Source organism: Equus caballus, chromosome 17 (genome assembly GCF_041296265.1).
Source record: "Equus caballus isolate H_3958 breed thoroughbred chromosome 17, TB-T2T, whole genome shotgun sequence".
Taxonomy (NCBI): domain Eukaryota; kingdom Metazoa; phylum Chordata; class Mammalia; order Perissodactyla; family Equidae; genus Equus; species Equus caballus.
The window spans coordinates 48,115,391-48,176,338 of NC_091700.1; the positions used below are offsets into that span (position 1 = coordinate 48,115,391).

General features: G+C 42.2%; 1 protein-coding gene across 1 annotated transcript; it reads right to left on the reverse strand.

Moving 5' to 3' along the window:
- Nucleotides 1-26,375: 26,375 nt before the first annotated feature.
- On the reverse strand, nt 26,376-57,925 carry TNFSF11 (TNF superfamily member 11). Its single transcript, XM_014732051.3, has 5 exons — nt 57,456-57,925; nt 50,986-51,153; nt 33,258-33,303; nt 33,076-33,174; nt 26,376-27,914 (listed from the first exon to the last, which is right to left on the reverse strand). The coding sequence occupies exons 1-5, from the start codon at nt 57,675-57,677 to the stop codon at nt 27,493-27,495; spliced, it is 957 nt and encodes a 318-aa protein (XP_014587537.2). The 5' UTR covers nt 57,678-57,925; the 3' UTR covers nt 26,376-27,492.
- Between the last annotated feature and the right edge of the window lie 3,023 nt (nt 57,926-60,948).

The following is a 60,948-nucleotide window of genomic DNA, read 5'->3' on the forward strand; positions in this document are numbered from 1 at the left end:
GCTCTACCTCGTATCTCTTCCCTGGAGTCAGTTGTGCCCTACACAACACACAGTTACACAGTAGATACAGTGCACTTTTCCTGCTGATAGTCACCTTTGTTACAGCATATATTTTTAACTATAACAAAACTGAGTTTTACATATTGATGAAATTTGGCAGCCTACTGAGAACGTACAAGTGCGTTGCTGCAGACCAAATAAAAACCACTGGTGAAGAGAGAATGGAAGGCACCTTGGACTAGTTCTCTGAAAGTATCGATCACTGAGCAAGTGAGAGAGCAAAGGAAGTGTGATGGGTTATACCAGGCAAGGCTCTCATGCACTGGGTAGTTCTCTGTCACCATCTCTTCCCAACTGGGTGAGTTCAAGCAAATCACTGGTTAATCAGCAACATTACTGAATCTCTGATGTGTCCTGAGGCTTTGGGTTTACGATGGAAGAAATATGAAAGAAATAAAGATCATGAAGACTTCAGAATGGTTATCAAACAACATAAAATACTCTGATTTTGTATTTGTACTTAATACTCTTACATATGTTTTATAATATGATATATATATCTCTCCTATACATAATACATAATGCTCATGTATATGAGCATTATAATATATATTAGTATATACACTATATTACCATAATATATAATTATATATATAGTAATGTTACATATGATCATATAATATATATTAGTTTAATATATTAACATACATTACTCCTATACATAAGTATATATATGTGTGTGTGTATGTGTACATATATATTACTCCTACTAAATTAGGCAGTGCAAGCCAAGGACCCAGTGGCTATTTATTCAATAAATATTTATTGAGCACCTACTATGTGTCAGGGACTGTGCTACATGGCTAAGATACAGTGATGAACAAGGCACATTTGGTCACTGCCCTCAGTGAGCCTAGAGTCTAGTGCAGGAGACAGAGAAATGAACAGACATTTTCTGTTTAGGACGATGCATGCTGTGTTAGGAGTAGAAAAGAGTATTGCAGAAGCACGTAGGCGGCATCTCTCACCTACTGGGAGGTACGAGGGGGGAGGGGTAGGGCAGACTTCCTGGGAAGAGTGATCTCTAGGTTGTATCTTGACAGGTGACCAGGAATCACTGAGTGGCAAAAGATGTAAGTGTGTTCTAGGATGTCAGGACAGCATGTTTGGAGGACCAGAGCTCAGGGACCCAACTAAAGGACATTTGAGGAATTAAGGGGTGATTAGGGTCACATGTGAGGGGATGCACTATAATTAGTGTTCGGGTGGTGAACATGATGTAATGTATACAGAATTCGAAATATGATGTACATCCGAAAAAAATAAAAATTTAAAAATAAATAAATAAATAAAATAAAAGACATTCAATGGTTGAAAATATGTCTCCCAAAAAACTTGCACATGAATGTTTATAGCAGCTTTATTCATGATTGCCAGAAACTAAGAGGAACAAGGATGTCCTTCAATAGGGGAATAGATAAACACGCTATGGTACATTCATACAGGGGCATATTAGTCAGCAGTAAAAAGAAATAAGCCTGGAAATCAAGGCTTATACCTTGATTTCATACCAAGCCATGAAAAGACATGAAGGAACCTTAAATGCATAATAATCTAACTGTATGACATTCTGGAAAAGGCAAAACTATGGAGACAACAAAAGATCAGTGGTTGCCAGGGCTCGAGGGGAGGAGGGATGAACAGGTCGAGCACAGGGGTTTTAGGTCAGTAAATCTTTTCTGTATAATAATTTAGTGGTGGATACGTGTCCTTGTACATTTGTCAAAACCCATAGAGTGTACAACACAAAGAATGAACCCTAATGTAAACTATGGACTTTTATTAATAATAATGTATCAGTATTACCTCATCAATTGTAAAATTGTACCACACTAATGCAAAATGTTAACAATAGGGGAAACTGTGTGTGTTGGGGAGGGTGGTTAGGGAGTATGTGGGAACTCTCAGTATTCTCTCTCAATTTTTCTATAAACCTAAAATTGCCCTAAAAATTAAAGACTATTAATGAAAAAGACATTCAGTGTAGCTGAATTATTAAGTACTAGATAGGGTGTGTTTGCTGGGATGGATCGTGTCTGGGGAGGAGACTGGAGATGTAGGCACTGCTCGCAACATGAAGGCTCTGTGAATCATTAGACTCGACCTTAAAAGGAATAGAAACCATTAGGAGGAGCAGAGATGAAATCAGACATGCCTCTTCACAGGACAGCTCTGATTGCAGTGTGGAGACGGCATTAAAAAGAGGAAAGATGAGAGGTGGGGAGGCCAGTTGCTGTTGCAGTCATCAAGGAGAGATACGATGTCCTACGCTGGCATCATGGCAGTAGGGACACCATGAAGGAGATGGAGTAAAGAGATTATTGAGCCTGGAACAGCTTTATCTATCAGATGGCTGGATGTAGGAAGAGAGAAAGAGGATTTTGAGAGATTCTAAAAACGTTTTTCAAAAACAATCATGACCGCCACGAATAAAGTGTGAGAAGCGTGTTTGCCAAAGAGGCTTCTGGAGAGAAAAAAAAATGTAGGCAAGTTCCTCAACAGGCCATTTGTCTTCCTTGTAACTGCCCTCTCATTCTGGGGTGCGTCAGCAGCTGTATAAGGGTCTTTTTTAAAGCTGGGGTAAGCAGTTGGTAATTATTATTATAGTTTTTCCGTGAAATTTGAAGTGTTCTGATAGATGTCAACCAAGTGTTGAACAGGTCTTATGGAATTAAAAGATAAGAAAAAGCACTTAGAGCTTCCTCAGGGCATTTATCTGGTCTAATGCTCCCAGCTTTGAAAAACCTGTGGCGGTTGGAGAAAATAGTAGTAGTTAAGTGTGAGGGAGAGAAACGAGGGATCCTGGATATTTATCTTTAAAAAATAGTGTATATAGGTGCCTGTTTAATTATAACAATAATATCTATGCAAAGTTAAAAAGTGGGAAATATGGAAAAACATAAAGAAGAAAATGCAATTCTTCATATTATCATTATCCAGAAATAAATATTTTGATGCTTAGCTTTTCAGGTTTTTTCTATGTATACATACATTTTTTTAAAAGATTCGAGATCATAATGCACATCTTGGTTAGGTTTTTTTTTTTTACCTGATTGATTGAGTTTTTAGGGTAGATTGAAACTACCTTACAAAGAGACCCAAAATATAGTGGTCCCATCAAGATATAAGCTTTCTTCTCTCTCATGGATAGATGCAGAGGTGGACAGAGGTTCCAGGGCGTCATAGGCAGTTCTGCTCCTGCAGTTGCTCAGGACCAGGTCTATGCTGTCTTGTTCCACATCCCCGGGGTGCTGCTCTAGTCTGCGTGGTTGAAGCAGGCCCAACAATACCCATGTTCCAGCCCAGGGGAAGGAGACAGAGAGGTGATGGAAGACCGGCAGCTTCCTCTTTTAAGAATGTGCTCTAGTAATGGCTTACTTCTTTTCTCCCCACTTACCGTTTGCCAAAATTCAACCACACAGCTGCACTTAGCTATAAGGGAGGCTGGGAAAACTTAGTCACCCATTGCCTAGCCATATATCTTGCAAAATCCCAACATGAGAGAGCTTATTGCTAAATGTAAGGAAAAAATGAATACTGGGAACAATTGCCAGTCTCTGCCTCAAGTCCCCCAGTAACTCATCTGTGCCCTCCTAGCCACACTTAGAAAATACTCACTCCTTCACCACGAAGACAGCCTAAAGAGCCATCCAGTTACTATATCCAACTCAAAGTTCAAGATTTCTGGATGACATCAAGTCTTCCCCATCAGGGCTGGAGGTGCCTGGATCTGGGGATTTGTAAACTAATAGGCATGTTTTCTGGCACTTGCCCCAAACTTACTGTTCAACAATGTAGTCAAACAGGATAGCAGCAATCAAAGCTCTCATTTGGAAAAAGGGTGAATGAGAGAAAGAACCGTTATGGTCCTCAAGAATGATGAAATCTTCCTGGGAAGGAACTGTGACAAGCCTCTGCCGCAGCCAATGAAGAAAATTCCTTGGTCTCTGGGAGAAAGTCCTTTGTCCACTGACCTCTCAGAGACTCTGCTTGTCCACTAACTTCTGTAGCCACAACTAAAGTGAGTGTGGGAGCGCATGCCTTACTTGGGGATGCACAACTCCCTGGGGGTTGCTTTAGGGATCTGAAAATTACAGCTTTCACAGGCCAGGTTTGTGGTTTCTTTGATTTCACGATTCTTTCAAAATTCTTAGCAGTTTTCTAGACTATTTGCTACTAGTCATTTCCATGAACATGTAAAGATAGCCAAAGATCTTGTCTGCATAAATCTCAAGTTTATGAACACTCGTTTGTTTACTCATCTCTCTACTTGGACTATTTTCTTTCTAATTCAAAAGCAACTTTGAGGTCATTTGAAATAGCAGGCTTGGGTGAGACAACAATACACTTAATTCTATATTTGCCATCAGATTGGCTCCTATGGTTCCATTAACAACAGGCCTTGGAGAAAGGCTCATAGACACAGTATTATCTCTTTTTGTTTATGGTACTGAAGCAGTTCAATTTTCCAGCTCCATGAGGCTTAAGTTACTGGACTGCGAGTCGATTCAGACTGCAGTCCCAAGCATAGGGGACGTCCCTATCCGAGCTGTATTTCCTTCATCTCTGCTGGCAAGCTGACAAATTCTTGCCAAACTTCATCTCTGTCTTCATCGCTCCCTACTAAAAGGAGCAAGGAGCAGCCGACAGAAGCCAACATTCCGAGTTTGTCTCACCAGTTCTCCCAGAGCTCTAGGCCTGGTAAGCAGGTAACCTGCCTTCAAAGTTACCACAGGGACAAGTTTTACCAAATGCTTTGCTTTGGTTTGACAAAAGTCACCAGCTTTCAGCCTGAAATATCTGTTTTCTTGCTTCATATCACACAATTATTAAAGGATCAAGTTTAAACACAATCAATTTTAACACAATTGTTAACAGATGACACAATTGTTAAAGTGATGTAGTTTGTCTTTGTGTTACCCCTGCAGGATACTATTTCTTGTCCCAATTTATGATCCAGACTAAGCCACTGTTACAAAAGACCCAAAAATACAATATTGCAAAATAGATTGAGTTTTCTCTCACAAAATAAGGAGTTAGGGACATGAAAGTGTCTCTGTTTATGACATCATCCAGGGACCCAGGTCTCCTCACCTGCTGGAGCCCTACCCCAGATGATGGTTGGAGCTTGCGCCCAAGCACCGCATCTGTACTGCAGCCTGGGGCAAGTAGAGAGGAAGCAGAGGGCAAGCAGCTCCTTGCTTTTTATGGATGTACCTCCCAAGTGCTCACATCATTTCTGTTCACATCTCAGTTGTGAGGCTGGTGGGAGACCACGTGCCTTGCTAAAGCTTGGTGGGGGTGGGGGTCTATTACTAAATGCATGATGACTAAATATGTGGATACTAGGGGGCAATTAGAGCTCGTCCACACTCACAAATGATGAGTATTTCCCAATAATCTTAAATGATTTTGCAAACAAAACCTTCGCTGGCTGTAGAATATTTTACCATGTCCCTCTATCGTTGGACACTGTTTCCCAATTTTGGCTGTGCTGCATAACACTTTATTGAACATCTCTCTCTGGAAGCTTTACTTATCAGAGATATACTCAGAAACGTTACTTTAAAGGATTGACTAATTGCCTTCTAGAAGTTTGCAGGTATTTTTAATTCCAGCTGGAGTATGTAAATCTGCCTCCCCACATCATCTCCAATACTTAATATTTTTACATTTTTAAAATCTCCTTAATTTAATGTATTCTTGCCTTTAGAATTAGTTTTTACTGCAAGAAATGAGATCATCAATCACAAATATTTCCTGACCACCTATAACAATATTTTTTCTGAGGGACCAAGGTAAATAGAATGATTTTTAAAGGCTCTCCCTGTTTTAAGGAAATATTTGGGGAGGAGAGAAGAGTCAGGTTGAAGCACTTGAAACAATTTTTCTTTTTTTTTGAGGAAGATTAGCCCTGAGCTAACATCTGCTGCCAATCCTCCTCTTTTTTGCTAAGGCAAACTGGCCCTGAGCTAACATTCATGCCCATCTTCCTATACTTCATATGTGGGACGCCTGCCACAGCATGGCTTGACAAGCGGTACATAGGTCCGCACCCGGGATCCGAACCAGCGAACCCTGGGCCACGAAAGTGGAACGTGGGAACTTAACCACTGTGCCACTGGGCCAGCCTTAACAATTTTAAACTGTGTGTGTTTGCATGTAAAACTTATTTTCTAATTTAAAAAATAAATAGAATCTCATTGGGAGAAAAAAACAGAAGAAATTTTTTAAAAATAAGAATCATCCCTAATTACACCACAATAGAAAATCACCTTTTAACAGTTTATTGTATATCTATCTATCCTTCTTCCTAAGTATTTATATTTACATTTATGTTTATATTATTTACAGATGTTTTCTTGATGCATATATCATTTCATATCGTTTCTTCTTCACTTAAACACATATTCATATATTTTCCCATGATATTAGAAATCTTTCAAAAATCTAATTTTTAATAAATACATTATATGGCTATAACGCAATAGAAGCTAGCATTTATTAAACATATTAAAATATCAGCAATTGAATTTAATCCTTTGATAAACAATATAAGGTCAATAATTTCATAACCTTCACAGTAGCAGATTTCGTTATTGTACTTAATTCTTCATCCCTCCCTACAGAATAGTGGTTCTCAACCAGTGACCAGTTGTGTCCCCTAGGGGACATTTGGCAGTCCCCTAGACATTTGGCAGTATCTAGAGACATTTTTGGTTGTCACAATTATGGAGGTGCTACTGACATCTAGTATGTGGAGGCCAGGGATGCTGCTAAAACATCCAATGATTCATAGGACAGCCCCCACAAGACAGAATTATGTGGCCCAAAAGATCAGTAGTGTCAAGGTTAAGAACTCCTGCTATGGAGTCATAACCTTTACTGTGTGATTTTTTTCACTCCTTGACTTAAGGTTTGGTCAATGCAACTTGCTCTAGCCGATAGAATGAGGTGGAAATTACAATGTGACGTTGTCTTATGTGTTTTCACATTTCCTTCTTGTGGCTTTTCTATCACCATACAAAGAACACGCTTGTCTATCCCACCAGGTTAAGAGAGGAGGATGAGAAACATGTGGAGCAGGGCAGTGCAGTGGCAGGGCACCCAGGGGATGCACGGACCTGCAGTAAGAAGCAGAGGCGCCCGGCCAACCCCAGACGACCTGCACAAGTGGAAGCTGGGATAACTAGTGATTGCTGTTCTAAGCCACTGAGTTTTGGGGCAGTTTGTTGTTTAGCAATAGCTAATTAATACATTAGATGAGAAAATTAATTTTCTGCAGATCTCAAAACAGAGACCTGGCTGACCGAGTATAGACCATTTTTAACCTTTAGACTATATTGTTTTTCTAATGCCATCATTTATATAATCATCCTCCTGGTGGATAATTAAGTTGTTTTCTGTATTTGGCAAATGCAAATAATGCTTCTTTGGTAAACATCTTTTTACATATATGTTTATCTCCCATTCTCATTTCTCTAGGACAGAATTTCTCTATCAGAAAATGTGGACTTCTTAAGGAACTTGATGTATTTGACCACATAATTTTTAAAGTATCATCCAAATAATTCTATTAATTAAAAAAATTCTAGTGCTATAATCATTTTGCAATATATGTGTATCAAATCATCACTTTGTACACCTTAAGCTTCTGTAGGTTATATGTCAATAATATCTCAATAAAGCTGGAAAAAATGAAATGAAAATCCACCAAAATTCGATTAAGAGTTTAATTAATATATCCCATAGCCAACATTATAATTTTAGATAAAATATACAATGCATAAGAAATGTATTCTTAGGCAATGTTCATAAAATTTAGACCGCATGAGCAACCCTTCTGTTACAGACAGCCGTGGGATTTTATACAAGATGCAATGTGTTTGTTCTTTTGTCTTGTATATCATTGGCTGCACCTATAGTCAGATATAAGTTGATTTTTATATCTGGAAAAGTGTAGGCCACTTCTGTAGCAGTTTATTTTGAGGGGCCTTTTTTAACAATGAATTAGATCACCCCAAAAAGTGGCCCCATCTAAACGAGGCTCTCCTTGAAGGTGAGGTTAGTAGAGATTGGTGGCAGCAGAGGAGTTAAAGCTGGCCGGAAGGTGATGATTTTTAGAGGGCTCATGTCTAATAAAATGCGTGTCGAACAGTGACATGTGAATAATGTAACTTCACCACTGTGAGCCTCGGTAAAAAATATAGATAGATGTAAACGGCTCCCTAAAGCCAGCATGTGACCCAGTGTGTAAAGCAGGATTTATTAGTGTTTGTTTTCACTTAGCACAACTGCTTCAGCCCTTGAACCTCAATGCCCAAGCCCTCCTCCCAGGGGGCGGCGCTCAGCAAAAACCAATGCAGAGGAAGACAGTCCTTGGTCTCCCTAAAGGGAGGGCGGAGGAGGCTGAACCGGTAGATCGGAGCCAGGGAAACTAATAAACGTTCCTTTGTTGCTGGGGCTCTGCGTTTTGAAACGTTGCCTTTAGAGACTGCAGGGGTGGAATCAACCCCACCTGCCCCGCAAGCCCGCCCTGCCTTGCTGCAGAGCACTCAACTCTGTGACTGCCCAGAGCAAGGCACGCCCCGAGTAAATTATTCACTAATTTAGTATTGTCAGCAGTCAGAGGGGTCTCTGTCCAAATGTTGTCTTCCTCTGACTGGTTGCTGCCACCTCTCCCTGCCTATCCCAACAGTGAAGGGCATATCTATTCCCTCTTTCTGTGTCCCCTCCAATTCCACAGTCATGAAGATAACAGCCATTTACAGTATGAGTATCTTCATTTTAGTAATGAGAAACTTTACACTGAGAGAGGTTAAATGGCTTATTCAGGGTCACAAAGCTAGCAAACGGCAGAGCCTAGACCCGAGACAGATCTTGTGACTGAATCCAAATTCCAGATCCAGACTTCCTCCCACTGCGACATTGCTGAGGCCCTTAATTAGGAGACCTAATACACGGTGTTGAAGCCCGAAGCCTGCTCAACCTCGTCTGTCTAAATGTAACGAAAGACTGCAGTTAGCTCTCATTAACTTCTGTTGCCAGGTATTTAGATAGGAAACTGATGGAAAATGGAAGTCAATGCATTCCAGGCCCATTGTAATATACATAATACAGTGTTGAGTAGTGGTCTCTGGAGTATGACTGCCTAGGTTTGAACTCTGGCTCTGCCACTTACTGTGTGCCCTTGGCTAAGTTGCTGAACCTCTCTTGCCTCAGTTTCTCTATTCTGAACATGAAGATAATAATAGTAATTATTTCACAGGCATATTAGGCTCTCAATAAATGTTAATTATCATTATATAACAATATATAATTGTTGTTGCAATACAATCTTTCACTATTTTTGCAGCTGGAGGGTAGGAGGGTTGAGGTGTATGCTGTGTGTCCTTACCACGCTTGAACATCAATAGTTCAGATGCTGAAATCTGACCTTGCTGCAATAACCTTCTGACTGCTCTCCCCACACTCTTGCTTTCCTTCCCTTCCACCCCCATTGTCTCCACTTAGCCTCTGAAGTGACACCCTGTAGGAAATTCAATCACTCTGAGGCAGCCATACTGTCAGGAAGCCGAGGCTGTAAGAGAAGACATTTGAAGGTGCTCTGGCCAGCAGCCAGCATCAACTGCCAGTCATGAGTGAACATGTCTCTAAATGATTCCAGCCACATGGTTGCCTTATGCAACTAAGTTTTGGGGTAGTTTGTTACACAGCAATAATAACCAGAACAGTGACACAGATATTGAAGTAATCAAACATCAAACACAGATTAATCAGCTAGAAAAATAGATGACAAAAGGGAGAAGTTCAGCAGAAAACTAGAAGCTATGAAAAAGAATCAAATAGAAATTCTAGAACTGAAAAATACAATATCTAAAATTTACTCACTAAATGGGGTTAGCAGAAGATAAGAACAGCAGAGGCTAGGATGGGGGAGCAGGAAGACAGATCAGTAGAAAATACCCAGACTGAAGCAGAGGGACAGACCAAAAAGGATGGAAAGTACAGGAAGAAAGTGTGAGATGCATATGAAAATAGTAAAAAGGTCTGATATATGTGTAATTGGAATCCTAGAAAAGGAGGAGAGAGAGAGTGCTTTGAGAAGCACATTTGGGAAGAAAAACCAAAAGAAAAAGAAATAAGAGTCTGATCATCTGACTTCTGCATTCAGGTTCAGTGTGGTGTGAAAATAGGGGCTTTCTCAGGACTTTGAGCAGTGACGTCCAGGGTTCAGAAACAACAAAGAACAAAAAAGAAGGGCAAGTTTTATGAGATGAGAAAAGGGTATAGAATCTGAGGTATCCGGAAAAGAAGATTGAGATGACCAAATTGCAGACCACCAAAAACTGTGTCTAACTCATTTTTCTCCCCAGAAGAAGATTTGCCCTCAGCAACCACCTGTTGCCAATCTTCCTCTTTTATTTTTGCTGGAGGAAAATATGCCCTGAGCTAACATCTGTGCCAATCTTCCTCCATTTCGTATGTGGGTCATCACCACAGCATGGCTGCTGATGAGTGATGTAGGTCCATGTCCAGGAACTGAAATCAGCCCGCCAAAGCAAAAGTGCCAAACTTAACCATTAGACCACAGAGCCAGGCCCCATTTTCTTTTTTTAAATATCAGTGGCATTTGGCACATGCCTAGCATTGAAGAGGTTCTCAGTAAAACATTTCCTGAGTGAGGAGCATCTGCTCCACAGAGGGAGGAAGGCTGTTGCCTGCCCTCTTCAGGCTGGCTACTGAAGCTAGACACTCTCTAGAGGTGACCTTTTGGATGCTTTCCTTACCTTCAGGCTTAATTCATACTCTCACCCGGAGACAAGACTCAAGAGGGAGACAAAGAGTGCTAGGATTTAGGATAGCCTGTCGACCTGCTTTCTTCATTCCCACTTCCTCCCTCCTTACCTCCCTCCATCCTTCCTTTCCTCATTAAATATCCTTTGGACAGCCCCTAGTTGCTGGTCACTGTGCTAGGCACCATGCCCACAAGATGAATAAGACACAGTCTCTGCATTAGTGAGGGGAAAACCAGATGGATAAATACTTACAGTTCAATCTCTAAGCCCTGAACCAAAGCACCACAGGGACCTAGAGGAGGGACTGACTGACTGATGGCCATAAGAATAAAGAAAGCTTCATGCGGACAGTGATGTTTGAGCTGCATCTTCAAGGATGAGGAGCAGATATGAGACAGAGAGAAGGAGGAAAGGCCACCCAGGCTGCATGCACCATCACGTAGGTGTGAAAGTGCATGCAGGGTCAATGAGGCAACAGGTAGTTCTTGGTGTGACCGGGGCATGGTGTGTAGAGGCCAGGCGACAGAGATTTCAGGAGAAAACTTTTTAGAAAGAGGTTGATGCGAGCAGATATTTTGCACTTCATCTGTCGGCATTGAGAAATGATGTAAGGCTTTGAGACAAGTGAGTGACATGGCTGTAACCGTGTTTTAGAAAACTGTCCTGGCTAGTGCTGTGAAGGAGGGTTGGGAGCAGTGCAGAGGCAGGGTTGGGTAGGGAGAGCAGAATAGGGCCTGGCCGCATCAACTTGCTGACACGAAATCAACTGTGGTTCCTTTGGGACATGTTTCTCAGTCATCTTAATGACCCATTTCTGCAGTCATTTGGGCCAGTTATGCAGTTTATCCAAAGCAGTTGTTAAGTCATCTGGGAACCCCAAGTGGTTATCAATCTCATGTTTTGAGCAGGCAAACAAGTTTGGAAGAAGAAGCCTTGAATAGGCTCCATCAGGCCAGAAAGGGCTCATGTTAAAGGAATGGACATTTTTATCTCCGATCCTCAGCATCTTGGCTAGAGAAGGAAACTGAAGAGGAATTTCAGATTTCAGAAAAAAGCATGCATGCTGGAAGTGTAGGCCCAAAGCATTACTTGTGAGCCAAGGGAGCACAGGGGGCAAGGGTCAGGTGAAGGTCACACAGCTGTGAGGGGATTAGTGCTCAGTGGGGTTTTGCTGCAGAGAAATCTTCCAGTTTGTGTTCTGTACACAAAAGTGGCATAAAGATCCTTATCAATATGGTTTTCCATAAGCTAAGCATATAGCTCCCTCTGCTCTCGTTTGACTTCTGACTACAAGCTGGCTTGTGGGAATTGCAAAACTTACTCTCTTCACCACTGAGCGCCCTCATGGCACTGGCTGAGCCTGGACCAGTGGTGCTTATTGTTGCTGAACAGCCATAAAGGATGGCAACTTTTCAAGTCTAAGGGAGGAGGTAGCCCTTCTGTCTCTGTCAGGGTTATGCTGCATCAATAAGTAACTCTGAATTCAAAAAACTAGCGTTTGTATCTTGCTTACAGTGTGTGTTTACTGTGTATCAGTGGGAGGCTGTGTCTACATCCTACTCACTCCAGGACCCAAGATGTTGGAAGCTATGCGACATGGAAGGCTACTGATTTGGGTAGCCAAGTAAAGAGACTGTCAGAGGGTTCTGTACCAGGAATTAAATGCTCCTACCTAGATGTGATACACGTCATGTAGTCTAGAACCCATGGTCTAGACCTAGTTATTTGACCCCCATCAGTTACAAGGAAGTAGAGATGTGTAATCTACCCAGGTGTGGGAAAGGAGAGGAGAACTGCATGTAAATGAAGACTAGTAGTTGCTACCTCACCTTCCAAAGGCAGAAGCAGGCCTCTCCTGAGCTGAGCCCCTGGAGAAAACTTCTGACTGTATCTCCATGAAAAGAAATGTACCATGGAGGGGCTGGTTCCCAAAGGGCTCAAGGTGTGACAGCTCCTTTTGGGGACCTGCCCTTTTCAGACCTCACTCCCAATTTCAACAGGAGCACTCATCTGCCCCCAAGAATTGAGGGCACATCATTCTATAGAGGTCCAGAAAACCCCATTTCTGCAGGAAATACTTCTGTTGACTCCACACTTGAATTTTAAGTAGGATGGACAACTGCTCCCAGTGTGACAAGGAAGACCCAGGAAACACTGTGAAATCCACCATTGCTGCTCATTCTCATATCTCTATTCTCCACCCCTTCTTCTCCACTCTACCTTTATTGGGGTCCCTTTTCTCTCTTCAACTGCACAAGGTCTTCATATTCTTTCAAATTTCTTCTCAACTTTCCTAATTAAACTCTTTTCTCCACTCCTTCTCTCTCCAATCCTTTATCTGCCTAACAACTACCCAAACCTTAAGACTTGTCTTAGCTGTCGCCTCCTCCTGGAAGCCCTCTCTGAATTTCCTGGGATGGACACTGTGCCTCTCCTCTGTGTTCTCAAAGCCCCAGGGACATATTCCTATTATAACACTTTACCTAACGTGGAAACTTACAGCTGCCTCCCCCTCAAAGTTCCTAGAAATCAGGAACTCTGTCATTCATCCTTTTGTTCCCACTGCCTGTCTGCCACCAGTCAATGCTAAATAAATGGAGGGCTAAATTGCCACGAAGCCTCTCAGCTTGGGATGGTGCCCGCAAATGTCCTGCAGAGAACTCTGAGGTTCCTTTCCTCTGGGTGGAAAATCCAAACACTCCAAGAATTGTGAGTTGCAACCCTGATGAGGCTGTGGCATTCCTGAGATCTGACTGTTCATCTAGTACCTACAACAAGTACTGGGCAGTGAGTGGGTATCTGAACCAGGAAGGCAGTTTCCATTGTGGGAGTTGGAAGCTTTCTAAGCATTACTGACATTTATTCTTCCATCATAGTCCTTGTTCTGGTATCAGCCCATCATATGGAAAGGAAAGTGGAGGGAAGACGAATGAGAAAGAGAGTGGAGAGCCTGTGATGACTATCCAAGGGAATTTGCAACATAGTGGGATCTCATGAGTTCAGCCTATACAGATAAAGGCTGAGAAAGGTGCCAGCTCTCAGGAGAATTGATCTGTCCTAATTTAAGGCATGCAGCTCCGGCTGGAAGAGCAAAACCAACCAGAGCCCCCACCCGCCCCAATTCCCACATCACCCAGCCATACTGGAGTGACAGCTGTCCCCCACTGAGGATTTAATCAGTCTCCTACTTGTCAAAGCTTCCTTTACTAGCTAGGGAAGCTACCATTAAGTTATATATAAATATGTACCCAGTTTATTGTCCCCAGCAGACCCAAAGTGACCCTCTTTGAAAGAAGAGGAACATGAAGAAAAGGGGTTAATTCTGGTCTGCAAAACGGGACTCATGCAACTGTTCTGAGAGCTGGTACTTTTTGTACTCCATTGAGAGAAAGCCAGTCTTGCAAATTGTCTGGACAGCTAGTAATATGTTTCTCTTTTTCATAATGGATTTATACTATATGAACCTCATAACTTACGTTTGTCTTTGGGAGACGTGTGTGTGTGCATGCTTGTGCGTGTCTTATTTAACAATTACTTGCTGAACAAATGGTTGACTAAAGAGGGCTGTCCGCACCTCCTGCTGGGAGGAGATCTTGAGGGGGACTGCCCTTGGAGTCCCACGCCCTGGACCTCCCTGTGGACTCAGAATACAAAGAGCTTCCTACTCACCCTCCTGTCCCCACCAACAGCCGCAGTCTATTCTGAAGGACTTGCAGGGCAGAGACCAACTAAGAATTGTCCTGCTGGCCTCTGCCGAAGTTGGGGAGACGTACTACTGTGAGCATGAGACTAGGATGAAAGGTGGGCATTTCCTGATAAGTAGGTGTTTCACACAGAGAGATGAGAATAAGGAGACTGATGCTGAGACATGCAAAACCTAGGACAGAGAAATAACTTTGGAGATTGGGATCTTCATGACCGGAACTTTAAAAAGGGCTTAGCTCCTGCATTTTTCCTTGAAATATGGCACATTGGTTGGGGTAATACTAGCCACAGTAATAAATAAACACCAAAATATCAGTGGTTTACCACAATAGAAGTTTACTTCTCACTCACATAGCAGGTGTTCCAACAAGCAGATGGCTTTCCTCCACGTGAAGATTTAGAGATCAAGACTCCTTCCGTCTTGTGGATCTGTTATTCCTTAGACCCTTAGAGTCTTCTTGCTTCCAGCCAACAGAGAGGAAGGAGTGCTTCTTAACCACCTTGGCTTGGAGGTGACATTTCACTCTGCTCACATGCCATTGGCGAGAATGTGTCATATGGCTCCATGACACAAAGATTAAGAAATATAGTCACTAGGTGGACAGCTACTTCCCAGCAGCAACCCCAGAAAAGAGAGGCCCACACTTTTGATAAACGGTTAGGTGTCCCTGCAGCCTGGGTCAGTTGGAGAAACGTTAGCATTCAGTCCTCATTCAAAGCTCTAAGCCTTTCAAGTGACTTGGCAGAAGAGTTCAAGATCATCCCAAAGGGATATGTTGTCTTCAAAACCCGGATTGGTCACAAAGTGCTGAGACTCTCTGCTAGCAATAGAGAATTTAAGATGGGGCAACTTGTCCTACACTTTAAACCCCTAGATCTTTGATACCCAGAACTACACAGGATTTCAGAACGGACCCTTGACCCAATCCCTGGGTCATAAGCAGGGAGTTATGATCAGTCATAAGTGAGGAGATATTGCCTGGGCTGCTGTGGGAAAGTTTTCCCTGCTACTGACAAAGTGATATGAAAGGGTAGCCCCTTTCTTCCTCTGAACACTGTTGGATCTGGATTCAATGCCCAGAACTGCTGTGACTATTTTGCTAACACCAAGAGGGTGAAGCCGATACACGCAGGAGAACAGATCAAAGAGAGCAGTAGGAAGCAAGAGCCATGACATACTACACCTGCAGCCTAATCGGGTGCTCGACTTCCTATTACGCAAGAAAACAAATGTCATAATTTCTTCATTGTTTAAGCCACTTTGAGTCAGGATTGTCTCTTCCAGATAAAAACATCCTAAGTTATACCTCCCAAATATACAGGGACACAACACCCCCCAAGATATCTCTTCTCCATCCAACCTTTGCTGTCTAAAATGCTTCTCCTTAGTGAGGCATTATTTTCATTGAGGAATTTTCTTGCTATAAGATGCATATCTCTGGGAGACTCTCTAAGTCTTTTCATTTTTCTAAAAAATTGGTTTAAATTTTGTTAAGTATTTTATTGAGTCCTTACCAAGTGCTGGACACTCCAGGCTGTTAGGATTTTAGGTTAAGGGAAAAGGCCAATAAATGGGGGTGGTCTTTAAAGACTTGTTTTTAAAAAAATTAAGAAGAAGAATTGTCTAGGCTGCCATCTTCTTGGATTCCCCTCATTTTCACTGCGGGACTTGCCACAGGCTGACCGGCTCCACCGGGCTGAGAGGAGAGTACAGCAGTACTCGGTGAAAAGAGAGAAGAAGGTGGATTTGGCTCTGAGACTCAAATTCATTGCTACTTGGAGGACATTTTTACTTTGCCTGCAGGAAAGAGAGTGTACTCCATCGCAACGGTGATGGAAGTGCATTTCCTTTCCACCGTTCCTCTTTCTCTTCTACTTTAGAAAAGGGAAAAGGGGGAAGAGAGAAGTTCAGTCCCTAGAATGTGAAACCAGAGCTCAACAGGAGAAAACCCACTTGAAATACGAAGTCAAAGTAGAATTAATTTGTATATCTGGGTCACCATAGAGACCAGGGCACAAATTGACCCCATAGACCTCTAAGATCTTTCCCCAGAAATGATTGCTAGTTTGGGGGATGGCACCAAAAAGGGTATGAATGAGCTGGAGTGGGAAAGCAGCTTCAGGAAAGGAACTAGATGTCCATCAGGTCAAATTGTGTAACTAGTGTGACTGACTTCAGCAATAATGACACTGCTCAATTCATAGTACATCTTTGTGACATGTTTGCACACTTGTTGTTTTACTTGAACCATAGACAACACAAGATAGTTGATGTGGCTATTCTTATTTCAAGTTTATGAATAAAGAAGTGGAGTTACAGAAAGGTGAAATGTCTTATCCAAAGCTATGAAACAATTATTGAAGAGACAGGACTAGATCTCTGATCTCCCAAGGTCAAATTTGCTTATCTTTCCACTCTGTCATACTTCCCTGCCATAGGATTCTATGTGGAGGCTTTACACCTGGAAAAGCTCATAATGCCAAATGGCCCCTTTGGCTCCATCCTCACTCCCACCACCCACCCAATTCTATATAGCCCAAGCAAGAAATTGGGGTGAAAATTCAAGAGATCCTTGAAAGCCACACAACAAAAGCTGGGCTGTGGTTGTTCATGATTGACAGGGGACACAGGTGAATTCGTCAATCACCTATTCAAGAAGCCTGTATTGAGTTCTTCTCTGTCCCAATTATCTGCTCAGCATCTTTGGGAATATAAGAAAAGCACAGAGAACAGATTCTCCCTGCACTGAAGTAGCTCGCTCACCTCTTGGAAGGCAAGACGAAGACTTAGGAAACAATTAGAAGCTTGTAGAAGATAAGAGATAACTGCGCCTTAGACTCTGTAGTTAAAACATGAAGAATAATAGGAGTTCACAGGGAAAAGGTGACTGATGAATTCACGGGGGAGGTGGGGTTTGCCCAAGAACTTGAAGGATGATGAGAATCTGGCCAGCTGAGAAGGGGGAGGACATTTCAGGTAGAAGGAACTACATCAGTCACATTGTCTGTCACAACAGTTGTGTGGAAGAAAGCCCTATAGGGTTACAGTCAAATCCCAGACACACACACACATTCCAGATGTCACTATAAAGTGGGACAGTGATATTTACCGCATAAAACTGTAGTGAGGGTTAAAAAAGATTGTGTATAAGAACAGCCCGAGCATAGTGCTCAATACATAGGAGGATCTCAACACTTTTTGGGTGAAACTGAAGAGAAAAGAAGCAAGTCTTGCTACTGTCCTAAGCACAATTTTAATCATAGGATGAATGCTGATGGGGATCTCCTAAAGAGAAGAAACAAGTCCAGATATTTTTCTTTTTCTTTTCCTTTTTTTTTTTCTGAGGAAGATTTTCCCTGAGCTAACATCTGTGCCAATCTTCCTCTATTTTGTATGTGGGTTGCCGCCACAGCAAGGTTGTTGACAAATGGTGTAGGTCCGTCTCTGGGAACTGAACCCAGGCCACCAAAGGAGAGAGTGCTGAGCTTAACCACTGGGCCACAGGGCTGGCCCACAGATATTTCATAATCATTGATCCAGGCAAAGAAAAATGAATGGAAATGCATTAATAGACTATTGATAATTTTTGACAATTTCATGTGATATAGTCAGTAAGTCCTTTTCAGTGATGAGAAAGGAAATTATGTTTCGTGGAAAGACTCATGGCAGCAGTGCTGTGTTTTATAGAGCCAAATTTGGTGGGCTGGAGGGGCTGGTGCCTGGGGCACTTGAAATGAAATGAGAGAGAGATGGAGAGAATAGATTTACTCCTCTGTGTACTAGGAAGGAATTCGTTTTTGGCCCCAGGGCCATCCACAGTGGTCAAGATCCTAAGGGACATGTTCCTTTATTGAAAGGGAGCTGCTCAACAATTTAGGAGGATTCTGATAAACTGCAGGAACCCTTTTACCGAGTGGTATGTGCCAATTTGGGCCAGATCTTAACTGTTCAGGACAGCCACAAGGAGACTTATGCTGCTACCAGCAACCCCTTTCTCTGTTTTATCGTATACATCACTCTCCTTCTCTCATAAATAAATCCTGAAGAGGTATTTTAAAATATTCATTGAAAGTGGACTAAACTGGTCAACCCCTTGTGGTTCAGGACCTGTGTTCTGGTACATCTAGGGCATTGAAGGACTTTGTCCTTCCAAGGATACCAACGACTACAGAAATCTCCCTTACACCCCTATAAAAACAAGATTATATCACGTATAGCTTTTAAAAATAATTTAAAAGCTGCAGACATTAATATTAATAATGTACAATGAATTCCAAAGGATTTTATTGTAAAGCACAGATAAAGAAAGTTTTCTAACCACGTTTGCTTGTTTCCCTCCCTTTAGCCAGCTTTTACTCATAGAAAATCAGAATTTTTGTGCTTGTGTTGGGTCAGAAGCTTACCCCTCTTTTCAGGCCAGCAGATGCCCTAAAGCCATTGTAGCTTACAGTGTTGGACTTCTGTGGGCCAATATCTCAGGTCTAAAGAAGAACTCCTAGGGTTTTAAACACCAAATTTCTGTTTTAAAAGAAAGCTTTTATCACCAACCCTTATTATATCACAAACAAAAATGTCCAGCTAACTTAGAGATCCTTTCAACAATCCAGTAAAAAAAAAAAAAAAGAGAGAGAGGAAGAAAAGCACCTTTTTAAACAGCCACACAGCAGCTTTACCCAAGCAGCTTGCACGCTAAGGGGACATTTCAATTAATTTGTCTCTGTCAAGCTCACTCCCTTGTCAAGGGCAGAAAACAAGGTGAACAAGTTGTCAAGTTATCTTTTAAAACCTCACTCTGAGCCTCTTGGGTTTGTTTAACACATTCAGGAAAACATTCTTCTTCTTTGAACCTGTCCTGCTTCCTCATTTTGTGTTCTGAAATCAGGGAGAATGGTGAAAAAACAAGTGTTAGGAGGGAAGAGGGGAATGGTCTATGCTAAACCTGGTGCCTGTAGGGCATTCTAGCCCCTAATTCCGAATGCAATCCAAGTGAAAGGCTGGAAACAGGGGAAGGCGCTGCCTCCCACTCTGCAAAGCTGGCTCCTCTCTCATCCAGCTGATGCACATTCTCCGAGCCTCGAGCCTCGGGGGAATTCTGTTTCAAAAGTGAGCAGGCCTACATCTGGGCCCTAGGTTCACTTATCGCCAAAAGCTGCAATGTCATTTCTCTATTGAAAAGATCAGCTTTAATGCTCTGTATCATTGAATTCAATGGCAGTGTAACAACAGTCAGAGAAATTTTGAAAAGAAGGAAATATCCATAACCCCAGCTCTCTAACACAGCAACATTCTCATATCTCTCTATCTCCTCTGGGACCTGTCTCCGTGCATTCACATTTGAAGAAAGTCGCAGATCTGGGGATTTTATATCATTCAGTATCTTACTTATTAATTGTTTTCCCAGTCTCAGCCTCTTCCCAGTGGCTTCCCCTTCTCCCCCTAGTAGCCCTAGCTCCAAAAAGGAGGATCCCAGGGTGACCGGCCCCATTGATGGTTGGGAGTCAGAAAGTTTAGTAGGTCGAATGGTGGTCTCGAAAAGAAATGTCCACATCCTGACCCCTGGAACCTACGGCTGCGACCTTATTTAGGAAGCAGGTCATTGCAGATGTAACTAAGCATCTGGAGAGAAGAGCCTGCTGGATGATCCAGGTGGGCCCAAATCCGAAGACAGGTGTCCTTAGAAACAAGACAGAGGGAGAAGAGAGGGCCACGGAAGACAGAGGCAGAGACTGCCGTGAAGCAGCCACAGGGAATGCCTGGAGCCGCCAGAAGCTGGAAGAGGTGAGGAAGGATTCTTCCCCACAGCCCTCAGAGTGAGTGCAGCCCTGTGATGCCTGGATTCTAGGTTTCTGGCTCCAGCATAAATTTTTAAATTTTTTTTCTTTTTTTGCTGAGGAAGGTTTTCCCTGAGCTATCATCCATGCCAATCTTCCTCTGTTTCTTATTTTGTGGGCTGCCAGCACAGCATGGCCACTAGCAGAGCGGTGTAGGTCCACACCTATGAACAGAACCTGGGCCGCTGAAGCAGAGCATGCTGAACTTGACCACTAGGCCACCCGGGCTGGCCCAGATTTTTGTCTTTTGAAGCTACCAAATTTGTGGTCGCTTGTTGCAGCAGCTACAGGACACTCATTCAGAGGGTTACAGCCTTTCATAGTTTCAGGGACAGGATTGCATGGCAGCTTCCTGACTCTTCCCCAAAGGTCATCTGCCTGTCAGGCCCATTCTGCCCCGGGGACCATGGCCACTCAGGGGCTCTTTCCATCCTTAGGCTCTGCAGTGTCTCAACAGGAAGCACCGTCTATATCCCAAGGTGGCCAGAGTCTGATCCACTTCTGGGGATCCTGCAGTCTTCTTTCAGAGCTGAATCCCCACTTGAGCCCCTGGCCACACGCTAACATCACATCCCTGAGCAGACACGCACCCCTAAGTTGCATTGCTGTTTCATTCTCTTGGGCCAGACGCTCCTCACCACTCCCGCACTATTGACCTGGGCCTGAATTTGGATGGGACTTGCCTTTTGGATTATGGGCCACCTGTGTGGGTGATTTTGTAGAAGAGGAAGTGGTGAAAGGTGCTGCTCCTGTCCCTTGTGTATGTCTGATGCTCTGTGGGGCCTCTTTTTCCCCTGCTGTGTAGACAATGTCTCTCTGAACCTTGGGGTTTGGGTAAACTCTTCTAGCTGTTCCTCTCCTATTTCATGACTTATTTCCTCATTTAGGCATTTTTGAAAGTCTCATTTATTATTTGTGCTTTCTCTAGAGCTGTGTGTGAACTTTCTCCTTTTACCTATTAGGGCCTAGGACATTTTCCTTCTCAACTTGAATACATTACTTTAAACCTGACAAAGTATCCTCAGGGCTGGCTTCCCCTCCCAGAGAGAGTTCAAGGACACCACCTCACGGGACCAGCACCTCCATCCCACGGTCATGGCTGTGGCCTCATGCTTCCCTCTGCTCCTGCTCCTGCAGGCTACTCTGCTCTGCATCTCACAGTGTTTGGGCAAATGCTGCCCTTCCACTGGCTCCCAAAAGAGCAATAATAAGAAATTTATGAGGAGGCTGGTAACTTCACCAAAGAACTCAGGATCGCAGGTATGGTTCTGATCTCTCCACCCCTCTGCCCTGCCTGCCATCACCCACAAGGTCATCTTGCAGCCCCCTGGCATGAAGGAAAAGCTCGTTGCTAAATACCAGCCCTGCACATCTCCCTGGGCAAAGCTCCATCAAGCTGGTCTGTCTTCCTCTGTACTCTGGAACTTCAGGAGAGTAACATTTTCTCCATCTTTTTCCATGTTTATTGGAGAGACCAACTCTTTAAAAGCAGTTCTTTTTAACTCCTAATCCTTGAGCAAAACTATACTTGCTATTAGAAGGAAGGCACAAGTACAAATCCTGGTAGCTGTCATCAGCAGAGCTAGGATGCCCTGGTGCAGGGTGGGTGAGTTGGGAGAAGAGGTGGGGAGATGTCACATGAAAGGAGGGTATAGGAGGGTGCCTAACAGCCTGTCCTAATCCACATGTCCATAACCTCATGAAAGTACACAGCCAACACCAACACATCACAGTTATTTGAATCCAAATATTATTTTGTTTATATTTCAATGAAAATTAGCCCTCATTGGATTAGGTGAGTTGAACAGCACATTGCTTGTACTTCTACTTTGGCATTAATTTCATTCTAGGTTAGTTATGGTTTGGGTTTTTAGATATTTATTTCATTCCTGGGCTCTTAGTGCCTTGATATCTGTAATGGGTTGAATAATGTTGCCCAAAAACTCACGTCCACCCAGAACCTGTGAATGTGACCTTATTTGGAAATAGAGTCTTTGCAAATGTAATCAAGGTAAGACGAGATCATACTGGATTAGAGTGGGCTCTAAATCCAATGACTGGTGTCCTTATGAAGAGGGGAAGATTTGGAGGCACAGAGAAACACAGACACACAGGGAAGATGGCCATGTGACAATGGGAGCAGAGATGGGAGCAATGAAGCTACAAGCCAAGGAATACTCAGGATTGCTGGCAACCATCAGAAGCTGGAGAGGCAAGGAAGGATTCTTCCTTAGAGCCCTCAGAGGGAGAGTGGCCCTGCTGAGACTTTGATTGTGGGCATTTAGCCTCTAAAATTGTGGGAGAAATTTCTGTTGTTCTAAGCCACCCCGTTTGTGGTTAATTGTTACCTAGGCGGCCCTGGGAAATTAATACAGTATCTATCCTGGCATCTCCCACAACTCAGAGCACAGTGCTTTACTCAATGCAGGCCCCGCACAGCAGCCACAGAAAAAGAGAACAAACTGTGTGCTTGACATAGAGACTAAGGATATAGCAAACAGGTTGGGAGCATGATAATGATGGCTCCTGTTTGAGCCCCTCCCATGTGCCCATCCTCACACCTCCTCAACAGAGACAGGCAACTCCTGCTTTACAAGGCAGGAAACTGAAATGCACATGATGGCCACCTGCCCGAGGTTACCAGGCTGCAGAGTTCAGATTACAACCCTGGTTCTGGCTGATGCCCAAATCTGCAATCTTTCTTCCAAAAGATGTTCATGTCTCATGAGAAGCTTTCATTCTACCCACATGAGATTGTTGAGATCAGTCTTTTGAGGAAATGAAGCTGCTTCAGAATCCATCGGAAAAGGGAGAAAAGGGGTTTTGCCCAAGAGAGTAACAGCTCATGATTTTAAGACCCTGATAAAGGAGACTGAAATATCTATCTCTTTTGGGAAATCTTATTGTCTCTGAAATCAGCCCTGATCCCCAGGTTCTCAGCTCCAGGTGCTGTTCTATCTCATTCCTTTGCAAGCAGGAAGGGATGCTTCTCAGAATTTTCAAAATGGAAGACGCTGCAGAATTTCTCTACAGACACTGAAAGGCAATAGCCATATGAATAATGTTATTATAACTGGTCCACATCTGATAATATTTAAGAGTTCTTCACTACAAATAGCCAGAGTACTGGTCAAGATGCAGTAACAATAAACTGCTGTAAAGAAAATCAGCCCAGAAAAGAGAGAACGTGAAGGTAGATGATTAGGAAACAGAATTTTTAGATTACAAGAATAGAAGAGTAGAAGTATCATAAAAGGGTTATTAATCAAAAGGATAGATTTCTGTTTTATAGCTAAAATCTAACACTCACAGTGTACAATTTTTTATTGTAAAAAGTTACACAAGGCTAAACATAATAGTATGAATCACTAACTAATTAGCGTTTATAAATGCAGCTACCGGGAAACATAATTCAATTTCGTAGTAAGAAAGACAGAGAGTCGATAAACAGCCAAAAGTGAAGCCAGCATGTGCTTGGCGTGCCCTGAATGACTCTACAGCTAAACGTGGAACTGCAAGTCGAGTCAAAGTTGTGTCCCCAAAATGGACAAGTATAACCTCATGCCACTATCTTAAACCGAATCAATGATCGGACACAGAAAGAAAGGATGAGGCATGACGTGCTCAAGTTCCCACCAAGGTCACCAGGGAAATAGGTCATCTCTGGATATATCTTTTCTAGGACGGCCTCATGGAGATGGATGAGACAAAAGGAAGCAAGAGGAAATGGAGGGAAGAAACTTCACTGAACAAGAACTGCTGCCCAGGGAGTGTTTTGGAAACCTGCAAGGGTGCCTGAATCTGGTATAGCTGTGAAAGTTGACTGGAGAAGACAGACGACTTCAAATTTGGCAGGCTTTTCTTCCTTCAGATTTGGCGTGTGTTGGGAAGAAGATTGAAATGGAGTAGTTAAAATGAGCAAACAATTCAATTTGCCGTAGCATCCAGTATGTTTGTTTCCTGACATGATTTTGTCACTCCTAACACGTTCACTTAGCCGTTGCTGACTGTTGACATGATCTGGTTCTATCTCAATCAGATGCAGCAGCCTCCTTATTCCCCCAGGGCCACCAGAGAAATTAAATGGTCCTCTGAGGCAGGGCCAGGGATTCAGGAAAAAAAGGCAAGGCTTAAAACACATACGGAAGACTGGAAATGGGAAAAGGAATAAGTGAGGGAAAAAAAGCAGGAGTAAAAAAGTAGCATGTGAGTGGGAAAAGTAGGCTATCAGATCCTGGAAAGCCTTGAGCATGACTGGGTAAGAGAAAAAGCTTTCCCATACCTTCTGGCACAGCCACTTGCTACAGTTGCCTCCTTTGAGGCACAGCCAGTTCATACCAACATTTCGTTAAGTCATAGATTCATTCCAGCAAAGCTCAAAAAATTCCTAGCCTACCAGGTTGTTAATGGACATAAAATTCGCATTATAGGCAGGCTGAATTTTCAAGGTCCTCTATAAAGGATCTCCCCTAGCATTGCAGACCATCCGCCATGTTAGTTCCCCAGTCTGGCTGGTGCCACCATGTATTGTCTCACTAGATCCCAGGTTCTCGCCATCCCGACTTTGGGTTTTAGCTCATCTTTGAGAGGGCATGAGTTAGTAGCCTTTAAGTTAAAAATAGCAATGGATATTCTGTATTCACTTTTGGAGCCTTTCGACTCACCTCCTAGCCAGGCTGGTTTCATTTCTAGACCTTCTGTGATCCCCAAGATTGGGTTTGATGGCCTCCTCTCTGTTCCCACAGCATGCTTTACATGCTCATACCCTGGAGTTTACCAAACTCTTGTGAGGTTGGCTCCCCACTAGAATGGAAACTTCTCAAGGGCAGGAAGAGTGCCATAGCAACACCAGTGCCTGGTTCCGCGCCTAGCACATAGTTGGTTCTCAATAAATAATGTGGAACAAACAAACAAATGAATGAATGCTATTCACCTTTGGAAATGACAGAATTACATTATAGGGGCCAGGGCACCTAATAAGGCTCTCTATGTAACAAGATTTCGTGTCAACGGAGAGTAATTTTCCGATTGCTTATCAGAATTAATTTTTCCTTAACCCAAGGCTCAGCAATGGGGATATGCAATTGGGATACAAAATCATATTTTGTATCAAGCTAACTCAAATTGGCTGATAGTTTTAAAACAATAGGCATATTTTGGTCAATGATTGAGTCCCATCATCAAAGCTCTGCTGTTTAAAATTTACGATTTCTTCTTTATAACATCTACTATTTCTTTTCTCCTTCTATCCTGTTACAACCATTGAGAAACATTTATCCACAAATGGCCGAGAGCCTTAAATTATGGCTTCCTGTGCCTTCCAAGCTGCTTGTTCTCTTATATCTCTCACGTGAATAACCAACCCAGGTTGGACAGCTCCCCCACGTACCTTTCCATGAGGACAAGTACCCAGTCTACCGTTAATCCTTCTTCACTGGGGTGAGGCATAAAATGTTCATGGGTTCCTCCAAGTCAAACGGTTTTGCATGGGGTATTATGATTTTGTAAAAGACACCATATTTTTCTCATGATAAGATAACATAAACCCCGTTTTTTTGCTGAAGAAGATTGGCCCTGAGCTAACATTGTGCCAATCTTCCTCTTTTTTGTGTGTGGGTCCCCACCACAGTGTGGCCACTGATGAGTGGTGTAGGTCCACACCCGGTAACTGAACATGGACCACCAAAGCAGCACCCACCAAACTTAACCACTAGGCCATTGGGCTAGCCCCATAAACCTTTCTTTTTTGAGTGAAAAGACTCTGTTTTCGAGCTAGCTACATTCTTACATACAAATTTCTTGCAAATTATTTTTCAAATTCCAAGGTTTATTAATTTAATTGAATCTGTTCCTAATTTTTAATTAAATCTGCATTTCTCCCAGTAACTTTTGGAAAGATAGAAGTCACATCACCATATTGAAAAGAACAGGATCACAGAACAAGACAGACATGAAAGAGAAGTACAAAATCACAAGGTATGTCTTCTTATAAATTTATTTTTATACCAAAAACTTAACATTCAAAGGCAATGTTTTTATTGTACAGTATAAAATAACTTCCACTAAATTAAGAACAGGATCTTTTTTGCCGATAAGCCACTGACAAATTTTCCATTAAAAAAATTTACAATTTGCAGCATTTGTAGAAAAACACCTGTTTAATAATTATATAAATACTCTTGACAGATTCCAGTAGCCCATTATGTATCCTTTTTGGCAATGTCAGCTTTCTAAGTCAATTAGTTTCTAAATTTGAAAGGCACCTGGTGGCCAACATCCTGCTTATTATTCAAGGCATCCATTTAAATTTTTCTGCACAGACTTGACAAGTCTGAAAAATCTGTTAAGTTAAAAAGAATGAAGAAATATAATACAGTTGATATTAGCAAACAACGTTTTTTCCCTTAGCTGCAAGTTTTCCCCAGGGGATTTACAAAGTGCACCAGTTAAATATGTCTGTACATTTAAAACATTAAATATGTCAACAGCAAGACATTTTTAAATATTTTGAATCAAATACTATAGCACAAATATAATTTACAATACTTTGCACAGAAAACATTACATCTGAAATATAACTTTAGATATTATATAAAAATACATATATTTTCTCTCCTCATTAGAAAAAGTATTTATTTGCAGGTTCCAGCATGATGTAACAATTCAAAAGAACTTAACCCTTCTGATGACCATCCATTTACAATTAGATGTCATCCTCTCCACTTCAGCTGCCTAGTGGCACATAACTGCTGGCTAGATCCAGAGAATTAACCCCTCTCACAGCCCAAATGCAGTTTTTCATAAAGGCAACCATAATTGCTCCAATTTGGTTTAATTCTAGGAATTCATTACAAAATTTAAAAACCATTGTGTAAGAACGCCTTTCGACTGTAACATCCCTTGCCTCCAACATCTCCCTTTGGCTGTAAATACATGTGCTCTCTACAGACTCAAAAGCATGGATAGAGTCTTCTTGTACCATGTGGATTATACCTCTTAGTAGTCTCACACACCTATATACATCTTTTTGGCTTGTTAAAAAAAAAGTTTTTCATACATCCTAGGAAATACATGATAACACTCCACAAAAGGGGGCTCAATCTATATCTCGAACTTTAAAAGCCCCAAAGTACGTTGCGTCTTGATCTGGATCCAGTAGGGAAGGGTTGGATACCTCGATGCTTATTTCCTCACCAGACCGTAGCTTAAAAAATCCTCCAACGTTTATAGAGTAAAAATGGAATTCAGAATTCCCCGACCAGTATTTGGTGCTTCCTCCTTTCATAAGGGTATGAGAACTTGGGATTTTGATGCTGGTTTTAGTGACATACACCATCAGCTGAAGATACTCCGTAGCGAGGTCTCCTGAAGTTTCATGATGGCGAAAGCAAATGTTGGCGTACAGGTAATAAAAGCCATCTTGGTTAACTTTGAGTTTCCCATTGCTGAAAGTCATGTTGGAGATCTTGGCCCACCCTCGGTCATGGTACCAGGAAGACAGACTCACTTTGTGGGAACCTGAGGAGAGGAGAGGTACATGATTTAAAATCCACCCCTTCAATGAGAAGGACATCTTCCCAATTCTATGAGGTTGGAGAAAAACATATTATAATAGTCATTGTTCCAGTGGGAGATTAACTTCTCAGAATTTATTTTCTAAACGGGGAGAAACACATTAAGATGCACTTAGTGCTCTCTACTAAGCCTTCGAGAGGGTACAAAGACAAAATCTCATTTCTCCTGACTTCAAGGAAACTACAGTGCATGAGGAATAAGTATGATGTGTGTTCAGATAAGAAGCAAGGAGTGAGCCCCTATAGGAAGGGTGCAGATAACTGCTAAGGAAATTCAAAGGAAAGAGAGATTATTTTCCCCCAGAGGGATGGAGTGACTCTATTGTGCTACTGAGCCTGAGAACTCAAGGAGGAATAAGGTGCAGCCAACAGAAGCGGGAAGATTATTCAAGGTTGAAGGAAGAGAATGGGCCAAGGGCAGTTGAGACAGGAAAGCAAGAAACAAGTCTAGGAAGAGAACTTTCGCACTTCACATGACTCCATCTTCTCTTTTAATTCATGGAGAGGGGTAAGTAGAAGGAGATGAAAATCTGGATCACAAGAACTCTGACCAAAGAGTCAAACTCCTAACTCAATTCTTATCACTGTCGATTTTCCCCTCCTCCAAAAATCCTAATACCTCCTAGGTTCATACAACTGAAAAGCTGCCCCCAAAGAAGTTCACAAAAAAAATTCTTGGCTTTGCACTCCCCAGCTTCACAACTTCACACAATCCTTTGTGACCAAAGGATCATAAAATCTCTCCTGATAGACCACAATTCTCCTTTAGCCACTTCTCACACCTGAAATGTGACCACTGATCCTCATGCTACTGTTTCTGGAGCAGTGAAAATTTCTAAAATATCATCTAAATCAGCAATGTATCTAGCAATTTCAACATTTCAGGTCTTTAGTGTATTTTACTAGTTCTTGAAGAACAGGCAATATCTCCACGATAAACCCAATTAATCAAAGGTTTGTATTTATGTGGACATCTATGATCCAGCTGGAAAAGGTGTCAACTGGTGGAGGGAAAGTGGTTATACTGAGGAAAGTCCAAAAACACATTTTTCTTCCAGAGGATTTTGTGAATACTTATGCTAAGTTAAGTTTTGTCATCTGTCAAGATTTCAACAAGGCAAAACGAGAGTCTCAGAACTGGGGTGGGATTAGTTTCTGTGGTCAGGGAGAAGTTCTTCGCTGCCTGCCACCCAAGAGAAATCCACCCACGGGACTCAGACTTAAGGTGGATTCCACCGATCCATCAGAGCTGACAACCCTCTGGTTAGAGTGGGTCCTTGGGAGATCCTTGTAGAATCAGAAACCCACACTTGCTGCCTTCCCAGACTCGCCTGAATTCTGGGGAAACTCAACACCTTCATCTTTCTCTAGAGAGCCAAAAAAGGAGAATGTCCTATTGTCTCTGGAGGGCCACTGCACAGCTAGAATATGGTCTGGGGACCTCAATAGCAGGCTGTTCCAAGAACCAACCAGGTCGTGGGGCAAGTGGGAGAAAAAAATGCAGCAAGGGCCCAGCTATAGTGAGACAATCTATCATTAGATAGGCCTGTGAAGGTGAAGAATCCAGTGGTGCCAATCCCTCTGTCCAGGGACATTATATTTCCTGAACTCCACATCTTATCAAAAAGAAGGTGCTAGAGTGAGCCTGAGAAGCCACCACAGACACTGCTGCCTCCAGGTCCCACCACAGCACATGCCCTTTGTCATTGGAGGTCCTACCTCAGGTCATCCTAGTTTAAAGCATCACAAATGTAAATATCATTCCATGGTCCCAAGTGAGTCAAAATGAGACTATAGGACTTTATTCATCATATCCTCATAAACACTAGTAAAGTAATTCCTCCAGGCTGGTAAACAGCCACCTAATCCATTGATAAAGGTAATAAAATTCAAGATGTTTCCTATCTCAAAAAAGCTCATGTCTCTCTCCTTCTTACCCAACTCTTATATTCAATCCTTTATTCAATCAATTATGGGTCTTATAGTTTATCTCCTATGATGGCTCTTAACAGAGAGCAGTAGGATGACTAAGATAAAGTAAGCTAGTGTTAGATCAAGGGCTTGGAGATATGGTCTGGGAAGGCAAGCAAGGAATATGAAATAGAGAGGGGAGAAGACAGGAACTAGGACCACATACCACTCCCATTGTTAGCTAAAGTCAAGTGGAAGGAGTGTACTTATTTCCTACTAAATGTATCTTTATTTTTAACGTATTCACTGCTCAATTCAGTTGATCAGTCATTCAACAAATATCTAAGTGGTGCTTTCTATGGACATTCACTCTGCCTATAACTAAGAATTTTATCAAGCAATGTACCCTCAAGGTACTTATCACTAGTAGTGGAGAAAATAAGAATGGGCATATAAAATGAAAAATATAACATTTTCATTTCTGCATGTCACATAGCACACAGTTGAAGTTCAGTTAAAGCCACTGCCAAGTGAAAGCTGTAGAATTTAATGGCGATCAGGAGAGCTCAGCCCAGTGAGGGGATGGAGGAGCCAGAGGACAGGGAGGACTTGAGCCAAAGGTGGATGCGCTGAGAAAAGGGAGAGTGTTGTCAGTGAGAGAAACTATCCGAGCAAAGGATGGAATGCACACAGAATGCAGAGGAGAAAGGGGAGAAAATCTGTCAGTGTGAACTAGAGGACTCATGAATAGACAACATCGGGAGAAAAGACGAGGAAAATACGCAGTGATCAAGGTGAAGGACTTCACCTGCAAACCTGAGTGTCCATTACTAATGAAGCACGCTGATGATCTCTTACCCGAGCTCCTGAGCCCCTATGGTCACTGCTGTTAGGTGTTGGAGAAAAGGCCTCCAAATACTTAGCCTGAGCATCCCCTAAAGAAAGCCACATATTCTGACCTCATGAAATACTTCCCAATGCATTTATTCAAGTTAGTGTAAGGCAGATTCTGACTTATTTCTTTTGTGTAAATTGGTATGAATCAGAGGTCCAAAATGAACTGGCAAAACTAAAGCTATCTTCCTCTGAAGTAGCCGGTACTGGCCCAAACTGAGAGAGAAATGGACTCAAGAGGTTTTGGCTCAGTCAGAGGAGCAAATTCTATTTTCTTAAACAGAAGCATACACTAACTCATTTCACTCAGTCTCCAACTCAGTAACCATCAGAAAATAACCCGGAATTTGCTTTACTTTTGGGCAATGATTTGATGCTAGGTGCCTGGAGAGAGAGCTTAATAGCTAAACATGCTGTTCCCAAACAGACTTTGGCACACAGTCTAATGCAATATTTATCACATGCCATTTAAAATGAACTGAAAAGATAAATGCAGAGCACGTTCACAGCACACCCAGCTGACACATCAGTATTAATTTGATTGCCTTTGCTAAGATGCAAAATAGTTTTCCACTCAGAAAATTAGTGTAGCTCCACTGTAAGGTGCGCGCGCGCACACACACACACACACATTTTGTTTATGAAGCAAGTATCCGGGACAGGATGGATAATTTAGGAAAATCTACTAAAAATCAAAGAGTTGGTTTCTTACTTTCTCCATCTGCAGTCAGGAAAGATCCTTCCACAGCCCATGATATGATAGTGGCTTCAGAATCATTTATTAAAACTTGGATTTTTTTCTTTGTTTTGGAGGAAGATCAGCCATGAGCTAACATGAGGAAGACTGGCCCTGAGCTAACATCCGTGCCCATCTTCCTCTACTTTATATGTGGAACACCTGCCACAGCATGGCTTGATGAGCGGTGCCATGTCTGCACCTGGGATTCGAACCGGCAAACCCCATGCCACCGAAAGCGGAATGTGTGCACTTAACCACCGCACCACTGGGCCGGCCCCTAAAATTTGGATATTTTAACTCTAAGAAAACATTGCCTTGAATTGTTTTTGGAAAAAAGTTAGAATATGTATAATTATTTAATTAAATTTGAATAATAATAACAAATTACATTCACTGAGTGTTTACCAACTGCCAGCTTCCATTTAAGTGTTAATAGTTTGTTATCTCAGGGAATCTTCACAGCTGCCCCATGAGGTAGATGCTATTACCATCCCCATGAAGAAGCTGAGGCCCAAGTGATTTCAAGGATTTGCACAAGATCACTCAGCCAGAGAGTAGCACAGTGGGGCCTCTAACCCAGGAAGTTAGTCTTCAGAGCCCCTGTTACTAAAACTACGTTAATCTATTTCCTTCGGGAAAAGAGGAACATAGGGCTCTGACTTTATTTCCCTCTGACAAAGCCAACTGGCCACAGGCACTTATATGATAACCTATAGTACAAAAACCATGGACTGGGAATCAACTTGGACCTTGGTTTCCCTGTCTGCAAAATCTGAATGATGCCAACTGCCTTGCAGGGTTGTAGTAAGGAATAGAGATCACAAATACAGCGCAAAATGCCTGATACATAGTGTGTGTCCACTAAATGGCATAACAATGATATCAACGATGTTCCATGGTCACTCTATGATGATGGTCTCTGCAATCTTTTTGATGCCCACCTATCCCAACATGAAGTAACCAGCGGGAATTATATGACGGAACAGCTGGTGAATTAAGATAGATGTAGGCATACAGCTCCGGGTTTCCTCATTTCCAAAAGATAATCAGGTCTCCAGTCTATTGAGCTAAATTCTCACCCACCAAAATGATAACTCCCTGGAGAAGGAGTATGTCTCAATTTCTAGAGGGCTACTGCCTGTTAAGTTTCACTCTTTTGAGCCCCTATCTGAAACTCTGCAGGAGATGGCTGAGTATATGACTACCTGCATGAATCCATGCACCACACAGGTCAGCAAAGGGAATTGTCAACTTAAGCTTAGGTAAATATAGATGAGAATAAGAAGGGATTGTCCTTCTCAGTTATGCAACCTCAACTGGCACTCACTTAAAATAAACCCGCTCTGATGATCTGAATATGAATATAGTAATGATGTCCATTCTGGCATGATTGAGAATCACTGTTTCCATGATGTGCATTATGAACTAAAGTCTAAATTTTGGTCTAAAAGTTAAGGGCTCTCAAAATTTTAGTAACAGGCTAATAATAGGTTCAAGTATTCAAATGGGCTGAAAAATGACTCTTGAAATACTTTTCAGGCCGGATGCAAATGGAACTTACCTGATGGGATGTCGGTGGCATTAATAGTGAGATGAGCAAAAGGTTGAGTGTCAGGCTTGCCCCTCCTGGCCAGATCTAACCAAGAACCTTCCACGGTAGCTGGAGATGAGAGAAGCCACATTAGCCCAAAGAATAATGATCCTATGGGTTTTTAAACATTCATACAGATCATCCATGCTTACCTTTTTCTGCTCTGATGTGTTGTGATCTAACAATATGTTGTAATTCCTGAAATAAAAAGAATAAAGACTCTTACTTATACATGTACTCTTTTGATAAAGCAGTAAGAATTCAGGACTGTTGGACATACAATAAATTAATCCTCTTTCCTTAAAATATGCCAGAAGTACATATGCAGTGAAATTCCTTGATGTTCTAAGTAGCTATTAAGGAAAGTTTAGCCCAAAGAATTGTGTTGATGTGCTCAAAAAGTAGACCACACACATGCCACCTAACAAGATACTTTGGACAATAAGAGGAAATAAAAGGCAATGTAAATTATAAGACATGGAATAATTGAACATAATTAAACATTTGTAGCAGGTACACAAGTGGAGATGAAGTTAACTAGGAAAATAACAATTACCGCAGAATAAATGACCCTCTTAAATCTTTAGGAAGGCTTTTCTAATGTCTATTTCATTAGTGAGTTCCTGTTATAACATTGAAGCTCAGCCCATAGAAAAGAGAATGATGCCTAGCTCTCAGTGGTTAATTTTTTATTTTAAAAAGTCACAGTGTGTTTAAAGTATTACACGGAAGTCTAAGAGCTTTTACAGTACTAATAATTAACTTAAAATATTGCCACAAATAGAGGTTTAGACACACAAGCCAGAAAAAGAACACAAGTACATAAAGAGCGTAGGTAATTGCATATCTCAATTTGAGCCCTGAGAATGAAGGAGCCAATAGGTAACCACAATCCCACCTGAATCAAGACCTTCGCTATCATTAAATAGTAAGGTGGAAGAAATGAAACTTCAGGCTTTGACCTCTGTTCAAACCCCTTCTCAGCCACTGACACATACTGAGGATATTAACAGCACCACTATCATAAGTTGGTTGTCAAGATTAAATGAGACAATGCATGCAGGCACTTAGCAGAGCATCTGGTAAATTCATGTATCTAGATCCTAGAAACACCCTGGAGAGATTTCTGATTTCTCAATTATTGGGATGACCATCCATGCTAACCACCATCATGATGTTTAAAAGATAGGCTGTATCTTTGAGTGTCTGGAGAGAAGAGCTTTGAGATAGATAGATAGATAAATAGATAGATAGATAGATAGATAGATAGATAGATAGATAGATAGATATAGATGATAGGTGGGGCAATAACACAACTTCAACTGTTAACAGTTGGGAGGGTTATAGAAATAAGATAACATTGATTTTTCTCTCTGCCTTTAGACCCCCAAGAGAGACGAGAATTTATTCTATTTTTAAAAAGACCCTTGGAGGAGACAGCACAGCTATCTTCAGTACCTATTCTAAAGCTCCAAAGAAGTCACAGTGTGACTGACTTTTAGAGAGAAACCTTAGGGGCTCATCCAGGGCTGCCGTCTGCCTTTGCCTTCACCCAGGGCACTGCCCTGCACAGCTCTGGGAGCACCAACTGCAGGAAATTCTAGGCAAATAGGGGCTGACCTCTTTTGAGTTTGTGCAATGCGGTGGCCCTTACCACACCTTGTTCTTCTTCCCACTCTTGTTTCTGTCCCCTGCTGACCTCCAATCTCCCAAGTTTCCTCTCATGACCTCAAATTCCCAATGGTGCCCTGATTCCCAGAATTTCCTGGTTTGCTCTCCTCTGCATTTACAAGAGAGATTTAAATATGTACAATATATCTTTATACATCGTGTGTATCTTTATACCTTCATATATACAACGTACCTTTATACATTATATATCTTTACATATTTGTAGTGGAGAAAAACATATACAATGTATACTTATATACTTGTATCTTTATATATTTATAATACAATATAACTTTATACATTGTGTATTTCTTTATACATTTACATAGAAAATGTACCTTTATCTGATGACTATACTTTAAAAGATTGGAAGAGGAACCTTGATGAAAGAGTCATTTAGAGATTAAACCTACCCCTCATTTTCCCTCTAGCCCTGATCTGCCTCATCATCGGAGGGGAGAAGGAAGAAAAGCTAAGAATGGCATATGCCTACAAATGCCTGTTTCATGCCTTTCCATTGAGAAAAACACACTAATAATAATTGAAAAAACAAGGAAAGAGCCTGTGCAAGCCCAGTGGTTCTCAAACTTGAGCATGCATCACAGTCCCCTGGAGGGGATGTTGAAATGCAGAGTTTCTGATCTGGCAGCTCTGAGGTTGAGCCTGAGAATTTGAATTTCTAACAGGCGAGCTGGTGCTGCTGTTCTGGGGCCTCAATTTGAGAAGAACAATCCTCTCACATCCCAGGAGATTTCAGAGATGGGCAAATCTGAGATTTTCTTGAAGACCCAGGCCGAAGCAGCAGCAGACTAAAGTCATTGATTATGTGGGCAGGGAAAGTTTGCTCTCTCCCACCTGAGGTCAGAGCTGTCATAGAACATTTTCGTTACAAGAAAATCAATAGGCATCACCAATCAGAACCACTATCAATGTCTGCTAAAAAAAAAGAAAAGGCATCAAGACCCAGGATCAATTAAACTCTAGCTAGAGACCCATGAGGTAATCATGCTTTTATGTTAATACGTGTTGTTGGGTATCCAAGAATTTCAATTACTCTCAGAAATCCTATAAGGTAGTTTCTGTGTGAAAAAGGGAGTACATGATGTATCTACAAGCTCAGGGTACAAAAAAATGTATTCTCAATATCTGTTCTTTTATCTCCACCCACACCCAATTTTTTGAGTTCTAAGATCATTGTTATTTAGATAACAACCACTAATGTAACATTCTTCTAAGACTACACTTTTAGGGTGCCCAAGCCCCAACCCCAGCCAGTCTAACTCAATTAGATGTCGACTGGTTAGTTTTTAAAAGAAGCTCCCAGGTGGTTCTAATATGTAGCAGGCGTTGAGAAACATTATTGCTAACTGAGTGTTCCCATGAATGGCTGTTTGGTGACATCTTTTTTTTGGTCATAGATTTATCATTTTCTCACAACACACACACACACACACACACACACATATATATTCCACATACTGAAAATTAAATAATCCCTTATATTCATAGCCAACAAAGAATTTCCACTTGTATTATCATGTTTGATTCTTACTAGAATGAAAGTCTGGGTAACTATTACTAACCTCATTTTTCAGACCGGGAAATGGAGGCAGAGAGTAAGAACTCCCCTAATAAAGCTGGGACTTGAAGCTGTGACTTTCAATGCCCTCTTCTAGAGCTACAAACCCATATCCTTTTGCAAGACGTAGTTATCAAATATACCCCTGAAAACTGGAATAAAAGTACCAATGCTACCCCAAAATATGGCACCCTGCATATTGAATATTTTAAGCTGAAGGAATTTGAGAAACGGCAGGTGAAGCAAGGACCCTTTGACCTCCTCCTTCTCCCCTACAGCAGGTCATAAGACCCTCACATGAGAGATGCTCTCCCCTTACCTGGAGGAAAGGAGCATCTTTATCTCCACAGACAAAAGGACACCAGGAAAAATCTGAGTGAACAGGCCTTCTAAGATTCCCCCAGTTTACTGCCCTTAACTTAGGCCTTTTTGTCCTATCACATTTTTCTACATCTTTCCGTTCACCACCAAACCTAGTATAACCACTCAGGTTAACCATTTCTTCAGGCCTTCATTTCCTTATGAAGGCTCCCACGTCACATAAAAAGACAAATAAATTTGCATGTTTTTCTCTTGTTCCTCTGTCTTTTGTCAGTCAAATTTACAGAGGCCCCAGCTAGAGAACCTGGTCGGGTAGAGGGGAGAAGATCTTTATTTCCTTCCCTACACCTGTCAGGAAACCCTTAGAGGGTGGCGCCCTCCCTGAAGTAGTAACTCTGAAAGGAGGCACACTTTGACTGGGGCTGTGACAAAAAGGAGCCTGGACCTCAGGAAATATGGTCTCAGAATTCCCAGGGGCTTCAGAAAACAATTGGCTCAGAACTGGCTGAGCCACATTCAGGGCGTGGCTGATGAAACCCCTAAGCCAAGCCCTGCAGGCCCTCGGCATGAGGAGCATCACGTCTCCAAATGTGACTCTCTCATGTCCACTCCACAGAGCAGATGCCACTTTGTTTTGTCATTTTTTAAAAGATCAGACACTTTGCTTTGTACATCCCAAGCACAGATCCGTATCAAATGCCGCCCTAATATTTTTCATTTTCAAGATTATAGGAAACCTTTCTGAAGGAGTATCCAAACTTCACCCCAACTGACAATTCCATTTACCTTCTAAGCTTTGCATTTACATTTATGTCCATTCACATTAGTCCTCTACTTCTGTCACATTAATTAGTGTTTTCAAATTTGCAGAGTTCTTTATTCTCAAGTCTTATCATTCAGACATTGCTTCTGGTTTCTTTGAATTCAGAAAATTCTGATCATCTAATTTGAGGAAAATACAACAAAAAACATCCTAACTCTTGTCCTCTGAACAAGTTATTGAGATGAAAGAGATCTTTTTTTAAAAAATGTTATATGTGTTTTGTCTTATTTTAAATTAACTCTCTGGATAAACATCCAATGCAATTATATGTTGTCTACACTATCAGAATGCCCACAGATTTGCATAAAGAAGCGTAGGTAGCTTCGACACACATCCCAGCAAACAGCCTCCAGCAGAAGCCAGAAACAGTTTCCAGGGTGAGGAAGCTGGGCAGGCGGCCCTCCTTGCAATCTTCTCTTGGCCGAGAGCCACTAAAGAGAGCCCAGTGTTCTGCTTCCCAGGAAGATGGGTGATCTGCCTTCTCAGAATAAAGCATATTTAGCATCTGTTACATGAAGGGACAAAAAGAATTGCCCGCTGGTTTCTATAAACTACCCATGACAACTAGGATCATTACCTACATGTCACTAAGAAAATTCACATGAATGAAATGAATGACTTTATTTACGGTCACACTGTAACAAGTAGGCTTTCCAGAGAATTTATGCGTTTTTAGATAAGCATAATTTGGGTCTAGACTAAATTATGATAGCTTCATTTAACCCTTCAAAACAGGACAAAAAGGAAAACCGAACTATTGGTAGGCAGCCAAAGAAATCGCAGCCAAGTCAAGGATAAAAGAAATCCTCTGACATACTGCCACCTAGTGGACGCTGCCCGACATTGCCGAGCCTGGGACGCCGCAGCCGGGCTTTGCAAATTTAAAACTGTCGTCTGCCCCCATTCAGAAGTCTAAAAACAATAGAGATGAGGAAGTTTCACAACATTCTTTTAATCTTCTCATTGTGGTATTTTCCTATTTAGACTGCACTAACTTTTCATCTTTGCCGTCAGAGTACCATTTGAACAGACAAGAAAACAACCGATAGGATTTTTTTTTTTTAATCTCGACTTTTATTTCACTCATAGAAAAATGTTGGGATTTCACAATTTCTCCTCCAGGAAAGAAAGTACACATAAGATCAATGTGATTGTGTAACTGTGGTCTCTAGGCCTGCTTCTCTTCAACTTTCCTGAACTCTATATCCAAGAAGCGCAGTTCCCAGGAGTGTGATAGGGAAAATGAAAAGGGCGGACTGTGTCTTCAGGCTTTGGGGAGCAGGCTCCCTTTTTAACATCTTTTAAGATGTTTTATGATCTTTTGCCAAACATAGGGAAATGCGAGACATCCCAGAACTGGCACAATCTTGATAAGTCAGGGCCACTTAGGAGGGATTGTCCTGTACAAGAACAAATATAAGCATCTACAAGTACTTTCAACTCCTTTGAGTAGTTATGGGAATTTTGCTCCAGGTAATTTAAAAATTTACAGCAAACGCTAAGCCTGCCTTTGCAAATTCAGCTGGATAACTTCCCCAAACAAGACTTTGATAACATTCCAATTCAAGAGCCAATGTTTTTTAATTGATCTTAAGTTTGTTTGACTACAGTTTGTTTGTTTGTTTTGTTTTTTTGCCTTACGAAATAATATAAATAGATTTAAGCTCCCACGGAGGACATTCCCAGCTATAAAGATTCCCTGAAAAGGTCAAGTTGCTGGAGTCTGGGCTTATCAGACTGAAAATCCCACCTGTGCACAGTGATGCGAATTGTGTGACCCATGTGGTACCTGTCAATCAGAGCACAGAAGCAGCAATTTGTACAGCCAGATGCTTCAGGAACCACTGGCACCAGCTCATAGCTGGGGTCTCAGGTGGCTGCCTCCCTCTGCAACACCAGCGGCAGCTGCAGGGACATCTGGCTGGTTGAACAAGGATTTAACACCCCGTTTGCCAGATATAATACAGGGTTCATACACTTGTTAACATATGTAATGCATTCATTTTAACATCTTAATGATACCCTTCTCGTAATTCTTCTCCAACCTAGTTACAAGAATAGTGTATTCATCAGCCGAGTTAGCACATGAATGCCACACATGGGTTGTTTCTGAAAATGAATAGCGGGTTTCCCGTTCCTGCAGAGAAGTCTTGCAGTCTTCCACCTTGTTAATAGCTCGGAAATCCATCCCCTCCTCTCCAGCCAGAGTACCACTGCCTTCCTTCAAGCTTTCATCATTTCTCACTGGGATTACAATAGGCTCCTATCTCCTCTCCCTGGCTCCTGCTCTCCTCAAACCCAGCCATCGCTGCCAGACTGAGCATCCTAAAGGACACATGGGGGCATGTCTCCTCTCTTCTTAAAGTCCTCCAGGGCCTGCCCACAGACTTTAGGAACAAATCCTTATCCGGGCTTAGGAGACCTTGCACAATGGGGCCTGGTGACGGCTCCAGGCTCTCTTGCTAGTCCTCCCCAGCGTTCCCAAACCCCACCACCCCTAAGGACCCTCAGAAGGCCACGGGTTCCAGCCACACATAGCTACATATGGTTGGGTCTCCCTGCCAGCATCCTGCTCTCCTTTTTTTCATGCAGCTTTGCATACACTGCTCCCTGGAGAGATGTCTTACCGTCTTCATAGCACATCTTTAACTGCAAAGCTTTCACCTCTATGGTATTCTTGGTTTACCAGGTACAGAAAGAATGCCCATGGGGTATTGCAGCAACTAAAGGGACAAGACTAAAATAGATGTCTCAGCCTCTCGCTTTGTTCCTCCCCTGAAGCTCACACAGACCTAACCCACAGGGTGTGGGGAGACACTTTACGTGCACCCGGATGGAGCTGGTGACCTTCTAGTTCCTTAAGAAGAGCCAATGGTGACAGTTCAAAAGCACCTCAAAGTAAAGAACTTTAAGAGCAGAATCCACTGAGTGGTCTGTCGCCTCAATACACTTTATGAAAGGTGTAGTGGAGCTTACATTTCTCAGCCCAGGTCCCTTGGGGCAGAGCCCCACAGGGTACAGGAGGGGAGAGGATGGGAGCACCAGAGAAGGGGAGAAGGCAGCTCCTCATCATCCCCACTGGCGGGACGGGGTGGGGTCCAGCGGCCCAGAAAGTAGCAGGAGAGAGTAGATGGTAGATAGGGCCTGGGCACCACTCATCCTGACTTTGTGACTTTACATTTTGACACCTAAAATTCTTTATTTTGTAATATATACTACTGATTTTAAGAATTCTCCCACAGCCAAAGTCTTCTCAACACAGATCCTACCTCTCCCCTGACTTGAGCATCCTGCTCTTAAACCCCTAATCTCCTTGCCTCCTAAGTGAATCGGCCGCCATTAGCCCACGACCATCTCTGAAAATTCTCAGTGGAGAACTTCACCAAGACCTGGAGCGGCCTCCTCCTCCCCTCCGAGGAGAGCCACCGGGGTCTCATTTCTTCCAACGGGAGGCTGCTGATTGGAAAAGACACGTCTTTGCAAACAAATAATGAACTCTACCCACAAAGGGCTGAAGAATAGTGTGCCCTTGTTTTCCTAAAGCAGAGCGATGCTTTCCCAGCCGTGCGATGGCTAGACTGGGAATAGAAAATTAGTTTTTATTGTTTAACCTTCATGGTTTAAATGAGGAAGCTTCTGCTCCAGTTAAAGGTCCCCTCAGGGTTTCATAAAGTAGCCTTATGACAGCAATATTAGTCTTCATAAAGAGCCCAATTTTAAAATGTCTTGCCCTGTGGTACTCGTTAAAAAAGTTTCATCTAAGGGCTTGGCAGAAGACCTGAGGTGCGGCCTCTTGGGCTGGCTGTGCTATTTACCGGGTCTCTGCTTTCTTCTGCCACTTGAAGCACAATAATGCCACCTTGCACTGGCAGAGCCGTCACATTCACAAAGCCTCATCTCTGAAGAAGGCTTACTCTCACAGGCCCTCCCGAAGAATTTCTGACTGCGAGGAGAGAGACTCAAAGGGGAACAGAGGAACGAGGCCAGCCACTGTGGACAAATAAGGCCAGGGAGGGCAGGGGCAGGGTGACCAGTGAAGGTCCTCCAGCCTCAAGGTCCCTGATGTGCTCATGCCCCAAAGAGGAAAGACGCGCCCATCTGGAAGAAGCAGGAAAAACATCAGGCTTGGGAGTGGCCTCCAGCCCTTCAGGAATCTTTCTGGGCATTCATAATGTGGCTAGCTTCTGGCAATATTATACAACCAGCCACCCGATGACACCAAGAGCAGCAATGGGCACAGATCACTCCTTCATTAAACTGGTTCTTTAAACTTTTGTTGAGCACCTACTGTGTGTCTGCCGCTAGGGAGAGAAAGTGAAGATCACACAGTCTCTGTCCTCGGAAAGCTCACATTCAAGTGAGCCAGACCAATGCTGGGCTCATGTGATCTATGACAAGGGCACCTACAGGAAGCCCTGGGCATGCACGAGAGGGGCTCCTAACCCCAAAGGAGGGCAGGTGGGCATCAGTGGGGACCTCCTTCAGGAAGTAATGCCTGACCTGAACTTTGAAAGACAATTATTAAACTGACTATATAAAGGTCCACGCACAAAGATCCCTAATTCACTCATGCATCCATTCCACAAAGTTTACTGAGGGCTATGTTGATGAAAATAATCCATAACCAATCTATAAATGAAAATTTGGGTGAGTTTATTCTGAGCTTAAATCTTAGGATTATAACCCGGGAGAGTCTTTCCACAAAGGAACAGAGCACTCCAAAGAAGTGGGGGTACACAGGATGGTTATATACCCTCAAAGAGTATGTTTCACATATGACTGAAATGTCCCTTTTACAATAGTCACGAGGCTGCTCTGTCAGCACAGCGATTGATGGAAACGGCAGATAGGTCTGCTGTCTTAGTGAACACTGCGGGGTGGCAGGTGTGTTGCCTCGGGCTGGGGGGTCACAGATGAATGCTGCATTCGGTTCCCAGCCTAAAGAAAGATGCTTAATCTTTAAGGAAATGCCAACATTGGGAGGGGGAGAGAAGTTGCACCTTTATCTCAAGGGCCTTTTGCTCTTGCCATAGGGAATCTCTAAAGCAGATATACAATGCATGCTCAACGGCCTCGGTCAGGCCCTTTTGGAAAGACAAGGTCAGGCCAAATTAGGTTTACACAAAATGGCTTCCTCATATACTCCAATATATCCTATTACTTGCCATCTTTATTTGTCAGTTGCTAGGGGCCAGGTGTCCCGTGGGTGCTAAGGATGCTGTGTTTTCAGGATAGATATCCTCTTTGTCCTCACTGTGCTTATGGTCACAGCAGGAAGGCAGAGGGGGAAGGGCACAGCCAGGTTAGGGAACTTCTGGCACTTCACTCTGGTGCCATCACTGAGCACAAGCTGAGGTTGGGTGACAAGATGGCGCCCAAGGTGATGAGCCTGGAGAGCTGAGATTGCCATGAGGGTTTCCAGAACACAGAGCACTTGGTGTTACATGTTCAGCAGCTCAGACTTACCCTCATGACTCCAGGGGTCCACTGAAGAAGGTTTTTAAGCAGTAAAGGAAGCGACATATTCAGATTGCATTTTAGAAGTCACTGAGCTGTGGAAAGGATGGACTAGAGACAGTGAGACTGTGGATGGTCTTTCAGTGATCCAGGCAAGAAATGATGGTGACACCTGTATGAAGGTGACGACAGTAGCAACACTGAGTAGAGAGAAGTAGTTGAAGCTTTTGCAAAGTGATAGAATACACAGGATGGAAGTGAGAGGGAGAGTTAGTGAGTAGAAGGACAAGACCATCTTCTGGCTTCTGGTTTGGGGTGAGGGAGATGACGGTGCTGTCATTCACCATGAAAAGGGGGAGCAGATGAGAAGCAGGTATAGGCACCAAGAAGAAGAGATTCTGAGTTCACCAGAGCTTTCTGATGAATATGAGCTTAACGGTTTACAATTATCACTTCTATTTTTAATCCTACTGCTACTACCACCACCACCTAGTGTTATCAAAGGGCAGAGACTGAGGACTGGGGTAGCATCCATGGTGAGGAAGCCTCATGAGAATGGAACTTCCTTAGACTGTGAACTCCAAAAAGTTCAAGCAAACATTTGGTGTCTGGCACCTCAGATACAGACTGCTCTCTGCAACTCCCAAGACCCGCCTTTTCCACACCAGACAGGCTTGATCCTACTTCTCATATATAGTCACTTCATTCGCTAATGGCTTCCTGTCCTCCAGTGACTTTCATCTCTTCTTAGGATGCTTAGAACACCTCCTTAGTCCCAGGTGCTATATCAGTGGCAACCTTGAAGCCTTCCTTCAAAGACAGACCAGCCCTTCTACCAGAGGATTTCTGAAATCACAGTCTACTCTGAACTACCAAATCAGAATCCCTATGACAGATCCGAGAGCCTTTTACTTATTTTTTTAAACAAGGTCCCCAAGTGATTAAGATCAAGTAGGTTTGGGAAACACTGCTCTGGGTCCACCCTTCTCTCAATTCCACAGGCTGTACTTCTCCTAGGATAAGCCACTCCCGGTGGCACAATCCAATCCATTTCTTTATTCCCTTCTCCTGAAACCCAGGCCCTCAGTTTTACTCACTTCTAGAATCTTAGCCCAAGATCCCATGCCACATAATGAGATGCTCCTCTTTCAGGCATGTGCTTCCTGTTCTCTGTTTCTTTAAAAATGTCAACCCAGAATATCCTTTCTTCCATCCTGGAGTACTTCCAGCACTAAGATAAGCCCACCTCTGATGACTGGTTATTTCCCTCTTGCAAACCCTCCTACCTTTTGCCTTGGGCCTCTCCTGAGATTGAGCATATCACAGCCAATTGCCTATTGTTGGACAAAAGGCAATAGATGGCCTTGGTTTTGTAGGAAAATTCTGTGGGTCATACTTCAGCTTTCCCATAAAGACAGCTTTTATAAATGCTAGATATGATTGGGGTTGATTGAATTGCAGTTCCCAAAACTGTTATGGCAAACAGAGATGAAATCCCATTGGAAAACCACTACATGACTAACATCTTGATTTGGGAACATCAGTGCCCCCAAACCCCAAGTTTCCTTGTGGGTTTACAAGAAACTTTCTTGGGACATATACTCATGTATACAAAGGCAAAGAGATAATGAATGGGGTTTAATTTTTTTCCCCTTGTTTTGGTGTGTATGTGTGTATGTTTAACTAGAAAGCAAAGGAGAAATAATGGCTATATAACAACTCCAATGATTACAATTTCATAAGCAGTTAAGATCTACTCAAATTTTAATTGATTTCTCATGTGCTTTAGTTTTAAAAATAGGAATAGGTTTCTTGTAATAATTGACATTGGAATTCTAAGGGATCAGCTTTGCATGTGGAGAAAACAACCACTTAATCTGATGAATTTTCTGGCTTTAAGTTAATGTTCTTAAATCCACAAGACCTACTAAAAACTATGCAAGTGACAACCAAGTTTTATTCAAAGATCACAGATGCCTATGCCTAATCAGACCTTTGAAAAGTCCTCAAAAAGATGCCTGCTGTTAAATCTACTTTTTTTCCTCCCCAAAGCCCCCAGTGCATGGTTGTATATCTTAGTTGTAAGTCGTTCCAGTTCTTCTATGTGCGCTGCTGCCACAGCATGGCCACTGATAGAAGGGTGGTGTGGTTCCACAACCGGGAGACAAACATGGGCTGCCGAAGCGGTGCATGCTGAACTTTAACCACTAGGCCATCAGGTCTGGCTCTAAATCTACTTTTACATTTCTCTCTCTCCTGCAATCTAAATAATCCTAAAGCATTTTAGCCTTCAGAAAATAAAATCTTGACCATGAAATTTTTTCACGGACTTGTGTATCCACAGAGTTAAAATTCTTGCTCATACCGTGAGCCCACTTTCCTGCCTAAACAGCATTTAGTGAATATCAGAGACCACTTATTGCCCCTAGAATCCATCCTCTCCTTTTTCTAATTAGTTACAGGAGACCCCCTTCCTCAAGCTTTGGTAGGCAAATGGCGGCTCAGCTAGGGACTACATTGTCCAGCCTCCCTTGCAGCAAGGTGTGGTCTTAAGAGTAAGTTCCAATCCATAGGATGCTACTAGAAGTGATGATATCTCAACTCCCAGCTACTGCCCTTGCTTTTCCTTTCTTCCTTTCCTCTGTCTGGAAATGACAACAAATGGAGAAGCCAACTTGGAGCCAGAGATGGAAGGTACTTGGTGAGGAGGGAGGAGCCTCCCTGCTAGCCATAGACTGCTCACCTCCGGATTATTGCATGTGAGAGAAAAAACTTCTATCTCATTTAGTTCACTGAATGATGGGTCTCTTTGTTACAGCAGCTTAAACTACACCAAATAACAGTGACTATTTCATTGAGGATCAAAGCATTGTGAATCCTTGGGTACACCATTCTTAATATCAGGGGATGCTTTGCATTTACATTGTGAATCTTGCAGGAGATGAGGCCAAATATGTACTGATCCCCAGGGAATAAAAAAAAAAGAATTCCAGATAAGAGTTAATTGTTCAATAATGATGGCTCTCTGGTCCTACCCCTCATTTTCCAGTAAGTCTTTGGAGGCTCAGAAGCTTGTTGAATACAGGCAATGGTTAGTCAAGAACACACCAACAAGATAACTTATTGGTAGTCATTATCGTCATTGGCTTTTCATATTCTGAAGTGAAATCAGAGAGTTGTATAAAATCATACTTTTATGAGAAGCCAGAACCATGCTTTCAGTTCATATTATAGGCCTGCCACTAGACAGTTTACAGGCCATGGGGAGGTAAAGAGACCCGAGGAAAACGTGACTAAAGGGAGAAGTCCAGACGAAGATAACCTTCAACAAAAATTAACCTGCCTCATTGCCTCAGGTTATAATATCAATAATTATCAATTGTAACATTGAAAAGACATCAGATAAATGAGAACCAGGCTTATAACATTCTGAATGGTTTTATGAGTTGGCTGGTGTCCCATTTTTATTTAGCAATATTAGTTTACAGAGCTCAGCAAGTCACCAATCATTTATTTGCTCCTTTCTTTCATTCTTGAGACTCAATTAGGTGTGATATATTCAAACATGAGCAAAACGGCTGTAGTTCTTATCCCGACAGAGCTTGTAGCTTTGTTCCACGATCTCTAAACATTTCTGATTGTACAGCTCCCTCAGGGAAAAGAATTTTAATGCTCCCAAAGGTGCATATTTATTTATTTAAATATTAAATTAAAACATTCCAGTATATGAGGTACATTATAAAATATTAATAAAAACTTAGTTTTTAAAAAGCTAATATTAAAAAATAGATTTCCATGTGAGTCCCCGTGCTTCCGTCCTACATCCTAGGGGCTCATCTTGAACACAGGGAATATCGGACTTTGGAGAGTAAGGTGACTGCGTAATTTGTATATTGATGTCTCTCCTCCATGATACTCTTTCAAATACTTTTGAAAGTAAGTTTCAGGAGGTTTTTCACAAGCAGGTACCCAACGTGAAATCCACAACCTGGCATACTAAAGTCGTAGAGGCACAGCCCTGAGTGCTCAGAACATATATTTAGTGCATAAATAGATGGGTTTCCGCCGAGACTGGCCGGGAGGTCTGCGGGCCAAGTGCCCTCTCTAGCGTGGAGGGCAGGCCCCCGCTCAGGCCTGAGCTCACCACTCCAGTCCTGAGGCTGGCAGGGGCCGGACAGGCTGCCAAAGCTGGAAACAAGATTTGCTTTATAAATTGGACTCCGTATTTGTACTAGTGTTTTCTTTATTGTCATAGACTGTTATGATAGACTTTGTAAATTGTGGTTGGTAGGGTTGGATCACTAAGAGGCTTTCAGAGTTCTGTGTTAAAGGGGAAGAAAAGCCAAGAAAACCCAGCCACAAACAAAAAAGGGGGAAAAAACAGCATTACTTGTCTGACCAAAGACGGACTGGGTAAACATCACTTTTGCACACATATAATGTGATATTGTGCTTATGTCTAGCATTTGCTACCACTAGATGGGTCAGATCTCTCAATAATGATTGCAGCCACACATGTAATTTTGTTTTATGGGTTCACTCAGTATCTATATCAGAACTAAAACTAAGATACAGACTTACTTATCCATCCTATTTTCAGCACTGGAAAGAGAAATGAGAAATCTGATTGTTTTGGCAAGATGTGTAAAACATCACATTAACCAATAATCCTCATCAAAGGATAACACATTTGGCAAATCATTATTTGGTGAGGGTAAGAGAAGAGTAAGTCTTTGGGTAGAGGAGAAGTTATGCAAAGTGCCTGGCGTGGTAGGTGCAGTTAATAAACATTGGTAGATTCGAACAATAAGGTATGGATAACGCTTGTCTCCTTCCTAAAGATCCTCTTGTCTGGGGAAAGAAATGGCATCTTCTGCCCCCACACCCACATTGGTATATCATGACAGCTCCTCATTCTTTAACAAGGATTACCTGTGTGTAATATTATCACCCATGCATAAGAAGTAAAATCCTACAGCACAACAAAAACAAACGTGAAATTAATGAAATAAAGTTCTGCTCATCCTGTGAGTCATACTAATCTATGAGTGTAATTAAAACTGTGTGCCTTTGACAAGACCAGTTGACGCTTCTTGTCTGCCCGCAAATCCTTCTGGCTTGCCAGGTACTGAATCTCTCATAATTAGTGTCACTCATTTGGAACGAGGTAACTTGTCTCCAAAAGGCTCCTAAAATAGTGGAAATTCTTCCATTATTACTCATCAACATTTTTAAGTACAAATTGGTTTACCATACTATCTAGGCAGTCACTTAGAAAGCTCAAAGGAAATGGGACAATGGGTGGGGAAGTTCTTATGGGTCAGGTAGGGGCAGAAAAGTTTGCTGAAGCAACAGAGGTGTTGCGGGATGGCCTGGGAGTAGAGCCTGGCCACCAAGTACTCTCTCTAACCGGCCTTTATTTTCACTTAGCATATGAAATAAGGTTATCACTTTTTAGAAAATACTAAACAAATTGTCCCACTGTACCATTTTTGAATAATTCAAACTATGCCCACTTATTTAAAATAATTCTGAATTACATTAAATTACATACACACATATATTCACATGCATATAAAAAATTCTACTCTAAGGTGTCTGCTCTCTTTCATGGATTATGACTTTGTATAGTTATGCATTTACATTATCAAATCCTATTTTAAGTGCCTCCGTAGAGTTTTCTAGTTTTATTTCCATAAGCTTTGTATGTTCCTTGTTAAGTTTATTTTTAGGGCTTTTTAAAAAATTATGCAAGGAATCTTTCATTCATGTTCTAATGATTGATTGAAATGGGAACGACTAGTATTTACTACTTAAGTTTTACAAACTGATTTCTTTTTTTTATTTTGCTTGTAGTCTTTTAGTTTCTTTTGAATTTTCCCAAGAATACAATAATATCACATGCAAATTCTGCCTTCTCCTCTTATATATATATTTTTTCTTATTTCATACCCTTGTGTAATTATATTAGTTAGCACATTCTGAACAATGTTAAATAGCATGCGGACAGTGGGCATCTTTTGTATATTCCTGACTTCTAGAGAAATGCCCCTGTTTTTCATCACTAGCTAACTTTTAGTTTGAGCTATTTAGGATAACAGTAAGAATTCCTCTTGTTCTATTTTCTGATGGATTTTTAACATGAGAAATAAATTTAAAATTTTGTAGATCACCTCTCAGTTTCTATGAGATAGTAACACTTTTCTCCTTTGACCTGTTAAGATGAACCATTCCTGCATTCTCAGAAATAAATGTTAATAGTATCTGCCCTTTGTAATATTACTTATTTTGAAAATTATCTTGGCTGATTTTGCATACTTATGCTTCCAAAAGAAACCCAAGGGATAGTTTCTAAGACTGGACGCTGATAAAATTAAAAGTTTATCTCTTCATTTTAAGGATATCCGTCCAATATGAGTGGATCTAAACAGAAAATGAGGAGACAATCATTTACCTAACCAGAATTACCTTAATAAGGGAGTCAGTTTTGAACTAATAGAATACCTCTACTACATGTAAATAGTTGTTTAGAGATAGATTACTCAAAATTCGAGAGATAAGCCTCTCAAATGAGATAAAAAGCAGACTAATGAAAATGAAATATAAAACAAAACAACAAATATGAATAGACTAGCAGAATTGCTGTTACTATACCTCAAAAGTTACAATGTAAGATAAAAAGACCACCAGATTTAAACCCACATTTTAAAATATACATCTACCACATAAACTAAGCACCTAGACAGTAATTATAATGAAAATGGGATTTCAATAAGCAATATGCTTTCTTATAGATATTAGAACAATATGTACATTGATTCTATGATGTACATTTTGTTTTACATTTTAATATCGCTAAAATGAAAATGCAACCAGAATCTATGATGGTCATGTTTAATTTTTTAGTCCACTTTTTTTCTTTCTTAGTGATGCATGAAATAACACGTAAGTTGAAAATTGGTGGTATCTTAGATTTGATAAAACATAGCAAATATTAACTTTATGGGTGTCACAGATATTAACCTTTATTAGCTGATTTTACAAAACAGCTTCACCTCCTTATCTCTACTTCCAATACACATCCTCTTTTTAAAAAATGTTATTCCTGTATGTGGATCTTCAAAAAATAATCTAAATTAAATTCAATTTAGATTTAAGGACTTTGAGAGCTTTAGAATCTACTCTAAGGTGATCAGAGGTAGGCCAGGGAGTTGCAAAATAGAGGCTGGGATGTATGTATGAGTGGATGCAAGAATCCCACGCACATGTGCATGCATGAAGGTGTGCATGCACTAGAGTCTCTGGGTTCTACCCAGTTGTTGGTGGAGTTAGTAAGTAAAATAATTCAAAGGCTGCAGAATTCTCAAGTGACTATATCCAGGAAAGTAAAACAGTTATTACAGTGTTTCTCAACTGGAGATGTAAGAGCAGTCATTGTTCTTCTGTCCCCATCTCCTCCCTTCTCACCCAGCTCCCCCCAAAATGAGAAAATAGATGTAGGATTTCCATCTCACCCACCGCATCATTTCCTGCTCTGCTCGCTTACCTCCTCACCACAGATGACAATCGGACCAGTTACAATTATTCTCAACAGAGCCCTGGATCAACAGATGTGAAATAGGGGCTCCTGCCATTACAAAGCTAAATATAAAGAAAACAGCTACCAGAGAGTCCTGTGAACTGAGGGAATGGTTTCTAGGGCAAGGAATTCAAACCAGCAAACTGACCCACTGACTACCACAAACCATCTTTGTCCTCCTTCCAAGAGTAAATTTAAATCCCTCCTCTTAAAAGAAAAAAAAAAGAAAGAAAGGAAAGAAAAGAATATTTGTATGAAACTCTCCAGTCACCATAATCAACCACTACCAACTTCAATAGGATTCTGCTAATCCCTTTTAAAATTCTCTTTAGCTCTTTTATAAATTATTACAACAGAAAAGAACAAAGTCAACAGCACTTAGCCAGTTTTAATTTTCAGTATTACTAGAGTCACAAGGGCCCTTGACTTATAGCTTCAATGTGGACGCACCTTTTGCACAGCTGCTTGAAAGGCCTGTTTAATTCTCTTACAAGAGTCCGGTATTAATTTCGTGTCTTGACTCTCCAGAGTTGTGTCTTGCAAATCTGCGTTTTCATGGAGCTTGAAAATTCTATTAATGCAGTGAGTGTCATCTTCTGATATTCTATTAGGATCCATCTGAGAAAAAAAGTTGTAAGTACGTCAGAGTGGTTATCATGGATCATTCTGCTCTTTCAGAAAGTGTGACCTAAGGACAAAAGAACTCATTCCTGCAAGCGTCCTTATGTTCCCAACAGTTAACAGTTAATAAAATTACCCTCAAGTTGGTGAAAACATTGACCTCTAATTTATTTTCATGAGTTGTAACTATCATCCACAACACAAGTGCACACACGTGATTCACGGGGAAATGATCGAAGTTATCTGACAACGTGAAAGTCCTCATAGAGGGGAGGGGCTTCAAGGAAATCACGTGTGGTCAGCGCAGGGAGAGGAAACTTTTTGTCTTTAAGTTGAGTGCAGCATGCTAGATGGGAGATGAAGCCCACTTGGATATTCAAAGCAAGAAGCCTTCATAAGTCAGGTGAAATTAACATCATCTTTAGCCACCATGTTTGCCTGCCCATTTTCCTTAATCAATGTATATTTTAATCAGCCAGAGAAGGGAGAGAGAAATCCATTTCCTAGTCCCCAAAAAATCCTGAAGCCAGAAGCATAATTTTCCTTTTTATTGAATCTTTCATCAGTGGTTCTCAACCTGGAGTGGGACGTCTGTTGGGGGGCCTGAGAATTGGGGGATATTCGATGTCACATGGGGTGAGCACGCTGTATGGATAAGTGCTGGAGGGGGGAATGCTAAAATTCTTGTAATATATGAATTCTCCCACCCAAAATATTCCCATCAAGTTATTAGCTGATCATCTGGTTGAAACAGGTGCCAGCATAAGCATTTCCTTAAATACCACTCTTTTCTTTAAATTGCCTGCTTCTCCTGGGGATCTGTTAAGCCTTTGTAGTGCTTTCAACTGCCAAGAAAAGGGTAGAGATAATTAGCCATCACTGGTTTTAATAATAACAGTTTAATTTATTGTCCTTTTCTTTCAAAAATTCAAGGTACTTCATGGGCATTTGCTTATTAGTAGGTAAAAGCTAGGTGAAAAAGGAAAAAATACATAAGTTTACAACAGCCAAAGCTCATTTAATACCAAGTCTTTCATTCCCTGGTTTAATTATCTTTTTAAAAGAAATCAGAAAGATGTGCAGGTTTATTAACCAACCCCCAGAAATAAACTGGAAAGTACTCTGTCCGTATCTGAAATTCTCAAAAACAAATGCTAGCCCTTCAACAAATGTGCACCCACAAATATGAATTTTATTATTCTAGTCTTGCAAACGTAAGGATGATCTATAATCCTGGGAGAGATATCACTCATGAAGCAAAAATATTTGCAATTCATATTTATTTTTCATATTTTCTTTAAAATAATTAGTACAAATCAGAATTTGTGAGTTTTTACATAAGGAAAGCTTTAAATCACATACTTTAAAAAATAAGCAAACTTATGCCAAGGTTTCCCACAAAACCAGAGAAGCCTGGGCAACTGATATGAAGGGTCCTTGGGTTCAGACCTCAAGAAAGAAGAATCAAGCACAGGCCTCCTCCGCTGGCTCACCACCCGAAAACTGCTGAGCTGAAGGAACAATGTGGTGTCAGTGGGGAAATGCCTGGGGACCCTAAACTTGGTTAAGCTCACGTTCTGCTGACAAGCTAAGCATCATCTAACAGCAACAGCAGTCCTGAATACTCTCACTCGTGAATGTGTAGTCCAAACGCCTGCAGCCTCAGGGGCTCACCAGGAGCTTGTTAGAAATGCAGCATCTCCGGTCCCACCCAGGCACAGTGCCTGGGAATCTGCATTCTAACTAGACCCAGGTGATTCTGAGGCACATCAAAGTTTGAGAAGTAATGCTTTCAACTATCCAGTATACAAATGTAGATTTTCTGCTCTTAAAAGGACTCCAAATTTCCTTCGAGGCCAATTTTAAAAATGTGTTCACAAGAAACACCAATTAGTAGAAAAATACTGCAACACTTAATAACGGTTAATGATCTGATGCAAAGAAATATAATGCAAAGATTTCGCCCGCTCTCTTGGAAAAGATGTCCATGCCCAGATCCCACCTCTGGCCAATTTAATAAACACCCCTAAGGGTGGGGGCCAACTGAAATCTCCCGAGTGCCTCGAATGTGCAGCTAAGAATCACTGTTTCAGAAGGTAATATTCGAGCTAAAACATCCATAAAATGTCACCAATTGTCTTCCCAAAAGAAATCATGAATGCCCGCCATAATTAATTTTGATATACTCATTTATTTTGTTTCCTTAAGGATCATATGTTAGAAATTTCTTTTTAATCTACAACCAAATGTCTTTCTGGTTCCAATGCTCTTGTAGCTCTCCTTTCCTGAAAAAGGGACACCAGGAGAAAAGGGAGGAGCAGAGGTGTGGCGATGTGGGGCCAACCACCCCCCCCCCCCCCCCCCCACCAACCACACACACCGAGCCGGTGCTCCTGTGGTCTCTGCACTGGAGGAGCTGCAGGGCAGGGACTGGGATTGGTGCTGCACACTCCACAAATGCTCATGGAGTGACTGATTGAATGTATCTCCTACCCCACAACCTATCTCCTGACACACAGTCTGGAGACAGAATTTGCATGACTGGAAAATTATACTCCCTAGTCTATTTTCCCTGCTGATTAGATAACCTACATGTTAATAATAATTTACGTGTTAACTAGAAATAGATATATTTCTAGCATTGCAAATTACCTGAAAAGCTTTTGCAGTAAATTAAACATGCCAGGCACTGGGCTAGATGCTGCGAATAAGATAGTGAGCAAAACAGGCAGTTCTTAGCTTCACGGAACTTACACTCGACAGAGGAACACAGAAACGCATCAAAAAATCACAAGCTGAGTTACAAATGAATTCATTGTATCTAGAAATATCTGAAAACATTAAATAAATCTTGAATATCTGGTTTAAAACTGACTTTTAAAATGCATTTGTCAGATGATGTAGTTCGTATGAAATGAACTCGGACATTTTTTTTTTTGAAACTTCCTTGAAACTTTATCATTTGCAGGGTTAAATGAGGCAGGATGCTTGACATTTGTCTACTTCGTTATCTGTTTTTTCAAACAGGCAACCTGCACACACCTACATCAGATTTTCAGTAGTGACTGCTCTCTTGTTTGGGTAACAAACAGCCAGGGAGGTTGGGGTGCATATTGGGGAGCTGGGGGGGCAGGAGTTAAAAGGGAAATAGAGCTCGAGTTTTCTGAAAAGCTTATCTTGTAGCTAAGCTCTAAACTTTGAATATGGTTATGTGGATGTTAAAAAAAAAAAAACATGCACATAAATTTTACAAGAACTTTTTGGAAGGTTTTTTTTTTTCCTCTGTAAACCGAAGTATGCATACTATGTGGTAAATATATAGCACAAGCCACACGCTGTTTTTTCTTCGGCAAGGTTGGGGGGGAAAGCCGATCTGCACTGGATCTACTATTTTTCTTTTTTAAACCTAGGCACAGGCCATCTGCAAACATTCAGGAGGCTGATTCATTTTTAACTATTCAGACATGAGTTAAGGAGGAAAAAAATTTCTTAAAAGTCACTGTAATTTTTACACTATTCTGGGCATTCTTTTAAATGCACTTAAAACTAAATTAAACTGCTTTTTCTTGAGGATTTGCATAGCTTCCCCCGTCTTCCCCCCACCCCCTTTAAACAAAAACAATAAAACTGTCTCCTTTCCTCATTTTTTTACAGTAAACTGCAAATATGTTACCTGATACTAGACAATTTCATTCTAATTCAAATGCATTCAGAAACCCCAAGTAGTTGATCCACAACTTTAGTGGAAATCAAAAAGTTCTCTCTTATTTGGTACCAAGTTCTAAGCCAAAGGAGCTGATATGAAAATATCAAATCAGTGACAGGTCAAATTGAGTCTATTCTCTTAGCTAGATCTGTGAAAGAAGGCCTCCACATATGTAAAAGTGGAAAGAATTGTAGAGCAAACCCCTAAGTATCCATCACGGAGCTTCAACAATTACCACACATGGCCAATCTTGTTTCATGTATAGGCAACCGCCTCCCTACCCCCAACCCTCCCCTCCTATTATTTTGAAACAAATTCCAGACATCACAGCATTTCATTTGTAACTACTTCAGAATGTAACTAAATGATTAGGACTCCTTCAGGCATCAAATATAGACACCCTACTCAGTAAAATGCAACCAGATCTAGTGGTGTGTTCCTATGAACACACTGCTCCTAATACTATTTCCTTATTGAAGGAGATGACCTTTTAAAAGTGCAGTGCAAAACTGGGTTCAGAGTAATGGCTAATATATTTTGCATAAGTCTTAGAGAAACCCAATTTTCATGCATTTGGGAAAGTTGTATCCAGAAATCCGATGACATTAAATTCTCCAAATGAAAACTTTCTAGCTAGGCTTACTAACTTGCATGTTTACTTCAGAAAAAGATTTTGAGAGTTTCATGATTATCCATGTGACATCAACCACTAAGTTATGCTAAGTGACCATCTGAAGGCTAGATCTCTCAGCCAGCCAGACCATTGATATCAAGAACTCCTAAGGAGAAGCTGAACAACTGTAATAAGAGCTCAGCAGGTCACTCTTTCCTCCAAGGCCACACGGATTTCCATTGTTCCTGCCAAGCAAGCTGCCCCAGACCCCTAGAACTCATTGATTCCTTACTATTCTTTTAATACTGAACATTCACTTCACTATTACTGCTATGAAAATGCCATATCCCGAAGGTGGTAGAAAAGATAGTAGAGAAGTACTACATCTTCTGTCTCTTTTCTGAATGCTGCTCTCTTCTTTGACTAGGAATTTTAATTCTCTTGTTGTAGGCCCCTCTGTTACCTGGTACCATGCCATGCACACAGTAGGTGGACATTGTATGTTGAATAAATCATTTTTAACTCACATTCCACAGCATTTAATAGGGTCATGAGCAATGCAGGCACTGAATGCACAAGCATTAAATGGAGGGAAAAACAACATGCTGGATGGGAAAATGGATAAACCACTCGTTCTTGACTGCACCAGACTCCAGTGAGAGAAAAACCTTCCTCCCTTTCATATAGATTTGTGTGATCTATGTTGCAAGTAAACCACTCAAAAATTGTCTTTTTAGAAAAAAAATCTCTCAATAGGTAAAGATTATGTATATTAATATACAAATACAAATTTTCCAAAGTATTGTTCATTGTATTTCTAGCTTTGTTTTCGTAGATAATCGAACTAGTTCTATAAAAAGCAAATTAGTGGATAATGAATATTTAACAACGAGTCTATGATTACAAGTAATGAAGTTCAAGAGTGGTGCATGCCGAAAACCCATACAACCCAAGCAATGCCACGTTTTGATGCATCCAGTTTGGTTTAGTAATCACCTTTGAATCTGAAAACCAATGAAGTCCAAACCCAACTCTCTTTTCCCATAAAAAAAAAAAATGCACAGTCAGCCCCCCACTTCCTCTGAGAAAGAGTTCAAGGCACCAGACAAGAATATTTGAATGAATCCAACCAACTGCACTGCAATTTCCAAGAAAACACAAGAGCATAAACCACCAGAAAGCATAATATTACAAATTTACCCCTTCCTTTCTACTATCTCTCTGCAGTTCTGAGCCGCCTTCCTTACTCGCTAGTTTGTAGCGAGGCTGTGCCGGGAGAGAACTTCAGCCCCGGCACACACACACCTTGCTTCCTTCCTCCGCCCACCTCTGTGAGAAGGCACGTGGGCCCTTCTTCCTTCTTTCACCCCGCGCAAGCGGAGCCCCTGTCCTAAGACCAGGCTTCTCTGGTCGCGCTCTGTCCTTTGGCCATCTGGCGACTTGAGCATCACCACTGGTGCTCCGACAGCGCACGCACCTTCCCCTGGGCGCGCCCCTCAAACCCTGTGGCCCGGAGCATCCCTGCAAACAGCCAGCCCCAGACACCAAAATCCTCCAAGGGGTGGACGGGAGGGAAAGGGTGGATGCCTAAATGAAGGCGCTTGAATCTTTTTCCTAACTGGACGTCAGTTAATTCTTAGCTTCAAGTGAGAACTGGAAGGGGAGGGAAAGTGGGCAATCAGTTCCAGAAGAGGTGAGCGGCCAATGCTGTCTCACCGGGGGAAATTCAAACGCACCAGGCGGGGCGAGCCCGGCTCAGCGCGCTGCGGGAAGGGGGCGTGCGCGGAGCCCAGAGGCGAGCGCGCGGACCCGGGCCGGGCTGTCCCCGAGCCGGACGCTCCCTCTTTAGGGTCACTTTGCCTTCCTGAAGATGCAAGGTCTGGGGAGCGAAGCCGAGCGGCCAGCCTCAGTTTCCCACGAGCGCGGGAGGCCGGCGGTGGGGGCGCCGCGCCCGCGCGCCCCGGGGAGGCGGGCACTCACCTGCGCTCTGAAGTAGAGGAACAGGGCGACGCTACAGACGACCTGGCCCAGCCCCAGCCCCAGGAGGGCCACGAACATGGAGCGCGAGGCGGCGGCGGGCTGGGGGGCCGAGGGCGGCGCGGGCGGCGGCGGGGGCAGGGGACCCTCGTGCGGGGCGCCCCCGCCGCCCATCTCCTCGGTGCCGCGCAGGTACTTGCTGTAGTCGCGGCTGGCGCGGCGCATGGCGCTCGGCCCGCTGGCTCGGCCGCTCGCCTCCGTCCCTCGCTCCGTCCCTTGCTCGTCTGCCCGCCGCCAACTCCAAAGGCAGGAGCGGCGCGGGGCCAGGCGGGCCTCGACGTGGGGCGCTCCGAGCGGGCAGGGCTCCCGGGCGCGGGCGAGCGGGCAGGGCGCCCGGCCGCCCCAACTCTTATAAACCTCTTCGAGAGGGCTGGCCTCCGGAGCCAATCAGCCCGGGGCGAGGCTGCCTCTTCCACTCCCACCTCTGGCTCCCCTTCCTTCCTTTCGCCCTCCCTCTCTTTCTTACTGTCTCGCTCAACGGTCTCCTCCCCATCGGGGCCCTCAGAGGAGGAGGCTGTGGGTTGTTCCAGTGGTTCCAGACGCCGCTGGGCCATCCTCAGCTGCCTTTGTGGAGGTCAAAGAGATGGGCTGGGGGAGGTGCAGATGAGTGCCTTGGTAAAGGAGAAAGGTGACCTCACATACATCCCTCGGGCGGGCAGCTCGCATCCCTGAGCCTCAGTTTCCCTTATAGGGTTTAGAAAGTTGGACTTGGTGATCTCTGAAGGCCCCTCCTATCTGCCTCTTCCCCCATACACCCTCCCCTCCAAAAAATTCAGCATCCTCCGGGATCCTGAAGGTGCAGCCTCTATCACGGTTCCAATTTTAGGTTCCGAATTAAGTATTTGGGCAGTCTTAGAAAATTCCAGAACCGCTTTCCCAAATCCCTGGTTCTACACCCTCAAAGTCGCTTTGAGTGAGGCAGGTTTTGAATGTGGCAGAGGAGGGCCAATAGGCACCACTTCTGGCTTTCTAAAAAAACGGTACCGAGAGAAGGGTAGGACCCAGCAGCTTCACATAGAGGACCGTATGCTACATTCCTACAGAGTTCGCCGTAGGGCATTCCTACTGCTGGGCGGTTTTCCTTCAGTACCCCAAACGTGAGAGGGGTGTACACCCAGATGCAGGCGACCCAGGAGACCTCATCCAACTGTCAATCAGGTAAGAGGGATGTTAAACGAAGTTGAGGTGCAGGTAAATGCTAGTTTCGTTATTAACGAAAACTTTCCACGGCTGTTAAGAAGCCTCTGCTCAGAATTGTGCCCCTTAGTGAGAAGAGGAAAATGTGGACTTTGCTCACCGATTCTGATACATTTTCAGCTGGAAGAAAGGCAGGTGCTGGCCAATTTAAACACCTATAAAAACTTAAGATAGTTCCACTCTTTATTAATACTTTTTAATTTTGCATCCTCTTTCTGCATAGTTCTGTAATAGGCACTTCCATACGCAAGATTTCTCACAAATGACACATCTTCGAATTGTTAAAGCTTGTGTTCCAAATGAAAACTTAGAAATCAGTACATGTTGAAAACGATCAACCAGGTTGGATTTTAAAGCACCTGAACAAATGAATGACTTGTTCAAATTCAAAAAGGCTTTTAGCATGTCTATGTGTATGTATATCAAGTTTGATAGGGAAAAAAGCAATTTCAAACTCCAAGGTGGAAACAATTAAGGTTAATCTGCTTCCCGCAGTCCTGGGTCTCTTCCTGCTTTTTGTTTGTTAACTTTGGGAAGTAGATGTTATTTTCCTCTTCTTCCTTTTCTTCCTCCTTCTTCTTTTGGGAAACAATTCTATATTGCATCCTTTTTATAAATCTTTATTAGGATGAAAGATTTTTAGAATGTATTATAGCAAGAGAACCCACAATGACTTTCTTGTAGTTCTTTCCATTCTTTTTCAATATTTTATATATGTTTTTTATGCCTTGACTTCTCGATCTTCAGATTACAAGAAGGTTACTTAAATCTCTGGATCATGTTAAGGTATGTTTGACCCAGTAGCTTCATATATAGGACTGTATATGACATTCCTACAGAATTCCTCATCTGACAGTCCTACTGCTTGGCAGTTACTTTCCTTTAGAGCCCTAAAGATGTCATCCCATTGTATGCCGGCATCCATAGGCTAGAGTGGAAACTCCACTGTCTGTCTGCTTGTTGGCCCTTCCAAGGTCACCTTTCTGGCCTATTTATTTCCTTATTCATCTGTCTACGTTCCACTGCTAATGCATAAACCCCATATGTTCAAGGACTTTATTGTATTATTCACCTCTATATCCCCATTTCCCAGCAAGTGCATGGTAAATATGTGTTGAATAAAAAATGATTGAAGGGGACTGGCCCCATGGCTGAGTGGTTAAGTTCGCATGCTCCGCTGCAGGTGGCCCAGTCTTTCGTTGGTTCGAATCCTGGGCGTGGACATGGCATTGCTCATCAAACCACGCTGAGGCAGCGTCCCACATGCCACAACTAGAAGGACCCATAACGATGAATATACAACTATGTACCGGGGGGCTTTGGGGAGAAAAAGGAAAAAAATAAAATCTTTAGGAAAAAAAAAAATGATTGAAGGAATCCACAGAGGCCCTGCCTCTATCACAGTCCACGCTACACTGTTTCTGGCCTAAATTAGTCACGCCCCCAGCTGACCCCACTACTTCCAGTCTTGCTTGCCCCTGAACAGTTCTGTACACGGATCAGGATTTCCTTTTAAAGCAAAAAGATATATCACTTCCAAGCTTTCAATGGCTTGTATGTATTGTTGGTATAAAGTCCAAACTCTTAAGATAAAAACTTCAAATGGTCCTTCACAATCTGGCTCAAGACTCCTTTTCTATATCAGCTTCAAATACTACCCCTAGCTGTCGTATATTTCTCTCCCATCTCCGCACACCTGGATGCCTTCCTTACTCCTCCTTCCCCTCTCAGCTCAAATGTCGCTTCTCCAGAAGTCCTTCTCTGTTCCCCAAACCCAAGGTGGCTCCCTTTGTTTTATGCTCTGATAGCACCCTTGTCTTCTCCTATGGTGACACTCTTGCATCCATTCATTCACCCTACAGATATACTAGTGGCACCCACTATCTACCAAGCACTGAGCTGGATCCTAGCGATGGAGTGGTGATCAAGATGAACTTGGGGCTTACACTCTAGTGGGAACAAAACATTGACAAAATAATCACACAGATAATTAATTAAAACTGTGATGCGTGCTATGTGAATCGTGATGAAGGCAAAGTGCATGCACAATAAGATCATTAAAATAATAGTCAGGCCCTATTCTCTTCCCATTCTAGGGAGTCAGAGAAGGCTTCTTGGGCAAAGATATGATTAAAACTAACCCAAGTAATAGCTAACCAGGGAGAAAGTGACCAGGGGGCTATCTTAAGTAGAGGACGATTATGTTATAATTATTTGTTTAGTATATCTTCCTGATTGG

Bases quoted from the DNA above. Each gene is read 5' to 3' on its own strand.
- TNFSF11 (XM_014732051.3), bottom strand. From the start codon at position 57,677: ATGCGCCGCGCCAGCCGCGACTACAGCAAGTACCTGCGCGGCACCGAG. The intron at 51,154-57,455 runs GTGAGTGCCCGC...TTTTTTTCTCAG, and splicing joins TCCTCTACTTCAGAGCGCAG to ATGGATCCTAATAGAATATC. The intron at 27,915-33,075 runs GTAAGTTCCATT...TCCTCTCCTCAG, and splicing joins TGCCACCGACATCCCATCAG to GTTCCCACAAAGTGAGTCTG.